The 72,089-nt window shown below is 35.3% G+C and overlaps 1 long non-coding RNA gene and 1 pseudogene across 1 annotated transcript; both read right to left on the bottom strand.

The window, feature by feature from the left end:
- Positions 1 to 25,425: 25,425 nt before the first annotated feature.
- On the bottom strand, positions 25,426 to 32,746 carry LOC135969974 (probable C-mannosyltransferase DPY19L4 pseudogene; annotated as a pseudogene).
- A 1,133-nt stretch (positions 32,747 to 33,879) lies between these two features.
- Positions 33,880 to 57,727, bottom strand: LOC135969926 (uncharacterized). The gene is made up of 4 exons (XR_010585282.1): positions 57,633 to 57,727; positions 46,484 to 46,533; positions 42,161 to 42,318; positions 33,880 to 33,964 (listed from the first exon to the last, which is right to left on the bottom strand). It is a non-coding gene; the product is annotated as an uncharacterized lncRNA (long non-coding RNA).
- Between the last annotated feature and the right edge of the window lie 14,362 nt (positions 57,728 to 72,089).

Here is a 72,089-nt window from a genome sequence, read left to right as displayed (position 1 = left end):
TTGACTAAGGGTTTCTCTGGGAATTGTTAACTACCCTGCATTTCAAGAGTACTCAATGTTCTTGTCCAGCAGGCTCCAGGAGATACCTGTAGCTGTCAGAAAAGTCCAAGCAGAAAGTGAAGAGTGCACATTGGAGACATTGTCAATGTGAATTAAGCCCAAGACCACACATAATTCTGCTGAAGCTACGACTCAACTGGAGGTGATTACTACATGATGAGAGTTGGGGGCAACAGAGGGATATGATACATTTTCTATTCAAGAAATAAAAGATACACATATTTAACATGTCATTCTTACTTAAATAAAGTGGTTGATTAAAAAATAAAAGAAACAAAAAGCTAAGCCTTTAGATGGGAACTTTCTTTACTGAGTTACAGCAAGATTTCTTCTTTTGATACCTACCTTTTCTTGCTTATTTCCTGACAAAACACAGACACTGTCCTTCCTGCTATTGAACACTTAGCATGCCATCGTCACCTTGGTTATCATTCCTACCCACCATTACTTAGGCAACTAAATACACTTACTCATGAGTTTTTCACAAAATGTAAAGATAACTTTTATCATGTATTTCAGCATTATCATTGTGCTTTCTTTAAGGATTCTTCCGTTCGTCTTGACAGCCTCTCATCAGTCAGCCTCCTAAACCACAGCTTTAGTAATCGTTCAGAATATAAATCAAACCAAATTATTTATCTACTTAAATCATCCAGTATCTTCCCATTGCTATTAGAAAGAATGCTCTAAATGACTTAACATGTTAATGACTTAACATGCTCTAAATGACTCTGTTGGGTGGGTGTCTTCACGTCTCCCACTCCAGCCTCCACTCAGATGATTACACCGCTCTTAGTGTTTTCAAGTCACATTGATCATCTCAACTTTATTGTTTTCTTTTGACTACACAGAATTTCACACCGTTCTCTCCATTACTGAGTATCTCTTTCTGTTTCCTCTTCACTTAGTTACTTTTTAACTGCAACTAAACCTACATATATCAACTTTACCAACACTTCCTCCAAGAACCATCTCTAACTCAAAGGTAAGGACAGCTCCACATTTATCTGTGTTTTTATAGCACTGCACACTCTTTGTAGCAGCAACTATCCTGCTGTGCTCACATATATTTTGAAGTTATTATGTTATTAATATATTCCCACTCCATGAAACTATTAGACACAAAAGGGCCTTGTCCATTTTGGGGTCTTTGTGCCCACCTTCGTATCCCAGATACATGTCTTAGTGCCTGTTGTATAAAAGTAAATCAGTACATATTTGGGGAATTAAAAAAAAAAAGACCGTGAAAGTGTAAAGGCGTAGATATTAACCTGTATGCTTGTAAATATGAGTAAACTGGGACTTTAAGAAAAGTAGATGTCTGTTTTAGTTCAAGTAGTTATGGAAATCTTAGAAGAGCAGACTCCAATTAAATTGGGCATTGACACTATATTCATATATGCAAACAAGTGAAAAAATAATTTCATGTTTAGTATTAAAGAAAAACAAATATAGCAAAGAGTCAAAAATGAACATGCCATGTATAAACATATGAGATAATAAAATGGGGAAATAAATATATAATAATAGTAAAATTGGATAAGTAAGGTGTATTAGTCTGTTTTCATGCTGCTAATAAAGACATACCCAAGACTGGATAATTTATACAGGAAAGAGGTTTAATTAACTCACAGGTCCACATGACTGGGGCTGACTCACAGGCCTCACAATCATGGTGGAAGGCGAGGAGGAGCAAAGCCACATCTTACATGGCAGCAGGCGAGACAGAATGAGAAGCAAGTGAAAGGGGAAACCCCTTATAAAACCGTCAGATCTCATGAGGCTTATTCACTACCATGAGAACAGTATGGGGGAAATCACTCCCATGATTCCTCTGGGTCCCTCCCACAACAGGTGGGAATTATGGGAGTTATAATTCAAGATGAGATTTGAGTTGGGACACAGCCAAACCATATTAGTATTACATCATTAAAAGTCTTCAGAATTCTGGAAATACTCAGAATGGCTAGCTGCATGATCAAGAACTGCTCTAGGATTTTGATTAAGAGAGGAATAATTAAAGTAGTGGTGGATTAGGATGTCTAGTACAATAATGTGGGTCAAATGAAGAGAAGATAGAGAAAAGCCTGGAAACAGGATCTTGTTGTGATTTATATATGGGTAGGATGTTCAGGAAATGGCATTAAAGTACCAAAGATAATCAACACAAGTTATTTCAAATTGATTTTATCATGTTAAATATAGAAAAAGGATCTAGAACCAGAAATACCATTTGACCCAGCAATCTCATTACTGGGTATATAGCCAAAGGATTATAAATCATTCTACTATAAAGACACATGCACACGTATGTTTATTGCAGCATTATTTACAGTAGCAAATACTTGGAACCAACCCAAGTAGCAAAGACTTGGAACCAACCCATCCTTTGCAGGGACATGGATGAAGAAGGAAGCCATCATTCTCAGCAAACTAACACAGTAACAGAAAACCAAACACCGTATGTTCTCACTTATAGGTGGGAATTGAACAATGAGAACACATGGACATAGGGAGGGGACATCACACACTGGGGCCTGTCAGAGGGTGGGGTGCAAGAGGTGGGAGAGCATTAGGAGAAATACCTAATGCATGCAGGGCTTAAAACCTAGATGACAGGTTGATAGGTGCAGCAAACCACCATGGCACATGTATACCTATGTAACAAACCTGCATGTTCTGCACATGTAACCCAAAACTTAAAATAAAATTTTAAAAAAAGAAAATGAAATGAAAACATGAATTAAATATTTTAAGTCTGTTTATTCTGGGAGAGTAAAGAAAATCTGTATAAAACAATTATTAAAAAATAATTTTTTAAATCTATTTTTACTTTTAGAAATGGGAGGTCTTTCTAAGTTGCTCAGGCAGAACTCAAGCTTTTGGGCTCAAGTGGTTCTCTGCGTGAGCCTATCAACTAGCTGGGACAAGCATGCGGCACTGCACCTGGCTTTGATAAGAAACTTTGAGCAGAAAAGCAATGGTAAAGACAAAAATAAGTTGTTATAAAACAGACTGAGAGCTCTTGAGAGAAAATTATTAGTAAACACATCCTGATTTTGAACCACACCATTTGGATACAGGAAGTTGAGATTGGAGAGCAAAATTAGCTAATGTACAAGGGATGTAGGTAGTTTTAAAATGGTCAGAAATTCTCTACTACTTCTCCTTTCAAGAAGGGGCATTGGTTTCTCCACGACTTGAATGTGGACTGCTCTTCTGACTGCTTTTTGACAAATTAAAAACTATAAAATTATGCAATTCCAAAGTCCAGGCATTAAGAGGCTCAAAACTTGTGCCATTATCATGACTGGATATTGCCACCATATACCCCAACTAACAGCCAGCACCCACTGTCACATATGTGAATGAGGCCACCACAGACTCCCCAGCTCCAATGAGAATTTGGATGATGCAACCCTAGGACTGAAGGAAGGTGAGATGAGCAGGAGGACAGTTCACCATGAGTAAAATATAAAATAGCTTTGCTCTAAGACACTAAGTTTCCGATGTGGTTATCACATAGCAATAGAAAATGGGTTATAGAGCCCCCAAATGTTTTAAAAGCCCCAAACATGTGGCATGACATTTGGGTGCAAGCAGTCAGAGGTTGTGAAAGTGGCTATCTTTCATACTTCTGGTGGGGGCAGAAACACAGGGAGGAAATTAAATGCTGAGCCTTGAGAAAGTGTGAAAACGATCGGCAAGGCTATTAACAATTGGAGGTTAATTGAAAGATAAAACATATATTTAATTAACTTTGGATATAGCTAAAGAAATTTCCAAACAGGAAGTTGGAAATGTCAATTGGCTCCTTTTGACTGTGGATGATAAAGTATGGGAAGAGAGAAGTAAACCAAAAAGAGAATTGTTCCATTTGTAAGAAGAATGTAAAGAAAATATAAAGAAACCAGTACTTGCTGAGTTGGAAAATAAAGATTTATATTGCTTTTTCTCCTCCTTCTTCTTCTTTTTTTTTTTTTTTTTTTTGAGACGGAGTCGGCTCTGTCGCCCAGGCTGGAGTGCAATGGCACAATCTCGGCTCACTGCAACCAGGGTTCAAGTGATTCTCCTACCTCAGCCGCCCACGCAGCTGGGATTACAGGCATGCGCCACCATGCCCAGCTAATTTTTGTGTTTTTAGTAGAGACGGGGTTTCACCAAGTTGTTCAGGATGGTCTCAATCTCTTGACCTCGTGATCCACCCGCCTCAGCCTCCCAAAGTGCTGGGATTACAGGAGTGAGCCACCGTGCCCAGCCACTTTTATTTTCAAGATGGCAAAAGATTCCCAAATAAGAAATAGCCTTAGTATAAATAGTTTATTAAGGATGTGACTATAAGACTCTTGACAATAAGACTCTGTTAAAACCTAAAACCTCTGTTAAAATACATATATATTTAAGGTGGAGTTCTAGTGAACATCTTCAGCTACCTGACAAGGTGTGTAAGTACCTAAGTTTGGTCCCATTCTCAAATAGCACTGATAAGTATGGAGGAAAGTAGTCTTAAAATGTATGTGTGACATTTGTTAATTTAGTAGACTATAAACTGATGATTACAAAGCTCACCCACTATTTTATTTTTTATTTTTATTTTTTGGAGACAAGTTCTGGCTCTGTCATCCAGCCTGGAGTGCAGTGGCACCATCATAGCTATAGCTCACTGTAACCTCAAACTCCTGGTCTCAAGTAATCTTCCCACCTCAGCCTCCCTAGTAGCTAGCACTACAGGCATGTGCCATGATGTCTGGCTAATTAAAAAAACAAATTTGTAGAGACAGGGTATGCCATACTGCCCAGGCTGGTCTTAAACTCCAGGGCTCAAGTGACCCTTCGGCCTCAGCCTCTCGAAGTCCTGGGATTATAGACATAAGACACTGTGCCCAGCCTCTGTTCATTATTAAGAGAGTTATATCGGTATGTATTAAAATGGACAGGGACAATTTCCAATAAAAAATATTTTTGGAGCACTCAATTATCTGTGGGCAAGAAGCTGGCTGAGAAATCTAGCCAATTGCAAACATGGACCATTTTTAATAGAAGAGAAAAATTGTCTCAGTGGGTTAGTCAGGAGTCTACAGGGTGGATCCTGAGTTCTGGAGGCCAATGGATTATGGAATCATTCCAAAGAAGAAAAATTGGGTTTTAAAGAAGAAACATTTTCTGCACCTGAGATAGAGAATTCTTACAACACATACCCAGCTGGATTTTAGAATTATGCAGATGAGTGAATGCATGAACTTACCCTGTCTCTTTTGAATGCCATGCAATACCTGTACAATTTTTTGTTGGATCCAGAGGGAACAAATTAATTTTTTAAATTCACATGTCTATAGACCAAGAGAAGCTACACTTGAGAAGATGCACCCAATGAGGCAACATCCATATCTGAACCAGAAGCAGCTAAAAGATATTTGACTTTGAACCTGATGCCTTGATTGACTAAGACTTTTGAATATCTTAGAACAGGATGAGTGTTTTTTTGTATTTAGAAAGAATGCCTACGATTTTCCCTGAGGAAAGCATCTGAGGAGCGTCTGATTTTTAAAATTTATTTTTATTTATTTATTGAGATGAGGTCTCACTAGCAATTGGTAGACTAAAAATAACCACAGATAATTTGCAGTAACTCTCATCAAAAGGTGGATTCTCTTTGCTCATACCTTAATCTAGACTGGCTTTGTTAGTTACCTTAACCAATAGAATATGGCAGTAGAGATACTGTATAAATTTTAAGCCTGATCTTTTTTTTGACTGTCATCTCAGGAAGGCTGGGATAGCATACCAGATTCTTAACTCATCTCGTAGCCAGCAGCCAGCACCAGTCAACAGACATCAATGATCATCTTACACCATCTAGCCACAGCTGAGGTGACGGATACTGTAGCTCCATGAATGACTCTAAGCAAAGGCAGCAAAACAATTAGCCAACTGACTCCAGTACAAACTGCTAATAATTGTTGTTCTAAGCTACTACATTTTGGAGTGACTTGTAATAAAGCAATAGATGACAAGGCATACTAGTCTCCTATGATCCGTTATAAAGATACTATGGTTGTATCTATATCTACAGCTCCATTATGGTTGCAGCTAAAATTCTCTTCATTTGCAAAAGGTATAGGGTTGACTGTGTGTAATGGCAAAGCGACCCATTGTGACAGCAGAAGGAGACTGTCATTGTAATGTATTCCTATTTATATTTTTCTATATTTGGGGAATTCTGTACTTGGATTTTAAGAGCTTGTATCTTGATGTAGTTGATTGTTTCTTCATTTTGCTTATTTTTCAGAGGCATCCCAGAATTGTTACTTTAGTAATCAGAGAAAGTGACATTAGTCTACATGTTTGTAAGGGTGATTGAACTTTATTTTCCAACTAGCATTGTTCCCTGTGTCCTCTAGGGAAATAGAAAATGAGGGAAAGTCTAGGTGGTGTGGCAAGTATAAATGCCTTACATCTGAGAACTAGTTAATTTTCATCATAATGTGACCTTATTTTGAAGCTTGATTATTTCTGAGGAGGTAGTTGCTCTTAATATTTAATTATGAGATGTCCCAAAATTGATAAATAGAATTTTAAAATGTCAATATGTATGAAGAAAGATGTTAATTGACTTATGGATCTTTGATACTTTGCTCCATATCTCTCTGGATAGAAAGTTCTTCAAATGCTAGCTCACAGGAGAAGTGAAGCAAGGAAATAATTGGTCACAATGGAAAAGCTGGTGGCTGCTCTCCTGAAGTTAATTAAGTAAATATTTCCACTTAGAAATAATCTTTGTACAAAGAAGGCTGTTTATGTTATGAGGTCTGTGGTTTACCAATAGATCTAATTTTATGTTTATGGTGGGATTAATATAGGTAATAAGGGTAAAAGGTGATTCTAAAAGCAAATGTATGAGAGAACAATATTTTACTGACAACTACAGCAACCAGGACGTAGCTAAAACTAAAAGTAAGTATACCATTTTGATTATGGCAGATTATGGTAAATCAGACCAAAATCTGTAATCCCACTCCTCAAAAATAGAGGGCAAATAGAACAGCTGAACATAATATAAAATGGATTTATTTAAAGAGCATCAAAAGGATAAACTAATAATTAAGACTTTGAGAATACCATTAGGACAGGAAAATGACTCAGTCAGGTGGAACATATTTTATGGGAGCATTTATGAATTTTGTAGATAACAGGTAAATATCCAAGGGCAAGGTTTGCCATCATTGACATGATAAGTAATCCCAATGGGAAACTGGAGAACTAGAGCCAGCTAAATAAGGGAGATAGTAACTGTAAACCCTTCATTTTGGGTTTGGACCACAAAGGGTTATATCACAGTAGTAAGAATAAAAGTAAATCAGAGCTTTTGGCAAGCAATATGGCTCAGCCTCAAAAATCTTAACTTCTGAAAAAGAATTACAGTTGTCTGGAATTGTTTGTGTCAGTAACTATCTTCCATAAGTAAATATACACAAAGAAGAAGTAAATTATTGTCCACAAGGTTATTCTACAATTAACATAATAAAAAATTAACAAGAATATGATAAAAGGGAATGTGAATAAAAACTAGTAGAAACAACAGAAATTGGAATCTGATATGCAGAGGAACCAAACATGTGAGATATCAGGAAGAAATACCCAAAGAACTATATTTTCTCGTTCAAATTTTTAAGAGAAAAGATGGAGAATTTCAGCAGATAAATGAAAAGAATTAAAAATAATTAGAAATTTTAGAATTTTAAAAGCAACTAAGTAAGAAATTGGTTGATGATTGAATAGGGAATTATTCTACTTCTAACAGTAGCTGAGTACCTGATTCAGATCAATCCTCTTTCTGAAACAGGAAAATCTGAAGAAAACAGAGTACAACTTTAATAAAACATTCAAAACACAAGAAGATACAACAATTCTAAATTTGCCATGCACAAATAACATATATATGTACATACACGTACAGAAACATATACACACACATATTTATAAAACAAATATTAACAAATACAAAAATAGACATGTGGTCAGAATAATTGATAGAACAATAAGAGAAAAGAGTAAGACTTTAAAATATCTGAACTACATGATAAAGAAATTTGATTTCATGGACACACATAGAAAGCTGAATCCAACAAGAGCAAGTAGGCAGTTGTTTAAGCAAAATAGAAAAATAACAAAAAATGGTCATATGCTTATCCATGAGCCAAGTGTCAACAAGTTTTAACTGTGGGCACTGTATCTCTTACTAAACTATATTGTGCAAGAAATCAGTAATAAATTGCTAACCAGAAAATCTTAATATATTTTAAAATTAGTAAATAAAAATCAAATTACTTCTGCACAGAAAGGACTTTCATATCCTCTTGTATATTTTATGTTCCTGGAAAATCTCAATACTTCCGTGCAAAGTAACTCAGCTGAGACTATTGATTACTGGAAAATTACATGAGTACTTGGAGACCAACCAAAGTCAGGTTACTACAAAATCCTGAAAATACTCTCTTAGGAAGTTATATCACTACCAAGAAGTACCAGTAGAAGCCTGACAAAAAATATTGGCATAGATTTTTATAATTAATGATCAAAGGGGAGAGGGATACATTATTAATTTTAATACTGCTGCATGTAAGGTGTAATTTAGGTCAAAACTGATCCCCCAGTGGCTTCATACTTTCGTAAGCTGACTCTTCTGTAGGATAATACAACTACCCTGCTGCAGTGGGTGAAACTGTGGGTTTAACACAGTTTTCTGTGAGGTATAATCACCTTTCCCCCTCCCTGACTCAAAAATAGAATATCCCTTTCAAGGTAGTGGGAGTGTAATGAATGCAAGTGACCTGCACTGGCTTTATGGAGGTCAGAAGGACACGTGTTAATTTAACATCTCTGACATGACTATGGTAGATACTGTCATCGGAGGACTTCACTAACTTGGGTGCTTTATGTAACTTGCTTCTTTGAGAGCCAAGGGTAAATTCAGGAGGCAGTAACTGACCTCCTTGCTGAATTATTGAACATGGGGCTGCATAAAATCAGGCACGAATAGGGAAAATACAAAGTCAGGAGAAGCATATACAAACCAGCTCAATTGCAATAGGTATGTGGAGATCATGTGAACTTTTAAAACCCCTTCCCTGCAGTTTATGTTCGATCTAGTATGTTTTCCATTGAAGCCATAGCAAATGACCACAAACTGAGTGGCTTAACACAACATACATTTTTCTTCCGGTTCTGTAGGTCACAAGTCTTACATGGGCATCCGCGGCTAAAATCAAGGTGTCAGCAGGTTTCTTTCATTTCCTTGCCTTTTCCAGCTCTAGAGAATGACTATATATGTAGGCTTTTGGCCTCCTTCCTCCATCTTCAAAGCCCTCAACAGCTGAGAGGGTCTTTCTCATATTGCTGCAGCCACCTTTCAGGTTCTCTCTTCCTAAGCACAGCTCTCTCCCTTACTACAACTGAGAAAGTTTCCCTGCTTTTAAGAATCCACATAAGACAAGGCTCACCCATATAATCTCCTCAATTTATTTACATCTGCAAAGTCATTTTGCCAAGAACAATTATACATATTCCCAAGTTCTGGCATGAGGTTACCTTTGTAGGGGAGCATTATTCAGCTGACCACACCTACTCAGACTTTTTTCTCTTATAAAAAATTAAATTTATATTCAAACAGAGGGTAAACTTTCTGGTGATGGTTTTAAATGAACCCTAGAGCATCATCTTACTAAGCCCATGCTTCTGCCTTCCCAGCAGTTTTTCTCAGCCTGCCTCTGCTTAACTCAAGTATTTCAATAGAATGGAGCTGGGAAGAGAGCATAAGTGGTTGCATACTGAGATCTGCTGTTTTTCTCTTTTCTTTACAGATGTTTTGAATTTTACAAATTTTCAGTGCTAAAATTATGCTGAGGATGTTTGGGGGTTTTATTTTGTTTTGTCGTTCCATCTCTGTCTTAGTCTCTTCAGGCTGCTATTACAAAATATCTTAGACTGGGTAAGTTCTAAACAATGTAAATTTATTTATCACAGTTCTAGAGGCTGGGAAGTCCAAGATCAAGGAAATGGCGTGCCTGGTGAGGGTTCACTTCCTCAGAGACTGTGCCTTCATGCTGGTGGAAGGGCCACAGGCTCCTTCAGGCCTCTTTATAAGAGTACTGATCCCATTCCTGAGAGCCCCACCCTTGTGACTTAGTCACCTCCCAAAGACCCCACCTCTTAAAACCTTCATAGTGGGGAATAGGTTTCAATATATGAATTTGAGTGAGGGAGGAGGGTCACAAGCATTCAAAATAGAATCTCCACTTCCTAAACCCCCACATTTTTTTGTCTCTACTGTTTTGGGAGGAAATGTAGTAAGATGGGCACCTAGGCATGTTGTCTTTTGTTTACTGTATTTGGTAAACTGTTTTGGGATACCAGACGTTATGAATTTTATGTTGCAAAAGGCGCTTTTTTTGTATTACTCTAAGGACTGTTGGGCTTTGTTTCAGCATGTAGTGAACGTCCTTGCAAATCACCTTATTTCCTTTGAGGCTTGCTTTTAAGCATTGTTCGGACAGTTCCAGGATAACTTTTACTCCAGGATTAAATTTTCTTACTCCCATGTATAATATCTGGGGTGTCCTCTCAGACTAAGGATTTTTCTGAGAATTGTTTCATCCCGTAGTATTTTCTGTCATTTGGAATTTTAGCCCATTCTTGGTCAGATCAATACTCTTCCAAAGACTGGAAAATGCTTCTCTTCAGCACTCATCTGATAGTTTACACCACATGAGCTTCTACAGCCTTACAGAAGAGGTTCTCTCCTACACTCGAATCAATGGAGAATAAGAAAGCTGACATCTAGATTTTTCTTTTTTTCCTTTTTTTTTTTTTTGTTTTGCCCACTTATGAACATCAAAGAAAAATTTCCAGCGAGGCTTCTGATTGAAAACTACCCAACAGGCTCTGGGCATACAAATAAATATCCCATTGTGTGAGCACAGTGATTACTCAATGTGTGTCAATTTGGCTATTATATGTTATGTTGGATAAAGCAATGCTCTAAGCCTTTTTAGCTGATAAAAGGGAAATGTGATAAAGTGGAAGATTAGAAAGAGAAGTGAGTTTCATCAATGCTTTTCGCATTTTATGAATTATAAGCCCCACAACAAGTATACATTTATATAAAAAGTCATTTATTTAAGAAATGTAGTGACAGCACTTTTATAATGTATCCTGGTCTTCCTTCCTGCCCCAGGCTCTCATCCCACTGTGTCAAATCAGTCCTCTATCTTCCTCGGTTCCCGAGAGCTTCAATTATGACAGATTGTTTTAAACTTTATGTGGCAAAGTTGTTAGAGGTCTGGGGAGCCCTGGATTTACATAAATGCCATGGAAAAAAGTGTCTTTAAAGGGTAAGTGTGGAACTCCTACCTTGTACAGTCATAATTCTGACACTTGACAGGGAGTATGAAAAAGCATGAGAAAGGAAAGTAAGAAGCAACCTAACAACATATCTAACATAAATTAACAATAGCACTTGAGAACTTGGAGAACACTGGGGAAAAGGAAGTTAAAGAGCAAGAGGAAAAATTAAGTGGATTTAAAAATTTAATGAATGCTTGTGATTTAGGATAAACAGTGACAGATGGGTGCTAGATATGAGAAAGAACTGTGTGAATTACATAACCTGGTTTCTAATTTTGTAGCCCTTACCCTGCGCTATCTTTAAAATCACTTTTGCTCTTCTCTGCTCAGTTAATTATTTGGGAGCCAACATTAAAGATGCTGCTTGTATTTTCAATGTGATTTTAAAACATGGGACATCTGATTACTGTACACTTGTGAAATATAATCATGTGGATATATTTAAATACCTCTCTGCCTTCTACATGTCTGTGTTTTTACATCTACCTATCTACCCATCTATCATCTAACTATTTATCTATCTATCATCTCCTATCTAGTATGGAATCTCACTGTTGCAACCCAGTGAATTATTTTGAGCCTGAAAATTTAACTGATTTGAGTGTGACTGTACCGATGCAAAAGGAGGAAGGGGGTTAAATACACCCTATTAGCCACCAAAGGTTAACAAAAAGAGGGGAAAAAATAGGATACAAGAATGAAGGACAGAAGGGAAGAAGAGAAAAATGAAGAAATAAAGACAAGGGAAAAAAGAAAAAGGAGGGGACCATGAGGAGCTAAAATCTAATATGTACTTTAAAAAACAAAGGTTAGAGTTTATTACAGCCATTTTTTTTTCTTTTTTGTTGTGATACTTTAAGTTCTAGGGTACATGTACACAACGTGCAAGTTTGTTACATATGTATACATGTGCCATGTTGGTGTGCTGCACCCATTAACTCATCATTTACATTAGATATATCTCCTAATGCTATCCCTCCCCCCTCCCCCCTCCCCACAACAGGCCCCAGTGTGTGTTGTTCCCCTTCCTGTGTCCAGGTGATCTCATTGTTCAATTCCCACCTATGAGTGAGAACATGCGGTGTTTGGTTTTCTGTTCTTGCGATAGTTTGCTGAGAATGATGGTTTCCAGCTGCATCCATGTCCCTACAAAGGACACGAACTCATCCTTTTTTATGGCTGCATAGTATTCCATGGTGTATATGTGCCACATTTTCTTAATCCAGTCTGTCACTGATGGACAACTGGGTTGATTCCAAGTCTTTGCTATTGTGAATAGTGCCGCAATAAACATACCTGTGCATGTGTCTTTACAGCAGCATGATTTATTACAGCCATTTTTGAGACTTTGGTTTAAATCCCAAACTTGTAACTCTATACTACATTCTATAAGATTCCAAGGCAAAGTTTTTATCCTTTTCACCTAATGTAGTGGTTACGAATATGGAAAAATAAGTATTTTTAGCTAATTAGTTATGTGCATCTAGTTGTTATTGGAATAAATAGCAAAATGTCTCCAGCTAGGGCTGGATTATATGTATGTCAGAGTTGATGGCATTTTTAAAGCAACTTTATCAAATGACTCTCAGTAAGATCTTCTCTGTAGTAGAGCTGAAACTGCAACAAAATCCAGTTTAGCCTTCACGACTAACTGCTAGGTTAGGTTTTCTTTTCTTTTCTTTTTCTTTTTTAATTTTTGTCCTAAAAATCATTGGCAGAGGCACTCTTTTGGTCCTGGCTTTTCATCATAAGATTTTGTTTGTCATGTCACAAAAGTGAAGTTTTGTCCACGGGAAGTAGAAAATTTATTGAAGAGTCAAGTTGGGATAAGGACTGGGTATCTCTTTCCTTTTCAGATCAACTTTCCTCAAAGCCTCTTTTGGGGGTACTTTGGGCTCCATTAACAATCAGAACAACACTTTTATTCTCAGTGATATTTGGTAACCATGGAGGTAATTTTTTTTGCTGTGCAATCTTCAGTCTCACGCTTACCTGCCAGGTCTGAAAAGGGTTTGGAGAAATGAGCAAATACAAGCTGCTAAAACCAGAAAAAGGAATTGTCCACACTGTTTTTAAGCTTTCTTTTCTAACCACAGCCTGCTGTTTCTTTTCATTGCTCTCTGCTCCTGGGCTGAATTTTATTTCATTCTGAAAACCGCATATTTGCAATAAATAGAAATGAAATATCACTCCTCAAGGATGGACTAGTTTATCAAAAATTCTCTTCTTAGATTTCTACCTCCACAGAAGACTATAAAGTGATGTTGAAATTCTTACCATAAATCCTTCAATCATTACCACTTACAAACAGATAAATGTTGACATGCAGCCTGAGGCAAAATTAAGAGAGGTGATGTTATGGGTCTTTTACATCACTCCATTTCACTCTCAGCAGATGTTGCTGGTGTGTAAGACACAGCTCTAGCAGCTGCCACATAGGAGAGGCATCCTGGACCTCCAGGGAATATATTGCATATGCTTTTAATTTAGATAATATCTCTTTCTGGATTCAATCAGATGCTTCACAGTGCAATGGAAGGGGAATTGTCAGAGTACTACCAGGACTCTGTACCTCTTACTTTTGTGTTTAGTGACCTAACTTCCTATGGAGTAGCCTGACTTTCCTGAGCTGAGTGACTCACTTCTTGTTTAATATCTCTGAAGATGACCAAATAGTCTACCTGAAAACCAACCTTTGGTTTTTTCCTAATACATGTATTAATGGTGAAATAGGATAGATTGTAAGAAGTTTTCAGAGGGGCATATTGGACCCCATTTTCTCTCTGTCAAGTCTCACCAGCAACATTTGATACAGGTAGCATTTCAATAGCACAATATATGCTGAATATGTTTCAGGAAAAATGTAGCCAGTGTATTGTGTGACATAGGCTGTGGGCTGGGGAATTACAGGTCAAGAGAAAAATAATGGTAAGAAAAGTTTTCATGAAAGAGGGAGGGTTTGAACTGGACTCTTACAGTATTTAAGATGTTAATAGACTATTGATGCTATTGCACACAGGGAAAAGTTTTGAATGGAAGATTATAATTTGAGATGTTGACCTGTTATTATTGTGAGGGATTGGTAAGATTTTTAAATACCCAGTAAAGTTATTGAAAATAAGGAATAATAAGATGAGATCTCATAATTCTTTATTATAATAGTTCAATGAAACAAGTCAGTAAACTGTAAAAAAACTGAAATATCAAGATACAATCAAATAAAATGTCACAGTATATTGAATACTGGATTTTGACAAAAATGAGTAAAACGGGTAATGAAAGAACTTGTAATCAATAAATATCCTTATCTGGGTAGAATCACCTCCAGAAAACTGTGGATTTGGCTTTTCACTGCCTTTAGAGTCTCATGCAATTTTTTCTTGTTGGCAAACTCTAACGTTAAGGATAAGATATTCTGAGAAATATAGTTCTTATCTTCCCTCTGACATTGTCCCTGTCATATCCCTAGTAAGAACATTTCTCCTTAGTCAGGTAAGACTTCTAAACTATTTAGAAGCCACGGTTGTAGTTCATTAGGTATAGCAATAAAAGAAAACCTTCTACTTCCATTCCTTAGATCCTGGACCCATGAAGTGTAGCTATGGGAGAAATAGAAGTGTCTTTGGTATATAAGGTCTGGAACTTAACTTCTGCATCTAGGATATAACCTGATACCTGAAAGGTGTTCTAAGTGTCTTCTGAACCCCTTCCTCGACTCTCTCAGGCCAGTAGTGCATTCCACTGTTCAATTAGGCAGGGCCGGGGTATATGGTAGGAACTATGAATTCCATTGGCAAAGACCTATTGTTACAGTTCATTTGCTTTAAAATAATTCCCTTGTTCAGAAGAAATGCAGTGGAAAATTTTCTGAGAGTGAGTAATGCAATCTCCAAAATCATGAATGGTGTTTTGGCAGGATCACTGTTGGCAATGAAGACAAATCCATTTCCAGAATAATCCTTTATCCCAAGAAGAGTAAATTGTTTCCTCTTCTGTGATGGGTGGCCCAATACAATCAAATTGTCACCAGGTGCTGGCTTGTTCACTTGGGAAACATTATCATATTGGTGGCTCAGTGTCACTTTATGTTGTTGACGTGTTGGGAATTCACCAATAGCTATAGCACATAATCCACACTGTTGAGTTCAAGCCTGCTTCCATAGCTACTTCCGCAGTCACTTGGTTCATCAGCCCTTTCAGCAATGATTAGCATGGCTGGGCAGGAAGGTCTGCTGACCTTCTGTATAAAGGGCCATCGTTTCTGTATGATTACCAAGAGCCTGATCTGTAGTAGTTGCCATTTGGCGGACATTTACAAAAGATGAAAATACCCTTTTGCTTTTGTGTCCATTTTGTGAAGTCTTTGACATCCTCCCAGGCCTCTTGGTAACCAATTTTCCAATATTTTTCCTTCTAAGTCCTTCACCATCCAGCCAAATAATTAGCCATTGCTCATAAATCAACATTAATCTGACATTTATCCACCTCTTTTCCAAGCAAACTAAACAACTAGATGTACTCTTGTGAGTTCTTCCCATTGGAAGATTTTCTTTCACCATTATTCTGCATCATGCCTGAGCAAGAACATCATACTACAGTCATCTACTTTTAGGTGTTCCTAGCTATGATGGTGAACTTTATTTGTCACCTTTACTGGGCCATAGAATTCCTAGAGACCTGGTTATACCACATTATTTCTGGATGTGTCTGTGAGGGTGTTCATGGAAGAGAGCAGCACTTGAACTTGTGAATGAGTAAAGTAGATTGCACTGGGTGAGCATCAGCCAATGCATTGAGGACTTGAATAGAACAAAAAGGTGGAAGAAGGTTGAATTTTCTGTCTTTACCTGGCTTCTTGAGCTAAGACAAAGGTCTTCTTCTGTCGTTGAACTGGAACTTACACTGTTGACGCTTCTGCTCCTCAATTTAAACTGAACTTTGAATTTACATCCCCGGTTTTCCTGGTTCTCCAGCTTGTATAAGGCAGATGGTGGGACTTTTCAACCTGAATATATGTGTAAGCCAATTCTTTATAATAAATCTCACTCTAGATTTATATATCCTATTGGTTCTGTTTCTCTGGATAACTCTAATACACCAGCATAAGATGTAGAGCCATTTATAAACCAAATATACATTTCTTTTTCCTGAGACAATTTGTCATGGGAAATTTCAAAAGCCTTAAGTGTGGGTTTGTGGAGAGGAATTAATGCTTTAAATGTGGACATGTGTATAATTCTTTGGATATGACCATGCTTTTGGGGGGCAACAAAAGCAAGCACAGGCAAAAATAGAAAAATAGGATTGCATCAAACTAAAAACATTCTGCACACCAAATGACAATTAACTATTAGAAGAAATCATCTACACATTAGGAGAAAATATTTCAAATACTGTATCTGATGAGAGGCTAATATCCACACTGTGTAATTAACTCAAACAACTCAACAGCAAGAAAACAAACAATCCTACTAAAAAACAGGCAAATCACCTAGAGAGATTTATCGAAAGAAGACATACAACTGGCTCTCAAGTATATGAAGAAAATGCTCAATAATTATCACTAATAATCAGGGAGATATTAAAACAACAATAAGTTATCACCCCACTCCTGTTAGAACTGCTGTCATCAAAAAGATAAAAGGTAACAAGTGTTATCAAGGGTGTGGAGAAAAAGGAACTCTGTGTAAAGTTGGTGGGAATATAAACTAGTATATCAATTTTGGAAAACATTATGGTTTCTGCAAAAAAACTAAAAATAGAATTACTATATGATCCAGATATATATTCTGAATATACATCTAAAGGAAAGGAAATCAGTATCTTGAAGAAATATTTGACTCCCACGTTCATTGGAACATTGTTTACAATGTCCAAGATATGGAAACAACTTATGTGTCCATCAGTGGATGAACGGATAAAGAGAATGGGGTAGATATACACAATGGAAAGCCTTTATAAAGAAAGACATTTGTCACTTGCAACAGCACGGATGAATTCACGAGACATTATGTGAAGTGAAATAAGCCAGGCACAGAAAGACAGACACTGCATGGTCTCACCTATATGTGCAACCCAAAACTGTCAAACTCATAAAAACAGAGAGCAGAATGATTGTTACCAAACACTAGTGGCAGAATGGACAGGGGAAAATATGGTGTTACTCAAAGGGTACAAAGTTTCAGTTAAACAGAAGAATAAGTTATAATGATCTATTGTGCAACATAGTGACTATAGTTAATTTATTGTATATTTCAAAATTGCAAAAAGAGTAGACTTTACATGTTCTCACCACAAAGACATAAGTATGTGAGGCAATAGATATGTTAATTAGCTTGATTTAATCATTCCACAATGTATACATGTATCATAATATCACATTGTACCCCATAAATATATGCAATTATTATTTGTTAATGAAAACTAAAATTAAATTTAAAAATAAAAGTAGATGTATTGAGGTCTGAGCCTCTTTCTTATGTAACTTAATTGTGTTTTCAGGCCCTTTCAAGCCCAATATTATATACTTCCTGTACTTGACGATGAATAGTATTGCAAATGCCAAAATATATGGCTTCTGTGGTCAGATAACAGCTAGGTCATGACAGGCAGCTCAGATTTGCGTGGTATGTTGGCAATCCCAATCAAATTTTCTACTGCTAGTAGGACCTAGTACCAAGCCAGAAATTACTTTTCTGCTGTTGTTTGTATGTCAAACAAATAAAAGTTACCTTAAGAATATGGAGTGGCTTACTTCCACATCGTAAGAGTGTATGCTGTAGTTTTCCTAAAGGGGAACTTTTCCATAAAACACCAACTGCCACAGACTCTTCAAGTACCACTAAATCTCCTGGTTCATATGGCCCAGTGGCAGTGCAACTTTGCCTTGCACTCTAGAATTCTAGAGCCTTGTGTTCTGGGCCAGGTCAAAACAGTGAGCTTCAGAGTTTCTTGGTAAATATGTTGCAGTGGCATACCTAAAACTGTTATATGTTGCCTCTAGACTTCAAAGAGCCCCAAAAGGCACCATACTATTTTCTAGGTTGTAGATTTCAGATATAGCCTCTTTCCATTTACCTTGGAGCAGATATGTTTTCATGGCTCAGACTGAAGAAAACCTTGAAACTTAAACAAAAGGTCAGACATTGAATTTTTATGGGGTTCTATTTTTCATTTTCAGGCATACAAGTATCTTACCAAGGCTTCTAAGATATTCAATACATCCTGCTTACAGCGTCCACTAAGAATGCTACCATTAATAGAGGGAACTAGCATGATGTCTTCTGAAAGAATACAATTATACAGATCCCTACTCCTTACATTTTGAGAGACAGCTGGAGGGTTGATATATCTTTCAGGAAAGTGAATGACACCTTTTTTCTTTTTCTGTCTAAGTGAAATCAAATGGGTCTGGTTTGGTCTGTATTAACAGGTGCAGAGTTAAAAGCATTCACTGGATGATTAGTTAACTACAAGGTACAAGGTGCTGTGTTTATATTCTCTAGAAAAAAAAAAAAAAAAAGACCACATCAGGACAGCAGATGATTGGTGCATCCAGCTGTATAAGTTTATGATAACATACTGATATTCCTAAAATCCATCCTAACCTCCTTCTGCTTGGTCCGGGTTAGTTGTTATCATTTAGTCTGTGATAACATTCTGCTTTAGGTACCTTCCTTGTAACTTGCTCCACCCTACTCTTTATCTTGACAGACTATAAATTCCTTGATATAAGAGCATATGTCTTACCTATATTCTTCCATGTTACTGAAACATAGTAAGCACTTAAAATCTTTTGTGAATTTTCATTTGACTAAAAACCTGTCAAATCTTTTACTAGTAAAAATGTCTGTTTTAAAATGTTTCTTTTGGTTCCTTGATAGAAAATGGTTAAATAAAATATTTTCTAATATATCTCCAATATATGTCAGAATCTTAATTATATTATGGCCTTCAATACTGCTATAATTTCATAGCATGGATATATATGTTATTCAAACAAACTAATGATTCCTCAATTATGCTTGTTTGAGTTTTCCAAATGACGGATTAAATATAGGAAATCATAATGTTTTAAGATATAGTTCTATTAGACAGATTCCATAAAGTAACACATTTTTTTAACAAGTTAGAGAACTGAGGAAGGAAATTTTTAGATGTCTTTAGAAATGTCTTATGTTTCTGAGAATCAAGTGATGCACTATTATTCCTATAATTTTAAATCCATTTTGGATATTTGTAGCAATAATGCCCTTTACAAAGGATCTAATTTACATCCTGGTAGTGTTTTTTTGTTAGTAGGCTCTAGTCCACTACTTTTTATGACTCAGCAACATCTACAATCCCTTAAATCACTAGCATTAAAGAAACTGAATCTCAACATGTTCAAACTTCGATAGTCACCAAAAATATACACAGGATTTTATGACATTTACACACACACACACACACACACACACACACCAATGATAGTGATTATACTTCTTCTCTAAAAAATGTCTTAGAAAATGATAGATGTGGTCTTGGTTAATAGAAATTTGCCTTGCAAGCATTAATGCAAAATCTACTTTTAATAGCAAGAAGATTGTAACTTAGTAAGAATATTGACATATGCATGTTTTGTTAATTTCTTTGAATTACATAGATATGAACATAAGAGATTTTAAGCATACATTCTTATATCATGTTCTTAAAACAGATTCTATTAAAATTATGATCTATTATCTCTCCATATTTTGATCTGTTTACTATACAAAATACAAGCTTTCTTGAAAGCATAATAGTGACATTTTGTTAAATTGACAACAGTAGTAGGCAGTTCTCAGTGAGCCTAAGGCAGAACCTTCCTTGTCAGGTGAAACGGTGCTGCTAAACATGGAGTGACCTTCATAGAAGTCATAAATATAGCAGCAGCTTTCTAAAGTATAGCAGGTACATTTAATCCTTTATTAAATATTGTTAACAATTTTCATACCCTGTATTTAAAGCAATATTTACAATCTCAGGCAATATTTCTATTAACTAATATGCCTTTAATGTTAAAGTAAGAGATACTTGTACATACAAACTTCAAATTCTATGCATAATATTTCAAGCATCTTGCAACATTTTAAAAATATAATAGATTCATCAAGCTGTCCCAATTCATATAGTGATAAATAACTGAGCTTATGATCCAAACCTTTTTATTTTTTATTTATTGGTTATATTGTTTTATTAATAGACTCTACAATTGTTTTGAAATAGAATTTGAATACAAATTTGAAATTAGTTTTTTCCAGCAAATTAATGATATGATGATGGCATCATATGAATAACAGTTTGTGGTTTTCTAAAGTAAATGTCTTGCACATACTGATTTTACCTCATAGTTTTGGAAATCCCATTGTTCACTGTGTGGTATACAGGTTACTGCATGATCTAATGGTCAAGCACAACAATTTCGAAATTTAGATTTCAACAAATCTTAGTTTAAAGCCTGGCTTTATTTAAAAGTTGTGCGACTCTGGGTCGCATATTCAATTTCTATGGGCTTCATATTTTCGTTATTTGAATAAGGATGATTGTAACACTACCCAAAATTGGATTCAGTGAGATTATACATGTAAACCACTTAGCACAATATCTGGCACATCATAAATGCTAAAGAATTTGGCTATTACGACATTTTTAGTGTGCATTAGTTTAGGGATGTTCACATACTTATAAAGTTTCTAACAATTATTAACATCAAAGCAATTAATAAAATCCATGAGAATATTTTATCTTTCAAGCATATTATGATAACTATATCTACCCTTCAAGTGTGTTATATTAAAATGTGATCAAATGAATGGCAGGAGAAATTGAAGGGAACACAGATGAACCACATGTAATCCAGGGATGGAAAAGGCCTAGTGTAGGAAATTGGGTATTACAGAGATGGGAAGCATGCGCCCCCAGAACCCCATGACTGGGTGATGACTGAGAGACACACAGGCTAACCCTTTCATTAGCCCCAGTGGAGATGAACCAGTCCTTCCCCATGAGAAGTCTGTCTGTGTCACATGACTACGAGAATCCTCTAGTCAATGGAATGTTTCAGTACCTACATCAAGTGAACAATTTGTACCATGAAAGATTGGCTACTTCTCCTTGAATGGGATCCATGATAGATCGTTTCATGTGCCAGTCTCTCTATAGAGGGAATGCCCATTGTGCTTGCAAATTTAAGTCATGACTCTGGCTGTTGTGTTCCTTTGTTACCATGTAATGTTAATTTAAAGGACATAGCTTCAGTAAGATAATCCACATCTCTATCATTTAATTAAAGGCAGTTAGCATTATCCTCAGTTTATAAAATAGATATGTGAGGCTTAGAAAAGTTAAGAATATTTTAGAAAAAATAAGGGATGGATCTAGACATAGAGGCTGGTATGAAAATGCCTTTCATGTAACCTATTTTAAATAGGATTACTTTGAGAGACCCCAGCTAAACTGAGCTTTTAGTACAACATGGCTAGCAATTCTGCTATGAATAGCTGCTGGCTGTGGGTGTTTACAGAGTGTTTTTCACAATATGCTTCCTTTACCTGGTGGATGGCCTAATGCCCAGCTGTCCAACGAGTGACCAGGTGGTCCTTCACGTGAGAAACTTGCTTATACCAGCAGACCCCTTGTGGCTCGTATCTGACCACAGCTCTGGTGCTGGAAACCCAATCATGTGTCACCCCTAGCACAGCAGGGAAAACTGAGGCTAGGGTAGCCCCTGGTTCTGCAGATGGAAGGCACAAATTCAACACACCACCATGTCAGGAATCACGTTCAAAGATTTATTATTTACAGGTCATTGGCAGGGAAGATGCAGTGAGTTGGGTGGGCAGTCCTCCAACCTTGGATCACATGAGGAAGGAAAGAGGAGTTAGGTAGACAAAGGGAGAGGGAGGAGGATAGGGACAGGGGGAGATAGAGATCTTGCAATGTGCATCAGAATAGTGAATGGGTCACGTTAAGTTTGTGGGCGAGTCTGAATGGTTCCTTCAGGGAGCCCAGTCAGCTAGGCAGGAAAGATGCCTCTAAGCTATCTCTAGCCTCTGGTCTGAGCCATTTGGCTGTAGTGCTCTATGTCTAATGCTTAGGCTGCAACATTTGCTGTGTTGTTGCTGTTAGAAGGGTGAACATGGAATATTTTTAATAACATATGCATACATTTAATCCTAGAATATTTTTAACAACATATGCATAAATTATGCAAATATATCTTATTTTTAAACTTTTTTTCAGATCAATTTTATTTAAGAAACAAATTGACAAAAAGAAGTAAAAGCAGCTTACTAATATGTCAAAAAAACTCAACCACCAAACCTAATTCAGCACGTTTTCATTATGTGAGTCAATAAAAATTCAATTAAATATTTCACACTAAACATAAAGTAGGGTGTTCTATTTCCCCTTCAAAAGATGGAAGATGACTTTTAAATTATATTGTTTTACATCCTCAGGTGACCACCATGTGACTATTCACTGTGTGCTTAAATAACTATAATATTTTCGGAAGACTTGAAGTGAAATACTAGTGACCCACTGCTCAGATGTACAGAGTCAAACTGAAGCACATTGTCTGCAGCTATCTTAATATAGTTAAAAAAATTATGTCTAAGAGTGAAAAGAGAATGACTGAAACTAATCTGTGAGATATATGACATCACCATCAAACAATTCTTCCTTTTTTTTTTTAGACGGAGTCTCGCTGTCACCCAGGTTGGAATGCAATGGCGTGATCTTAGCTCACTGCAACCTTCACCTCACGTGCACAAGCAATTCTCCTGCCTCAACCTCACGAGTAGCTGGGACTACAGGCATCCGCCACCAGCTTCAGTTAATTTTTGTATTTTTAGTAGAGACGGGAGTCTCGCCATGTTGGCCATGCTGCTCTCGAACTCTGACGTTGTGATCTGCCCGCCTTGGCCTCCCAAAGTGCTGGGATTATAGGTGTGAGCCACAACACCCAGCCCAAACAATTCTTAAGTTCCAAAAGAGCAAAGCGTCCTAGAGTTAGTCTAAGAATGCATGTGCTTTTATAATATATACATAACAGAAAATAAAGACAATAATGTTCCCTTCTAAGGTAATAAAGTACTGAAAATGCCATTTGTGCAGCACTCTAACAGGTGAAAGTTTTGAAAATCTGTTCACTGAGCAGAAGCACAAGGAAAAACTAAAAACGTATCCCAGTTTATTAAAATGATACATCCATAGGCTGCATCTATCCTGAATCTCTTAATAAGGCCGGATTAATTATTTTAAAGTTTCTCTTAATAGATGATTAAAAATATAAAAATATTTAACTTAAAGGAACATAGAATTTAAATTGTGAAACCATGTTGTAAATTTTATTATAATCGTCATTTTTTCTTAATGTCGAAGACTGCATCAGTTTCATAAATAACATCACTCGTGTTTTATAATAAATACATCTGTATACAGAGGTATATTTAACTGCATCTGCATGTAGCTCCAGAAATTGTTGCTCATTTTAGGGCACATATTTTTATTCTGATAAAGATTTAATGTTTTACTTAATACTTCAGTAGAAACCATGAATAAATTGTATACCCAATATCAATATTTTTCTAAAAACCTGAACAGCATTCTTTTAAATGTCCATTTAAAAATATATTACAGGTAACAGTTATTGTTTTATCATGATCAAATTAGTATCAAATTAATAGGCATAAGTGAAAAAACTAATCACTTACTAGATAGTCATAAAAAATAAAATACAATAATGTTGTGCACTTTGTATTATGAAGAAAGTGTTCACTTATATAAGCAGCAGATGATGAGAACATTATCATGAAAATTCTGGATATATCTTTATGTATATCCTTAAAAATCACTTACCTTTATATAATTTCCATTTTAATTTTAATCCCACATATTTTCAGCTAACATTTAACTTTTTATTGTAAAACTTCAGCTGTTATAAATCATGAAACACTTTCAGAAATTTGTTTAAAGGTAGAAATAATTCCTTCTAGTAAACAATTATGTCACATTACATATTTGTTGAATGTCATGTTTGAGAAATATATTCTGACCCTGAACATATTCAAATTAAAGATCAATATTATAAAGGAATGAAGATTTTACAGGGAAAATATTGCAATCAGTAAAAGCATGAAAGATCATGTAGTAGTGTGTCCAGAGTTTGTTCCTTCCAGTGGGTTCTTGGTCTCGCTGACTTCAAGAATGAAGCTGCGGACCTTCGCGGTGAGTGTTACAGCTCTTAAAGGTGGCATGGACCCAAAGAGTTAGCAGCAGCAAGATTTATTGTGAAGAGCGAAAGAACAAAGCTTCCACAGTGTGGAAGGGGACCCAAGTGGGTTGCTTCTACTGGCTGGGGTGGCCAGCTTTTATTCCCTTATTTGTCCCTGCCCATGTCCTGCTGATTGGTCCATTTTACAGAGTGCTGATTGGTGCATTTACAATCCTTTAGCTAGACACAGAGCGCTGATTGGTGCGTTTTTACAGAGCACTGATTGGTGTGTTTACAATCCTCTAGCTATGCAGAAAAGTTCTCCAAGTTCCCACTCCACCCAGGAAGTCCAGCTGGCTTCACCTCTCAGTAGGAAGGAAGACACCTGTTTGGAATATTGCAGAATGGTAGATACGACATTTTATCAAAGGACAGTACTGCTTGATCTTCTATTTCCCACAGAACTCTGGATCCAGTTAAGAGCAGGAGGGGGAAAGAAGTAGCAATATTTCAAATGTCCATACTCCAATCTGCAAAAGACACTGAGTAGGTGGAAGAAAACTGCATTCTACTTCGGGTAGTCTTTGAAATGAAGGCTCTGTTATTTCTTCAAAATTGGAAGGATATCACAGGGTTGATTTTATATACAAAGTAGGATCTGATCCAGTAAACTCTAGTGAAGTAATTCACATATGGAGAAAGTTAATTTTGACCTCATGACAAAATCACCCATATTTTGAGGAGGTTAGCGTGTCACCTTCTTTGCAAACCACCAACAATATTGGGTGTATGGTTCTTAATTGAAGCCACTTGAAAAGTGTCATACAAAGTTAAGGAAAACATACACCAAATGCTGCTAACACGCACACATAAGGAATCCAGATGTACTTCAAGCCTTCTATAACCATCACAAGAGAACCCAATAAAATAGTATGAATTAGATGATAAATTATTTCTGGCCTTTCTCCAATTCATCCATCGTCAAGAATAACAGTTTCTGTCAGGAACTTAGTATTAATTCTCCTAAAAATAACTTGCAGTATAGAAAGAAAACAAATAATTAACACTGGGATATAGAAAGGTAATAAAGAAGAGTGTCAATTGCAAAAAATAAAAATAAAAAAAATGTCTTGAGAAGGTGCCTGCCAGGATTCTTGACAGAGGAGCCAAATTACTGTAAAATTCTTAGTCATATTTAGCCCAAATTTCGCTTCAAGGAATTTGAGCATGTGCCCATGTTCTTTGTGCTGGACAAACATCTTCATTATAATATTCAATGTCACTCTCAGAGGACACACCAAGTAAAAATTAATCAGTTTCATCGTTTTAGCTACAAAAGTTTCTTTCTTCACATTCAGCTGAAGGCACTTAGCAAGCATTAAGGCTGCTAGTAAACTTAACAAAGGAAATACCAACACAGCTGGATTCCCAAACTGCAGTAAAAATTCCAGAAAGAGAGAAAATATGTAGATTTTATAAACTTCATAAACCTTGTCACTTTGCTCCAGTGGCAAGATACCGAGCAGGAATACAGAGACTGCTTGAAGAAACAGGAGATAGCGGCCATACACCACATCATCATAAATATGTAAGTTGAAGCACTTATCAACAAGTAGTAAAACCTCTCTCCATAAGTATTTCAGTTGCTTTTTCAAATAGCCTGTAGGGGCACAACTTGGCATGCAAAATATGGTAGTGCCCAGTTTTCTCTTCAAGGAATAGAGTATTCCATTCTTGTTGTATTTACTACCCTCTTATGATGAGGCATGCAACAGTAAGCACTCCTGCTAGCCATGTTCCACTCATAAGCCAACTTGTAACAAATAATGCAGTAACATATATTCTTTGCAATCCAAAAACAGCGCCAGTATAGAAATACACTGGCTCAATAATCTCGTTGCTACCAGTGGTTTGACATAAAACCCTGGCAATAAGTTCCGGATATAGAGACATTTGCTGCACTGCATTTAGAATCTTCAGAGATACAGTTCGGTTATTGTGTGCCAGTTCATAAACACCTCTTTCAAATGAAGGTGCCTTTACCATATCTTTACGATAGGTCTAATAAATGGCACTGTCACTCTGAAACATGATTCCCCGTTCAAGCTCGTTTTGGAGCTCTTTCAGGAATTGCAATGTCATTGATTTTTCTCTTCTTTAGCAGATTCCTTATTTTCTGAAGACTTTGGCTTTTTTCTTTGGCGCAACTCTGTAGCTGATCTTTCTTTCTCCGCTGTGGTCTCCGCGGAGGCCAGGGCATCCCTCTGGTTCCCCCCAGGCAGGTCTCCCTCCCTCTGAATCCCCGAACCCCTCAGCCTCCCCGGGCCCGCTCCCAGCCGCCGCTGCAAATACGCTTTTTAATCACTGTTTTTCTACTACTAACATCTTCCAGAAAAGCTAAACGAAATTTTATGCAATTCCCTGGTTAATGTTTCTCGATGACATAAGTTGCTCCGTATATGCTTGACTGCAGCTAACCTTGTTACACTAGAAATCAATCTTGACGGGCAGCCAAAATTCATTATCTTATGATCTCCTTGGCAGTTTCCTGCTTTGATGTTTTTATCAGATTGGAGTCAGGCTTTATACCCTGAACTGTTCTTGTAAAGTTTTTCTTTTTTTTTTTTTTGGAGACGGAGTCTTGCTCTGTGCCCCAGGCTGGAGCGCAGTGGCCAGATCTCAGCTCACTGCAAGCTCCGCCTCCCGGGTTCCCGCCATTCTCCTGCCTCAGCCTCCCGAGTAGCTGGGACTACAGGCGCCACCACCTCGCCTGGCTAGTTTTTTTTGTATTTTTTTAGTAGAGACGGGGTTTCACGGTGTTAGCCAGGATGGTCTCGATCTCCTGACCTTGTGATCCGCCCGCCTCGGCCTCCCAAAGTGCTGGGATTACAGGCTTGAGCCACCGCGCCCGGCCCTTGTAAAGTTTTTCACTTGATAATCACGGTCCTTTAATTCTGGTGATTATCCGGTGCTAATTTGATAAGAAAACAAAACTGAAGGTAAGCTTTTCCCAAAGGGTCTCAGAAAAAAGATATTTTTCCAATATATTAATGTGTTAAACACACGCACGCACGCGCGCACACACACACACACACACACACACAGTTTCTAGTGAAATAACTTTGAGAAACATTAGGTTAAGAACACCTTAAGAAATTTTGCCTAACCCAGGATAATGAGGTTAACTTCTACATAATCTTCTAGATTATCTGTTATTTCAATTTCCACAGTTAGATATACTGACATGAAATTGACATGAAATTTTGTGTAGGTTCGACATATGGTTCAAGTTCTACTTTTCCCTCAAACCTTTGTCTACAGTTATTCTGGGCTACGTTTATGTATAAATCAAGTGTTTATGTATATTAGACTCTGTCTGGAGGCTCCTTATTATGTACTTGTACTATTCCCACATCGTCTTAGTATAGCTTCATTATGAGTAGAGCAAGTCTTCCCACCTAAAAGACTGCTTGGCTGTGTTAGCCACTTGCATATCCACTTAAATATAGAATACAATTACAAATTTCTATCAATACCAAAATATATAGAAATACATTGTTGGGACAATTTTGATTGAATTTGTATTTAATTTAAGAAGAAGTTTAAGGAGAATTTCCATCTTTAAATTACTGTCCTCAAATCTATGATTGTAACACACTTTGTACATTTTCTTAGTTCTTTAAATTATCTCAATTTGTTTCATAATTTTTTATGAAGACATACATAAATGTAGCACCATTTCTAGATATTTGCTATAACTATTACTGTGATTATTATAGACTTTTACAATTTTTATTTATTAACTGGATGGTATGTAGAAATTCAATTCATTGTTTTACATTGTCCTTGTGTAGCAACTTTGTGAAAATTAATAATGATTTTTATTTTATTAGATATTCTTTTAGTATTTTTCAGATACAGCTTGACAAGTTGTTTCTATTGGATTTACTTTATCTGGGTCCCATTTCTTTCTTTCTTGGCTAATATTTCATCTTGCTTGTATATGTAATTATTCCAATAAAAAGTTGGATGGGAAAATCACATTATATATCATACATAATATATATATCATACATAATACATGAGATATATCCCATGTAATAAATAATATCTTGTTAGGGACTAAATATATGTGTCCCCTACAAATTTAAACGTTGAAATATCATCCCCAATGGGATGGTGTTTGAAGGTGGGGCCTTTGGGAGCAGTTTAGGTCACAAATAGGACTGGTGCCCTTAAATGAAGAGGCCAGAGAGCTAGCTTGCTCTCATTCTGCCATATGAGGATACAAGAAAAAGTTGACAGTTTGTAAACTGAAAGCGGGATCTCACCAAAACCTGACCATACTGGAACCCTGATCCCAGCCTTCCAGCCTCTAAAACTGTTAGAAAAATTTCTTCTGTTTGTAAGCCACCTGGTGTGTAATACGTTCTTATAATAGCCCAAACTGAAAAACACAGAAATCACATATTATATAATAAATAAAATTCCCATAAGCAGTGAATATCTGAAAACACAATTTTTATTTCTTCATCTTGTTCACATTCTGGCTCAATTAAAGTCTATATGGAATTCACCTCAAAATCCTGGAATGGCAACACATTGAAAGTTTTCCTCTTACTGAGCTCCGGAGAAGTACTGAATCAAGTTTTAAAAGAAAACTGGAGACTTGAGGAATCCAAAAGGTGTAGTCTTCTACTCATTTGTGACATACTAAGCTAAAGAAAGTAGAGGAGACTAGAGTGCTTTCAATTTAAGGCCCATCAGCAAAAAAAAGAAACCTAAGTGTATCACATGAAAACTCATCCACAGAGAATGGAAAAATCTAGGCTTGTGGTTCTAGGTTTAGAAACTGAGTTTACAAAACCATGAGAGAAGTCTGGGTCTGGCAGAGCATTGTATTGAGCCAGAAAACTCTTCCAAACCTGGAAACCCTTGACACAGTGTTTGATTTTGAGAGAAATAGCAGAATGTGTGAGACTACACTCAAAGAGATACAGTTTCTCCAAAAATAAAATAGGGCATCATTGTATTGTATTGAAGACATTCCTTTGATGAACTGTAAACTATTGCCCAAAATAATAGGGTCAATGTAAGAGCTCTTTAGAAGCATAGTGTTTTTTGTTTGTTTTGCTTTTTTCTTTGTTTTTTAGTGCATTACTTTTAAAGCAATTATTCTAAGACTTACGTCATATCAGGTTAAATTATATATATAATAGTATATTTTTGAATATTAATCACATGGTAGATTGTTGCTTAAGTTTCATTTCATGCAAAAAGTTATCATTTTTTGTCTAACCTTCTATTTATTGTTGAACCAAACTTTGATCATCATTTTATAAATCAGTGTATCTCACATTCCTGCTAGTATCTATCCTCTCTGCCTCTGTAAGATTAACTTTGCATATTTAAATTTATTATGGCCAGCCATACTTGTATTTTATTTGTTCTGTTACACTGTCTTAAATTCTTATGTTAATAATTACAATTTAAATATAAACCAAATGAATAAGAAATGTAAATGTAATCAAATAATGTTATAAAAATAATATTTATGATAAAGTAGAAGGAACTGAAAATTACTGCTTGAATATTGAGTACAACTATAAAAATAAGTTCTGTAGCTTAAAATTATATGTGCCATATTTTAATGACATACTCTCCCTTTGTTAAATCTTTTTTACTGATGTAACTTTTATAATAACCCTCCATTTAACATCTATGTAACTCTATATATGAATAAAATTTTAACATCTAGTATAAATTGCTAAAATAAAATTGCAAGTTCCACATTTACAGTTTTAATTATTTTGATAAACAACTTTCAAGTTCTTATTCATACCAATTCATAATTAAGAATAATATATACTTTATACTTACATAGAAATATGGCAGATTACGCATATGTGTTAGTCTAGATTTTACCTCCAAGACTATAGAAATCATAAATGATTAAAATGGGGATAAACCCATAACTGTAAAAAAAAAAAAAATGGGTGGAGGGCACACATATTGGGGGAAATTCTATAAATTTTATAAAAGTAAAAGATGAAATCATATTGATAAAATTCAAATAGAATATATTTCTCAAATTCTAATACAGCAGATGACAGATACAAAAACAGGATAGCCTGAATTGGATAGCTTGAACTCAGAAAATTTTTCTACTTGGAATGAGCACAGATAATAATAGGACTGAAAATGTGACAAAATACAAAGAGGCATCATTTTCCATGACGGTAAAAAGAAAGTTACGAGGGTGGCGGACAGGAACTTGATTGAATTGTAAGTCCATCTCAAAACAATTAGAAAGAACATTCTAGATAGAATAAACCTTGCTTGAATGTGTGTTATTATTCCAAAGTAAAGTGCTTCTAATTCTGAAACTGTGGGGCCTTCCATTTTAAAGACAGTTCTGCACCATTTGAGTATGAAAGAGAGTTTGCCAATTAACAAGCTGTGCTTCTGTACTACCCTATTGAATGTCCTTATTCAATAAAAAAATTTTAATTGAAAATTCTAGCCTTACCACCCAACAACTTAAGAGATATGTGACAAACAACTCAAGTAATCTAATCCTTTACTTCTTCATTTGAATGGAAAACCAGATTACTAGACATATAAAGCAAATTAGCATGAAAGGAGAAAAACAGTCAATTACACAAAAATGTGGCCCCAAGAAAAAACAGAGATCATTCACAGATAGAAGACAATCTTAAAACACATAATGTCTTCAGAAGATTTCTAGATGATGCCTCTTATAAAACAAGAGTCATGAAGAGGACTGAATAAAAAAACATAGCTCTCAGAAAAAGTAAAACTTTAGAAATTAAAACTATGTTAACAAATTAAAAATGAAAATCTATAGGAAGATTAAAAGAAAATTTGAGGTGTTCTTCTGGAACATACACCTGAAAATACAAAAAAGAGAAAACCTATAAAACAAAATGAATAGGTAAATAGTAGGTCCAGATTGCTCAATATCTAATCAACAGGAATTTCAAAAGGGGAACATTAAGAAAAAAAAAAAAAGCGATACTACTAAATAAATAACCTGAAACAACCTTCCAGGGCTGAAGATTGGTGACCTAGCTGTAGATATATCAGGGCCCACTGATTGCTGAGCTCAATATACAAATAATAATTCAAAGGTGCATCACTGACATAGTTGAGGAATTTCAGCACACCATGTATAAAAATAACATTCCAAAAGCATCCAGAGAATACTAAGAAAAAATATTAATCAATAGATGTCATAAATGCAGCAGATTTTTTTAAATCTGCAACTTTGGTACTAAAAAAGGTAACAATTACTTCAAAGTTCTGAGGCAGTAATATTTTTAACTTAGAATCATATGTCCAGCCAAGAAATCAATCAGTAGAAATAGCAAAATAAAGCAGTTTTGAGAAACATAAGAAATCAGAAAATGTATCTCTCACATATCATTTTGGAGAAGGTTACATGAGGATCTGTTTACACAAAACAAAATTAGCAGTCACAAGATGTAGGCGTGGAAGTTTTAAAAATGATGGATTTGATACAGACAGGAGGCAGGGAAATACTGGGTAGAAAAGGGCAGGGTCCCTGGTAAGGGCTCCACCCTCAAGCCTGGACCCATGGCCCAAAGTGAGAACATGCATTCCTGTTTTCTTGCTCGCATGTCGCCTTTTCCAAAACCACCCTGGCCTGCCCTGCCCTGCATCCTGAACCCACAAAAACCCCAGGCTCCACTAGCAGCAGAGTGGTAGAGAAGGAGGGAAGAGAAGAAGCAGCTTGATTTCAGAGGGATGGCTTGACTGTGGAACCTTAGAGAGGACTTCAGCTGGAAATAACCAAACTCCAGCGGAAGACCACCTTCCCACTCCATCCACTTTCCAGCTCCCCATCCCATTGACAGCCACTTTCATCGGTAATAAAAATCCTACACATTTACCACCTTCAATTTGTTCCTGTGACCTGATTCCTCCTGGAAGCCAGACAAGGTCCCAAATGCAGGTGAAGGAGGCTGTCACACTGACCTTCCACTGGGCTAACACTTCAGCCATCCGTGGATGGCAAAACTAAAAAAGCAGCAAGTAACACACACCCTCTGGGCCTCTAGGGGTTGCTGGCAACTCCTAGATGCTCACTTGCTTGATCTCACTCCCATGACTGGTTGAGAGCTGTGGGCTGAGTAAACAAGCCAACCCCTTCACAGGTCAAGGAACTCTCCTGTTTGAGAGTTAAGTAAGGAGTTCAAAGCAAATAAATTTTAAAATAATAACTTTCTAGATAGCCTGGTAATAATCAGGACAAATGTAAACAAGAAATTCCTGAGCAGTAAGGAAAATGTCAATAGAAAAATGGAGTAGATTCTATTCAAGAGATGAAGTCTTTCAGGTGCTGGAATATTGAAGGAATCTATTGAAGAGGGCATATGTTTCTTCTTTCAACAATGAAAATAATAGAATTAGAAACACTGAGAAAAACAAAACCAATAAATATCTTCAAGAAACTAATATATGAATCTAAGAAGAACAGAAATGTGTCATGTTATGAAACTACTGATGATGTGCCAGGAAAGAGGATGTGTTTGACATTGCCAACGTGTTCTTCCCTGAGTGTCATGGGGGTTGTGACCCCACATAGGAAAAGCTGTAATGCCAGCCCACTGCTTGACTTTTCAAAGAAAAATATCTACATCATTATAATAAGGCAGACAGTGGTTTTCAGCTGTTGGAATCAATTGGGAGAAAACACAGCAGATTGTGGTTTTCAGATATAAGTAAATAGTAAATGAATTTTATGTTTTAGTATCTTAGAAATATTTAGAGTATTAAATAACAAATGGGTTAAAAAGAAGGGGTCAAGGGTAAGATCTGGATTTTTATTGATTTTTAGATAATAAAGATTCAATATATTCAGAAGGGAGCAAGAAATCAAAATTTTATTATATTATTGAGAATTTTAAATAGGTACTTTAAATGTGTAAACAAATATAAACATCAAATTTAAGAGAAAAGGAAATGGAGATGAAAGACTAGTGAGAGTGGACGTAAGTATTAAATAATGCCAAGTAAAAGGAGTGGGATGGGGAAGAACAGGAAAGCACAATTTTTAAGTATCAGTGAATAAATTAATATTGATATCAATATGAAAACAATTGTTGGAGATGCAGTAAGAGAAATACAATGAGGCCTTATAGGTATTAAATGTCTTTTAATTTTAGACTCATAATATTATCGGACAAGGGAGAGTCTTTGATTTCCTCAATAGCATGATTCCTACAAAAAAAAAAAAAAAAAAAGACAAATTGGAATTCAATACTTGTATTAACCCTCCATTTTTAAAAGTAACTGTTAAGCAGGTAAAGAGTTTTCTCTTAAGAAAATTGCAAGCCCATTGTATGGAGAACAATCTTAATGAATGTAAAATGGAAGGACATCAGTCAAGAGGGAAGAACAGAGAAAATATCTTTAGGTCTAAACAGTGAGCAGAATTCAGGAATTCTGTGGATTAGTGAAGTACTTGAAAAAATACTGTCCACTGAGACTATAAAAATGACAGAGTATAGAGGAAGACTAAGGCAGACTTTATTATTAGCAACCACAACAAGTTTACCATTTGGATTTAAGCAATTACTCAAGGTCAGGCAATGTTCCTACCCACTGGCTCAATCTGTCCTCAATCATTTTGAATACCTTGTATGATGCAGAAAGGGCAATTGTAAAGGTTCATACCCTCAATTAAATATTAAGATGGAATATTTCAACCAAACAGAAAGAATTCTTATAACTTGATCAACTTCTATATAAGACATAATGCTCACTTATTTCAATTAGTGATTAATTTACTTTCAACAAGATTATTTGATAATAAATACATATTTTAAAACTTAATAGTAAATGGCTATGATAACATTGCTGGAAGAAATGTAGATTTCTTCAATTTTCTTGTCTTTATATCCCTGATATTACAATCTTAATATAGCTCTAATGTGCTTTTACACCATTACAAGTAAGTAAAAATGATTTTAATAACTAAATTGTCTCAATCAAATATTAAGTATCTAAATAATGGCCTCTGCTAGATTATCCCATTCATGTTGATGTGTTTAATTGCAGATACTGAAAGTATTTTCTGTCCTATTTTTGTGTGTAACACTGAAAAGATGAGGATCTCTTATTTTTCTTATATGACTTGTAAAAACCCCTGACATTAAAAAACATATAAATATATTAAATTTTAGTATAAATATTGTGTTCCATAGAATTACAAAATTTCAAAATTAAATCTGAACAGAGCATAAGTCTTAGTCTTTTGTTTCCCCAGAAAATGAGTGAACAAACTTAAGTAACTACTTTACTTTTATCATTGGTAAAAAAAACATTTCAGCCCCTCAGTGGGGTGTGCTGTGTAAATATACTATACCTTTTATCCCAGACTGGAAGAAAATGTTTGCAGATCATACATCGAATAGAGTTGAATCCAGAATACACATTCTCAAAATTCAATAGTAAGGGAACAATCCAATTAAAAATGAGCAAAAATTTTATTTGGCAACTGACCATGGAAGTTTTACAGACAACTAAGCACATGAAAGATTACTCAACATCTGTAGTCGTTAATAGAAATCAGTGGTGCCAGGACACATATATTAGAATGATCAACATTAAAAATACAAGAATTGGGAACAATATGTATACATGGAATTCTCTTGCATTGCAATTTCTAAAAATAGTTTTGAAAACAATTTGACAGTTCCCTGAAAATTTAAATATGCACCACCAGGTAATATAATCATTGCATTACTACATATTCACCCAAAAGAAGGAAAGCATATGTCCATGCAAAGGCTAGCACAAAAACTACTCAGAGCACCTTTATTTGCAATAGCTAACAACTGGAAAGTACCCAAATACCCATGAACATATGAATGGATAAGTAAATTGTAGTGTATTCATATAATGAAATATTACTCGGCAATAAAAACATAATGAACTATTGATACACACTGCAATATAAGGTAATCTAACAAAAATTACACTCAGTGAAAAAAGCCAGATGGAAAGAAGACATACTGTATAAATCATAAAATAAAATTTTTGGAAATGTAAGCTAACACGTTGGAAATGGTAGTGTAAGAAAACAGATAATTGTTTGCTTGGTGAAGGAGAGTTGAGGGATATGTTGTGCAAAGACACGGATGCCTTTTTTGGATGATTACGTTCATTATCTTGATTGTGATTATGAATTTAGCCATAACTTACGAAATTCTACACTTAAAATACGTAGTTCATTACATTTCTATCATACCTTAAAAAGACTGTTAATTATGAATATAATTATAAATAGCGATTTTTTTTTTTTTTTTGAGAGGGAGTCTCGCTCTGTCACCAGGGTGGAGTGCAGTGGCGTGATCTTGGCTCACTGCAACCTCTGCCTCTCAGGTTCAAGCGATTCTCCTGTGTGAGCTTCCCGCGTAGCTGGGACTACAGGTATGTGCCACGCCCAGCTAATTGCTTTGTATTTTTAGTAGAGATTGGTTTTCACCATGTTGGCCAGGATGGTCTCCATCTCTTGACTGCATGATCTGCCCACCTCGGCCTCCCAAAGTGCTGGGATTACAGGCATGAGTCACTGTGCCCCGCCATGAATAGCAATACTTTTTAATTAAATCAAATCTAAGATTAAGTTTGCAAGTCATCCAAAGAAGATAGATATTGGAGTACGTGTGTGTGCGCGCGCGCGTGTGCGTGTGTGTGTGTGTGCGCGCGCGCGCGCGCGTGTGTGTGTGTGCGCGCGCGCGCGTGTGTGTGTGTGTGTGTGTGTGTGTGTGAGGGAGACAGAGAGAGAGATAAAGCAGATATAGCATAATATGTGGTAGAAATACAAGCATTCACCGGCTCACATTTGTTCAACTTTCCCATGAATTTGAAATTGTTTATAATAATATATTGGGGAAAATTAAGGAAACAAATATCTAACAGTTACGCAGGAGGACAGCTATCTTACAAGGGAGTGATAATGAAGCTAATGATGTATTTAGCAGCAAAAATAGATGCAAGAAGATGATGTTGTGCCTCAAAAGTGCTGAGGGAAAATATTTGTCAATCTGGACTGATATCGCAAAATATAATATTTTCCAATGAATAACACAGGAATAAAATAAGAACATTATTATTTAAATGTGTTAAAACATTTTACCACCTAAAAACTTTCTGAGAAAGAACTATTGGGAAAGAACACACTTACTGAGGAAAAAATTAAACCCAGGAGAATTAGCAAAACATACTGTTGAATCTAATTAACTATAGGCTATTAAAAATAATACTTATATTTTTATGCTTAAAAATTAAGAATTAAACTTTAGCACAAATAATATAGGTGATGTAAGTGATGGAATACAAGGGGCAACAAAACACATTAATTGCAAGTTCTACTCAAGAATAAAAGAGAAAACGTTAAAAACAGCAAACTTTGCTAAAATTAAAAAAAAAGTCATATGTTAATTTAATGAAACTTTAAATTTAAATTATACTTCTAATGTAAGAAGAAAGAATAAAGGAAGAAAGACATTACTAACAAAAAAAATGGTGCATTGAAAAACGGCTGCAGAAAGAGGGAAAAAGTCAAAATAAAAGTTAATTGAAATATTTGTAATAAGTAGTAATAATTGCTAATAATCTACTAAAACCCTAAGATATAAATTGCATTAAAAATCTAGCCATATGTCCCATAAAATAAATATATTTAAAAGAAAATAAGACAGAAAGACTCTACATGGAGATATTAAGAAAAGTAGGCATCAAGCAGCATGAGGTGTAAGAATAAGTGCTAAGATAATCACTACATGATAAAGAAATAAACTAGCATAAGATATTATCACTGTGAATGTATATACACCCAAAAATATGGTCTCCTAACATTAAAAGAAGTGTTGACAGAAACATAGAAAAATGTATAAGAAATAATAACGGATGATTTTAACATGTCTTTCTCAAAAGTGATAGTCTAAGCAGACAGAAAATATGTAGCAGATTGGAAAAACACAATTAACAAGCTATACTAACATATATATTTCATGTAGAGAGAGCCAGAGCGAGAACTTTGCACACACAGTGGACTGTTCTATTTCTAAAAATTGACATTTTTATAGGTCATGACATAAGCCGCAACTCATTAAAAATATTAGTTGCCTATAGAACTTACTCTTTTTTTTTCCACGATGAAATTAGTTAGAAACCAATAATTAGACTGGTAGGAAAAATGTGTTTGAAATCTAAAAATACAATCCATGGATTAAGTAGAAAATGTTCTGAAGTTTTTAAAATTAGGAAATGCTACTTAAGGGGTACTTTGAAGGAAATGTATTCATTCAAAAAACAAAAGCAACCAACATCCCCAGGTTATAAAAGAGCAATTCAAAAAGATAGAATAAAGAACTTAAAGCATAGAATGAAAATCTTTCACAGTAAATAAGTAATAAAGTTAGGAGCAGAGGATTTATATTTTGGGGAGGTAAATTTGATAGATTATTTAAATAAATTAAAAAATTAAATGCTGCATAAAATATTGAAAATAAATTTTAATTCCTCAAAATCCCTAAAGGATACAAGGGAAATACCAGGTCAAAATCCACGAGAAAGTCAGAACCCAGAGGAATAAGAAGAGCACTGAAGCCACTTTGAAGTTGGACTATGCACAGATGACAATTAGTTTTGATGGATTTATGAGACAAGCAGGGCAGAAACAAAAACTAAAGAAGTCCTTTACTGTAATGCTGAATCCGAAGGAAACTATTTAGATAATTACAAAGAAAATTGAATTGTTACTAAGCTAGAAAAATAACTTGCCTGAGACAATGTATTTATAAGGTACCTCCTGCAGGGATTTAAAGCCTAAATTCCCTATAACTGGGTGACCCAAACAACCTCAACATATATATCAAAGAGCTGACAGAATCACAATCATAGTCAAATATGTTAACATATTGATGTGGTTTGGATCTTCCTCCACCAAATTACATGTCCAGTTGTAATCTACAGTATTGGAGGTTGGGCCTGGATGGAGGTAATTGGATGATGGGGGTGGAGTTCTCACGAATGGGTTAGCGCCATCTCCTACGTGCTGTACTCATGGTAGTGAGTGACTGAACTGTTGTGCTATCTGGTTGTTTAAAACTGTAGCACCTCTCCACTTTCTCTCTTAGTTCTGCTCCTGCCAAGTAAGACACTTGTACCATCTTTGCCTTCTGCCATGATTGTAAGTTTCCTGAGGCCTCCCCGGAAGCCAAGCAGATGCCAGCATCCTGCTTCCTGTACAACCTATGGAACCATGAAATTAAACCTCTTTTCTTTATAAATTACCCAGTCAAAGGTATTTCTATATAGCAATGAGAGAACTGACTAATACATATACTCATTGAGAAAATTACAGAGCAAAAAGACAAAAGTTGGAATAAGATTTAGCTAGTACAGGAAACAAACTTAATTAATTAAATTCCTTCTCTGGAGGGTGTCATCATCATCTTATGCCTCAAGAGTAATTAACAAAGACAAATGGGCAGCCTAAAGTAAAATTAAAATAAGATAAAATAATTACCAAGCACAGAAGGTATAGCAAATAGGTACCAGCTGAAACATGTCACAGACAGTATCTACAAAGACATCTGGTAGAAATTGGAAATCAATAGTAATTGTTATTTTTAAAGAAATGAAAGTCAAACCTGAAAATATCTTTAGGGAGCGTAAAACTGTAAAAAGCAACCTACGGGTTAGAAAAGAACCAAATAGAATATCTAGAAATAGAAAAACATATTAATGAAAATCAAGTATTTATTGCAGTATTCTAACAGAAAAGTAGACACGGTTTTAAAGAGAATAAGGAAATTAGAAAGTAGATCAAAGGAAAAAACTTGCAATATAGTACACAGTGACAAAAACAAAGAAAATACAGACACTAACAAACTTGGAATACAGAGCGTGATCTATTGTTATTTTCTTTCCCTGTAAAGCTGCTAAGAACTCAGCCTCTCCCCACTACTTTTAGTTTGCTCTTCAGCCACTCAGCTAATGTTTGTAAATAGCAAATTATTTAGAGGTAAATATTGATATCAAATGTAAGGTTCATCTCTCTGGAGTTCTCTTTTATCCAGCATCGTGGCCTTGATACTCCTCTGATGTCTTCAAATAGATTCTTTTTATTTTATACTTTCTCCAGCTCTTCCAGTTACTCATGGTTTGAGAGGGTTTGGCCTAAACCCACTGGTCTGCCAGTGCCAGAAGCATAACCTTTCAAGAGACCCCCTTGAGGTAATGGACACAAAAGTTACACATACATATGCATTTCATTTGTAATTCCTTGGTAAGAATTTAGGCACATGAATCACATAGGTAACACTGAAGCTGGAAAATCTAAACTGTAACTGACAGATATGTTTCCAGAACTTGAAGGGAGGTCTCCATCACTATGTGAAAGAAGGTTGGAGTAAAAATTGAGGAACAATGAACAGATTTCAATATAGATATACTACATGATTTTCTTATTCATTTTGTTCATTTTCATTTGTACTATGAAAAGGTAAGCTCTGAGAGGAAGTATTTTTTCTTTTGGTTATTCTGTTTTTGTTTTTGTCTGGGTTGCATTGTTAGCTCACCACTGTGTTCCATGGCCCTTGAACATCCTGGTAGAATGTAGGTACTTGGTGAATATTTGTGGCACATGGAGGGTCTTCCTAAGCATATGACTAAATGCCAAAATCATACTTCTTCAGTTTTTTGGAGAACCAGCTTACATCATTTTAATAATATAATAATATCAACATATTATTAAGATATAGTAAAGTACTTGAATAGTAGTTATACTAACATTCTCTAAAAAAGTCAACGAAATATTTAAAAAATCAACACTAGGTGTCACTTAATGTTTTTTTTTTTTTCCCAGATCAAACATCTCTAATTTCATCAAACATTTAAAAAAATGTCAGATCTATTTATTTTATTATTCATTCCCCTTGGACATATTCAAGCATATTAGTCTTTCTTCAATTTGATGCCCAAAATAAAGTACAGGTTGTATTCCAAAAATACAAAATCTACACTGCTTCAAATTCTGGATCCTCTAGAATGCTGACACAACCCCGCAAGTGGAAAACTCTATACCTGACCTCATGTGACAAGTCACAGTCAAAACCCAGTCAAAACTTTGTTTTTTAAAAAAACTATGTACATTTTGTGTAAAATTACCTTCAGGCTATGTGTATAAGGTATACACGAAATATAAATGAGTTTCATGTTTACACTTGGGTCCCATCCTCAAGACATCTCATTATGTATATGCAAATATTCCAAAGTCTAAAAAATTCAAAATATGAATGTCTGAACACTTCTGGTCACTAGCGTTTTGGATAAGGGTGCCCATTTATTTACCATATTACTGATCCATGTTTTCACAGAAATTTGGGAGCACTTAGATGGCAGAAGTTTCTTACTGTTGGTGGAAAGATATAATCAATACAAAATTCTACAAATTAATTTTAAGGATGAAAAACTAAGCTAGCCAATGATAGAACTAAAATTAATCCTGTGTCTTCTGACATGGATTGATTGAGATAGTACAGAGGACAAACAATTTTGGGAATGTATTTCTCGATATTACTTTTTTTGGTAGTTATATAAAACCTTTTCATGTTTACCTAAGAATTAATCTTTATGATCCATATTTATACCACAACTAGAACTTTTATTCTGCAATACACAAAAGGCAGCTTAAGCCCTCTTTGACTTCAGCAGTTGTCACAATTTGATTATTTTATTATTATTATTGTTATTATTATTATTGTAGAGACAGGGTCTTGCCATGTTGCTAGGCAAGTGTCAAACTCCTGGGCTCAAGTGACCCTCCCACTTCGGCCTCCCAAAGTGCCAGGGTTATAGGCATGAGCTACCACATCTGGGCTCACAGTTTTAGAAATTACCACTATAAATGTTACTTTCTCTTAAAATTAAATTTAAAAATGAATTATTGTTCAAACAATACAATTGCAATAAAATTTGACTACAGCTCACACAGGCACTATCCATATCAAATATCCTTTATAAGTATCTGTTTTATTTTTGGTTCCTTTTTTCTTTATTATGGTAATTATGGACCTAAAATATAAAATATGATTATTGCATTATATTGTTATTATTATTTTGCCCTAAGTTTTGTAGGTAGTAATTGGGTTGACCGCTGCTACTGTGGATATTAGGAATTACAAAATGCAGCAGGTTGAATATGGGTTTCCCAAAGATGCCCACGTCCTAACCCTGGGCCCTGTGAATACGTTATATATCAAAAGGGAATTAAGGATGCAGGTAGAATCAAGTTCTCTAATCAGTCAAACTTACAATAGGGAGATTATCCAGGTGAGCCCAGTGTAATCACAAGTACTCTTAACGGCAGAAGAGAAAGCAGAGAAGGACCTAATGACGTACCTTGAGAGGGACTCCACCCGTATTCTCTGGCTTTGAAGATGAAGAAATGGAATCATGAGTCAAGAAACCCGATATATATATATAAATTTTGCAGATTAATTTTAAAAGCTGGGAATGGTCCTCAGGTGACAGCCAGCAAGAAAGCAGGGTTGTTGGTCCTGTAGGTGCAAGGAATTGAATTCTGCTAACAACATCAATGAACACAGAAACAGATTCTTCCTTAAAATCTCCAGGAAGGAGCGCTGCTGACACCTGCATTTTTGTCTAGTGAGACCCATACCAGATTTCTAACCACCAGAAATGTGGGATAGTACATTTGTATTGTTTAAACTGCTAAACTTTTTGTGATTTTTTTACAGCAGCAATTGGAATCAATACGCCAGTTTATCAAACTTATTTCAAGTGGAAAAAATATGTATTTCAAATGTTGTTAGGAATATGCTAAAAACATGTTTGTGCACACACACCCTCAAACAGACTCGAAATACTTATGATTACTAAGATCACTTCATCTTCGCTTGAATGTCCCTCCTGAAAACCTTAGGAGGAAAGGTAATTTAAATTTAGAAAAGAAAATAACAGCGGGACCTAATATTGATTGAAAAATAGTAAACTAATATTACCTCATTTCAACTTAATAGCAATCTTCAAGGGTATGCCTTATTAGCTTAACCTTTATTAGGTCATTTTCGAAGGGCTTGGGAAATCTGTGTTGACATAGAATTCAGACTCTAGATAGCTTCTCCTCTATTGTACTCAAATTAGAACAACATTAGATTTTAAGGTTTTTGATCTTTAAAATAAAGCAATCTGTTGTGGTAGGTTTTATATGACACGCTTTAATGTTTTCTGTATCTCTCCTTTCCTAGGTTTTAGTTTAAAGGAAGAGAATTATAACTACCTGCAGGCTAGAAAGATTATTGTTGACACAAGACCCAAGAAAAACTCGCTGTGATCATAAAATCATACAGTGCAAATATCATTAGGAGAAAAGGAACTATATCTACAGTAAAATTATTCTACTATAAACTCAAGAAATATACATCAAAATAAATGCCATTTTTATGAATTGTTGTCCTTACATTGTTCTTTAACAAACTGTAACACTCTTAAGAGCAAAGAACCTCTAAAAACACCTGTGAGGCACATGGGATGATGCTGTGCTCTGAGTAAAACACCATATAGAACCAAACAGGTTAACTTATGATGTTCAAAAGGGAGGGACCATATAGAATGAAGATGTACATTTCCTAACCAATTTTTTTCAGGGATATTTTCTACACAATATTATAACAAAATGCACTATGTCTAATTTTTGGTATAGTCTTTGTAATTAATTCATGGGATTAGTTTTTTTTTTCTTTTTTGATTTTAATATATATACAAGAATCTGTTGGTGATGAGAAACAGCCAGTTGAGACAGTGGTTTCCTTTGGGAACTCAAGGTCTTTTTAGGAGATCAGACTTCTATGTGTCTTAAAATATAATAAATACAAACACTTTATCATATATGTTTTATAGCAAGCTTCAAATGTAAACCTTAGTCAACTAACTCAGAAGTTGGCAAACGATGGCCCAGGGCCGAAAGCCAGGTGATTCCCTGTTGTTGTAAATAAAGTTCTACCTGTACATAGCCACGCCCATTCATGTACATACTGTTTATGGCTCCTTTCTCACGACAGTGAGAGTTGAGTGGTTGTGACAGAGACTGTATGGCTCACAGAGCCTCAAATATTTACTCTCTGGCCCTTTGCAGAAAAATGTGCTGACCTCTGAGCTAATGGAGGGTAACATTTGCATGTAAACAAATAATAGCCATAAACTATGATAGAAAAGAGATGTCAAACTTTTACCTATCAGGTCGAGGATATCATCTTAGAGAGGTGGATATTTGAATTGAATCTTAAAGTATTAGCTGGAATCTTCCAGCTGAATAAGGGGATGACGCCCTCTAAAAAAGGACACCAAATGTAAAAAGGCATAGGAATGTGGAAGACAGTCATTTATGCAAAGAAACATAAGTATTCTATACAATACATAAAAAGGAATGGTGGACGATGAGATGGAAAAGGCAGACTATAGTGAGAAAATGAAAGGTCATTAAAGTCATTATTTTATAAATATCAGTTTTTTAAATTCTATTTTAGATCATTTTCCATTAATTCAATTTGCCATGTGGACTGGAGATGACTACCATAAAATAAGAACACAGATAAGGAGTGTGACCCTAATATACATGAGAGATAATACAGTTTTCAACTTAGAGATAGAGGAAAAAAAAAATAGATTCAATAAATTTTTAGGAGAAAGTATTTCCAGAACTCAGTGACTGAGTAGAGATAAAGAGCTGTTGAAGAGCAAGAAGAACATCATGCTTTCCAGTGTCTAGTTCAGGCTAATTGATGTGACTAATCACTACCTATGGTAAGAACAGATGAGGAGGAAGAAGGACATATTTACTGGAAAATACAAATCATTCTAAATTAGTAAAAGTTTTAAAGAATCTCTGATTCATTTAAGTCATTTAGAATAATAAGTCATAGTTTTATTCTCTTTCATATTTCTGTCTTTTAACTTAGTATCTACTCTACGAGAATATTATTATGTTTTTCATTCTTGTTTAGCTCATAATCACTCGATAAAAGGCTTAACTACAACTTTTATGATTATTTTTGCATGTGTAAAATTTATTTTTCTGAACTTTTAGAAGGGCCTGTGGTTCAGGTACCTTTCCTAATTTGGTATAACCCCCTTTTCTATAGTTTTACTCTAGTTATTTGAAAAAAATACATATTCGGCAGCATGTTTGCTGAGATTTACTACGTCTGTTCCACCCCCTTTAATATTATTTTGATTGTCTTTTCTTTTCTCTCTGTTATCCTCCTGCTTTTTAAATTTTGGCCATGCCAGGAGTTTCTCCTCAATGTGATGTCTTATCCTTGGAGTCAGCTCTCACTGATGAGCTTCGTGGGATCACAGGGACTGCACTGCCTCAGTTCATTCAGACAATGCCTCTGATGCCTTAGATTCACCAACTACTGGATTGGGCAAAACCCCTCCCATTGTCAGTGAATAACTGTGGAATACTTTGGATTTTCCAGATTTAAAATATTTTTGTGTTTCTCATTTCTTTTCTCTCCTTCCTTCTGCTCAAAACTGATTCCACAGAGGTCTTACAAATGTTTAAAGTTTTTGCCATGTATCTATTATAGGGATAACTTCCCAATTACTTTTGTTGCAAGTATCTGTAATGTCTATGAGATTTTGCTTTTGCTGTCTAGTTTCCTTGTCTACTTACTAAGAGAGTCCTGAGACATTAAAACAATACAATTGCTGCCACCTTTCTAGAATCTTCAACATGTTGTTTTTTGGTTATTTGATATTAATGCTTCTAGACCTGAGAGAGTTACACTATCGGAAAATCGAACTTCAAATAGTGTTTCCATGTTTTCAAAAGAGCATATAGTAATATAGAGATATGTAATTGATGTGTAATTACAAAGAGATATGTAATTTAAGAAATATGTAATTGAGTCTGGGTGCTTAAATAACTTGGAAATCAATGGAACAAACTCTGAAATTATGAAGCGTTGAATTTAAAGATTCTGATTTTGCAAATCAGCTTAAACATGCACAGAAGGAACCATTTATTGTAGCTCTTATTCCCTGCTGCATTCCCTGAGCTTGTCTTCCCCTTGGGAGCGCACATATTGCAACTGAATCTATGCTTTCCAGTATACTGCATTTCAGCATTCCAATCAAAATTAATAATGAGTCTTGGGTTTATGATTAATCAAGTATATTAGGAGTTTTACCAAGTATTTTTTTCTTCCCTACTTCCATTAGTTTCATCAGAGATAATTAAGTTTTAACATGTAATTGAAGGGGCAGAAACTAGAGAAGCAGGAAAGAGCAATTTATGCAGACTTTTAGCAGTGTGTGGCTTTTTAACAACAGGATAAGCAATGAGAAATATATTGAAATTGAAAGCAAAGGTGAAAGGTAGTTTTCCAGTAAAATATTCATTAATGTGAGAGAATTTAAAAATATAAGCAATTGATTTTGTTTATCATCCTTTTTAATATATAAAATTGGCTTTTGGATTAAGATACTGAATTATACAAACACATAAAATTACTTGATTGAAGAGACTCATGTCTGCAAGATGGTGGAATGGGACTTGCCAGCACTCATCTCTCTCAATAGCCATAAGATACTTTCACAAGAGCTAAGGAAACCAGGTAAGAGATGACAGCACATGGCTATAGCAAAGAAACAGAAAAAGATGCATCAAATAGGGTAGGAGGAACAGTATTACATTACCTGTTTCACCCCTGCTCTCAACCCTAGGTGCACAGCACGGAGAAAGTCCTCTGTGTGGGGGAAGGAGAGAGAAGTGAACGCCAGACTTTAGAACCCAACGTCACACTCACCCCAGTAAAACTCAATGCTGGGCAGGCCCCCATGGCCTCGACTTCAGGCAGGTACCTGGAAACCAATCCTGCCGGCCTGTGCCAGTGCCAGGTTGGCTCTTGCAGCCTCAGAATTCAGGCCTGCTCTGCATACTCAGTCTCTGTGTTCACCCCAACTCCAGGCCAACTCCAGTGTCCCCAGGCTCTGGACTGACCCCAGTGCAGAGCTGGACCCAGTACCCTCTGGCTTCTGGCCTGTCCCAACACCAAGCCAGACCCCACAGACTCAGGCTTAAAGGCAGGGCTTCACGGTGCCAGGCACTAGGTCTCCAGAAAACAAAAGTGGCATATATACACAATGGAATATTATTCAGCCTTAAAGAAACAAAAAAATCTTGCCATTTGTAACAATGTAGATGAGCCTGGAGAACATTATGTTCAGTGAAATAAGTCAGGCACAGAAGCACAAATATGGGATGATTCAATTATATATGGAATATAAAAAAAAGTTGAACTGACAGAAGTGGAGAGTAAAATGGTGTTTTCCAGGGACTGGTGGGAGCTGTGGGGAACAATGGCTGTTGGGGAGAAGAACTTGGTCCAAGGATTCAAATTTCAGATCTACTTTACAACATGGTGACTGTATTTAATAACAATGTGTTTTATTTTGAAAATCCCTGAGAGTAGATTTTGCATTCTCACCACAAAAAAGTAAGTATATGACATAACACATATGTTAATTAGTTGAATTGAGCCATTCTACAATGGATACATATTTCAAAATACATTTTACATGATGAAAATACACAATTTTTACTTGTCAATTTAATTTTTTTAAAAAATAATAACTCTTCTTCCTTTAATACCTTGTTTCAAAGTAAGAAAATTATTTAGGGCAGATGTATTATCTAAAAGAGAATAAAACAAAAAAATCAACGAGTTTATGAAATATAAATATAATATAAATATAAATAAATATAAAAATATAAATATAAATAAGTTGCTACCTAGAGTGGAAGTAGAGGATGAAGTCAACTTGTTCTCATAAACCTGGAGAGGTTCTGAACACAAAGATAGAGGATGAGGGAAAACCAAGAATAAGAAGTGTCTGGATACAGTGGAAATAATATCAGTGGAATAAATAGCAGACTTTTTTCTAGGAAAAGTGACTACAGGATTTAATGTGATACAAAGGAGAGAAAAAAAATGGTGGAATACCAGAGTAATGCCCTTTTAACTCTAGTATGGAAGATCTCCCATAAAAATGTCTCAATTCCAAAACTCTCATCTAAACTAAAGCTTATCTGCCTGCCCACATGCACAGGGTTCTCAACTGGCCTTGAAAGCATTCTCAAATACTAAGCAAAGCCTGAAATTTAAAAGAGTAAGAATAAGATAAAGAAGCAGAAGAGCTTATTGGAAACAAAATATATAATTCAGGAAAAGAAAAGTTCCCTGATGAGTTTCATCAGAGATATTTGAAGCGATATCATTTCCCTGAAACAAAATTAGGCTGTTATGTTTGGGAAGAGACACAGATAGAAACCAATACTGAGAGAGAAAGAGGGAGTGGGGAGAGAGAGAACTTCAATTTCAGTAACGATAAGACAGCTCAGTGTATCAGTCAGGGTTCTCCATAGTAACACTTGAACTGATTTAAAGGAAATGTCTCATGCAGTTGTGGGGGCTAGAATGTCCGAATATGTAGTGCTGGCAAGTGGGCAGGTAATTCATGCAGAAATTGGTATTGCAGTCGTGAGGCAGAATTTCTTTTTCTCTGGGAAACATCAATTTTTGCTTTTAAGGCTTTGAAGTGATTGAATAAGACTCACCTAGAGTATTGAAGGAAATCTCCTCTATTTAAAGTCAGCTGCTTATAGATGTTAACCACATACAAAAAGTAACTTTACAGCAACACCTAGATTAATATTTTACAATTTAACTGACTACTGTAGTCTCACCAAGTTGATGTGGAAGACTAACCATCACACGTAGAATAAGTTTTCTACTAAACACAATAAAATGTATTACTTGAATTATAACTATCATTTTCTTAAATGCATCATAACGTGGACAGCATAATAAGAAAACTACCAGGCAAACATCTAAGAGAAAATGGGATATGAAAGTTGTATGTATGAAAAACACCCAAGCAACAAAAACAATTTTGCCTTGAGGATGAGAGGCCAGCCCAAGCAAATTTGAGCGAGCTTTGCAGGAACCTTACAGATGAGTAGAGCAGAAGGCAAGGCTAAATCCTCCCTCTTCAGGGGTAACTTTTAGGAGAATGTGTTCATTTTGAGCTTGCTCTCCAAAGAGATCTACTCTCAGGGTGAGGGTGAATTAGAAACAAAGCTTTTTCAACTCTATGGATGGTGGACCCCGATGCTGAGTGGAGTAAGGGAGAAAAAGTAAAAAGGAAAAAAGCATCCTTGAAAAGTTGGCTATGGAAGAATCTTCACACAGGTTTGAAAGCTGAGATGACAATTGGAAACATTTTGAGAGTTCAGTGAAATTTGTCAGAGTTTGATCACAGTTGCACGTACAACTCTTAAGCAATCCATAAAACTCCCGGTAGATAACATAGGACAGTATGTTCATGATCTTGAGGTAGGGAAAGATTTCTTGATCAAGACACAAAATAACATCAATAAAAATAAAAAACATTAAGACATCTAATTAAAATTAACAACAGGTATTCATCAGAAGACATCATCTAATAAGTGAAAACGCAAGTCCCAAATTTGGAGAATATATACACAATAATATAACCAAAGCAAGGTGAATATGGAGATTATATAAAGAACTCCTACATATCAAAAGATAAAACATAGAGATCTAAAAAGAAAAACGCACAAAAAGCAAAGATGAATATACATTGCACACCAAAAAATCCAAGAGGCTTATAAACATATGGCATGAAGTCTATTAGTAGTCATGGAAATGCACATTTAAGTAATATTTTTCCATAATTTTATGAGTGGGAACCAAAATAATCACATGTAATATATTGCATTGTGTTATTGGGAAATTAATGATCTCATTGGGATGAATCTCTTCAAATTACCAGGTTAGAGTTTAGGAGACAATCAGGAATTGCTTTATATCAAACTTTGCATATTAGTAGACTTTTATATACCATTACACATCTACCACATAGCCAAGTTTTTTTCAAAAATAATCTGACAAAGTAAAGGGCTGGCAAATCTATGGATCACTGTTTATTCCTACACATTGCTGGTAGGAATGTATCTGGAAACAGCCACTTTGAAAAACAGTATAATCTAATATAGTAAAATTCTAGATATGGCTACCTTTGACTTAACAAATCCACTCCTAGTTCTATACTCTAGAGAAAATTCTGCAAATGAACAGCAAAATAAATATCAAATCAATTGAACTCATGGACTGAGAGAGTAGAAGGATGGTTACCAGAGGCTGGGATGGGTAGTGGGGGTTGGTAGAGAGGTAGGGATGGTTAATGGGTACAGAAAAATTAGAAAGAATGGATAAGACCTACTATTTTATAGCATCATAGAGTGATTTTAGTCAATAATAACTTAATTGTCTGTTTTACAATAACATAAATATATAATTGGATTGTTTGTACCTCAAAAGACAAATGCTTGAGGGGATGGATACCCCATTTTCCATGATGTGTTTATTTTACATTGCACACCTGTATCAAAATGTCTCATGTACCCCATAAATATGTGCACCTACTATATACCCACAACAATTTTAAAAATAATTTAAACATTTAAAAATAAAATTTAAAAATACGCATGTGTGTATATTATATATATTGTTGCGGGAAGTCAGGGACCCCGAACGGAGGGACCAGCTGAAGCCGTGGCAGAAGAACATAAATTGTGAAGATTTCATGGACATTTATTTGTTCCCCAAATTAATACTTTTATAGTTTCTTACACCTGTCTTTACTGCGATCTCTGAACATAAATTGTGAAGATTTCATGGACACTTATCACTTCCCGAATCAATACCTTTGTGATTTCCTATGCCTGTCTTCACTTGAATCTCTTAATCCTGTCATCTTCGTGAGCTGAGGAGGATGTATGTCACCTCAGGACCCTGTGATGATTGTGTTAACTGCACAGATTGTTTGTAGAGGATGTGTGTTTGAACAATATGAAATCTGGGCACCTTGAAAAAAGAACAGGATAACAGCAATGTTCAGGGAACAAGGGAGATAACCTTAAACTCTAACTGCTGGTGAGCTGGGTGGAACAGAGCCATAGTTCTCTTCTTTCAAAAGCAAATAGGAGAAATATCACTGAATTATTTTTCTCAGCAAGGAACATCCCTGAGAAAGAGAATGAGCCCCTGAGGATAGGCCTCTGAAATGGCCACTTTGGGGGTGGCTATCTTTTACAGTCAAAGACAAAGGGATGAAATGAGCACCTGGCCTCCTGTAGCGCTCCCAGGCTTATTAGGATGAGGAAATTCCCACCTAATAAATTTTGGTCAGACAGGTTGTCTGCTCTCAAACCCTGTCTCCTGATGACATGTTATTAATGATCATTTGTGCCCGAAACTAAACTTCATTAGCAATTTTAATTTCACCCTGTCCTGTGGCCCTGTGATCTCGCCTTGCCTCCATTTGCTTTGTGATATTGTATTACCTTTGAAGCATGTGATCTCTGTGACCCGCACCCTATTTGTACACTCCCTCCCCTTTTGAAAATCACTAATAAAAACTTGCTTGTTTTATGACTCAGGGGGCATCACAGAACCTGCCAACATGTGATGTCTCCCCTGGACACCCAGCTTTAAAATTTCTCTCTCTTGTACTCTTTCACTTTATTTCTCAGACCAGCCAATGCTTAGGGTAATAGAAAAGAACCCACATTGAATATCAGGGGTGGGGTTTCCCCCAATAACATATATATGATAGTTTATGAGAGCATTGTCTGTAATAACCCAAAACAAGATATGACACAAATATCTATCAAGAGAAGAAAAGATATGCATACCATGCTATGCTCATGTACTGGATTGCAGTACAGCAATTAAAAGTTAATGTAGATGCAGGTACTTTTAAAAATAGATGGCCGGGCATGGTGGCTCAAGCCTGTAATCCCAGCACTTTGGGAGGCCAAGGCCAGTGGATCACAAGGTCTGGAGATCGAGACCATCCTGGCTAACACATTGAAATCCCGTCTCTACTAAAAATACAAAAAATTCATCAGGCATGGTGGAGGGCACCTGTAGTCCCAGCTACTCAGGAGGTTGAGGCAGGAGAATGGTGTGAACCCAGGAGGCGGAGCTTGCAGTGAGTTATGACTGTGGTACTGTACTCCAGCCTGGGTGACAGAGTGAGACTCTGTTACAAAAAGTAAATAAATAAACAAATCATAAATAAAATAAAAAATAAAACTTTTATTAATGTATTGATAGACATTATTAAGACATGAAGTAATATAATAAATTTCTCTTTTTCTGAAGTTCTATACCAGATAAAACCTAACTACATTTTTAGGAATGCAAAATTGCACTTCTAGGAGGCATAGCTACAAAGTAAAACAAAGGCATAACCCACCTAAAATTCAGGACAGTCATTATTTAGAGGCACTGACAGACGAGGAAGTGGAGAAACCATGCTAGGAAAGACTGGCAATATTGTATTTCTTAATCTGGGTCATACATATATACATATAATTGCTTATTTATTTGTAGTATTAAAATATTTATTAATCATTCATATTTTAATTTTTTCCTGTACTGTGCCTCGTGAAAGGGGAAATAAAACAGAATATTGAATAAAAGAGAAAATTAATACATAATCTTAATACAGTTCTAATACAATAAAAATATCTAAGTGCAGGTTCTACTTGAGCATTTTTTTAAAAGGTCTCCAGGTTATGTTATTGTGCAAAGTTGAGAACTACCTGTATGAGACAGAAGTTACTGATTATAACATAAGAACATCTGTCTCAGAGATGTTTCAGAACATGACTCAAGACACATGACCAGAGCTGGGTGTGATGATGTGCACCTATGGTACCAGCTACTCAGGAGGCTGAGGCAAGAGGATTGCTTGGTTCCAGGAGGTTGAGGCTGAAGTGAGACATGATTGCTCAACTGCTCTCCAACCTGGGTGATAAAGTAGGATGCTGTCTCAAAAGTAAAACTAAAAAATAAATAAAAACTTTAAAAATGCACATGTCCAGCACTTTCTATTGTCTTAGTGAAGTATTTCTTTATGGAAACAACATACATACATTAATAAATTCAAACACTAAATTAAATTGCTTATACTATTGTCTTTAATTTTTTCTAGATGAAAACTGTACATGGTAACATATTTAAACAATAAAATGAATGATGCGAACAGTAATCCTTCCACCCTCTGTACCCATCAGATTTCCTGCCAAGAGTCAATTATTCTTACTTATTTTCTCTGTACTCTTCCAGAGATATTCTATGCATATAAACACATGTATCAATTTTGTTCACACCAGTAATGTGAACTATTGTGACTGTCTGGAATCTCTGGGAGCCCCAGACACAAGGAGGGGTCAAAGACAAGATCTTTTCCATGGGCCTCCCGGGATGCTCAGAGAAGAGATTGAGTACAGTGCAGGAGACAAGGAAAAGCCTTCCTCAGTGGTGCAGTGATATAAAATCCTGCCAGACTTTGCTCTCCTGTGAAACAAAAGTTTTCATTCCTGGGAGAAAAGCACAAACCCTATATCTTCCCAGAAGCAATCAAAGGCCCAGTGCTGCTGGATTAAAGAGTAAAAGCAACAGGAAGGGCAGCATGCTTATCCACCCCGTAATTCAAGGAAAAGTTCTGCTGGATCTGAGAGAGGGGTAAAGAAAAAGCCATCTGCCACTGGGAAAGGAACAGAAACTCACTTCAGTCCAGTATCTCACAATAGCTCAAGATATCTGCTAGAGCTGAAAAAGAAGCAGGGATCTAACTCCAGAACAAGATTGTCCACCACTGTGTGGTAGAGACTATTTAGCTGAGGGAGAGAAGCAAACCTATTAAGAAAACCCCATCCCTTGGCCATGTTTAGACACGTAGGTACATAGAGGCTTAGACTGGGGCTGGAGCAGAAACACTGAGTGAAAAAAGTTCAACCACTGTGCTAAGGTATGTACGATCAAAGTATACTCCTAGGGCAGGCAGGAGGAAGAGAGGATCCCTCTGTGCCACAGATAGGCAATGGCTTCCAAACAGAGGCTGGTGTAGAAACACTGAGAAAAGTGTTCTGCAACCCTCACACTGAACTCACAGGAGTAATTGTCTAATGCTGGAGAAATTTGAAAACGTGGGGCACTGAAAATAACTATAGCAACAACAAAACCCCAAACCAGCCAAATGAATTGTTTACATTGGAGCAAACAACCAAGCTAACAGCCTGAGAGAAGAGGAGTATCCATTCCCAGGCAAAAAGGTTATGCCTCAGGCTCTATTATTCTTCTGCATACAATATCCACCATTGATTAAACAATTATAAAACACAAAAAAATGAGAAAAAAAGCAATACAACTTTAGTTCTGGTTCTGATGACTACAATCAAGAGATAAAGGAGTTTACAAAACTAGAACCAGAGATGACCCAAATGTTGGAAGTATTAAACTGGGATTGTAAATAACTATGATTAATACTTATAGGCTCTAGAGTAAAAGACAGAAGTCATAAATGAAGAGTTAGGAAATTTTATAGAAGTGATTAAAACTATTTGAAAGTCAGCTATGTCAGCTATGTTAGCAGTTTAAAAAATATATCAGAGGTTAAAAACTCTTTTGATGCACTTTATCAGCAGGCTGAACATGACTGAGGGCCAAATAAAGCATTTTAGAGGTATGGGAGAATTTCTAAATATCTAAAATCTAATTCTATGCAATTGAAGTCTGAGAGGGTAAAGGAAAAGGGAATAGGAGAAGAATAAACATTTTTTTCCATCTTAATTAAGAAATGACAAAAAGCCACAGAGACAAGAATCTTGGAAATCCCAAGCAAGAAATGTATGATGTAAATATAGATGAGCATATATGTGAGCAAAGATCCTCCCTTGTACCCATATATAAAAAATAAGATGAAATTGATCATAGAGCTAAATGTAAGGACTAAAATTATAAAGCTAGAAAGAACTGGAAGAAAAAGCTTTATAACCATCAGTTAAGCAAAGACATTTAATAAGTATAGGTTACAAAAAGGCATAAAACCTAAAAGGAAACAATGAAAACTGAACTATAACCTAATTTTAAGGTTCTGTTGTATGGAAAACATGCTTAAGTTAATAAGACAAGATTCAACTGGTGGTCATTATGTTAAGTGAAACAGGCCAGGCACAGAAAAACAAACATTGCATGTTCTCACTTATCTGTGGGATGTAAAAATCAAATAACTGAACACATGGTGATAGAGAGTAGAAGGATGGTTATCAGAGGCTGAGAAGGGTAGAGGAGTGTATGGGCAGGGAAAGTGGGGATGGTTAACGAGTTAAAAAAATGGTTTGAAAGAATGAATAATACCTAGCATTTGATTGCACAACAGGGTGACAATAGTCAAATAATTTAATTGTACATTTTAAAGTAGTGAAAAGTATAATTGGACTGTTTGCAATGCAAAGGTTAAATGCTTAAGGAGATGGACCCTCCATTTTCCATGAAGTGATTCTTACATATTGCATGTCTGGATCAAAATATCTCACTTACCCCATGTAAATATATATATACCTACTATGTACTCACCAACATTTACAATTAAATACTAAAAATAAAATATTCAAACTGGGAGGACATTTTTACAAATGGTATTTCTTATAAAGTGCCTGTTTCCAAAATATAAATAACCTTTAAAATTTAATAAAAGAAATAAACCAATGTAAACAATGGATAACAATATTTAACAGACACTTTACCAAAAAAAGTATATAAATGACAGATAAATACATGGAAAATGCTTAACATCATTAATCACCACAGCAATGCAAATTAAAACAATAGTAAGATTGTACTTTACACAGACTATAATAGCTAAAAGTAAAAGAATTGACAGTATCATGTGCTGACAAGAACATGGAGCAATTGAAGCTTTCATACATTGCTGATAGAAATTCAAAATGGTATGGTCACTTTGAACAAGAAAGTAGCAGTTTCTTATAGAAATATATTCTACCATATGCTACTATACATACTACCACAGCTAATTTATTCCTAGAAATTTATTTATTTATTTATTTATTTTTATTTTTATTTTTTATTTTTTATTTTTTTTGACGCGGAGTCTTGCTCTGTGCCCCAGGCTGGAGTGCAGTGGCGCGATCTCGGCTCACTGCAAGCTCCGCTCCCCCGGGTTCACGCCATTCTCCTGCCTCAGCCTCCCGAGTAGCTGGGACTACAGGCACCCGCCACCTCAGTGTGCATCCATGCAATGATCTGGGTACAAATGTTTACAGTGATTTTGTTTGTAATTGGAAAAACCAGAAACGGTGTCTGCAAATATCCTTCAAATACTGAATAAATAAAAAAAATTGTGTAATATTCATTAGATGAGATAATATTCAGCAATAAAATGGAACAAATACATGGATATATCTCAAAAACATTAAATGAAGTAAGAGAAGTCAAACACAAGAGGCTATGTACCCTATGGTTCCACTGTATGATATTTATTTTTCACTATAAATGTTTAATATTGCTTAATAGGTTGAAGCTATTTAGACTAGATAGTCAACAACGGAAATTCTGCAATTCTCCACTCCCTATGAGGTTGTAACATGGGAACATTCAGACAAGTAAAATCTCAGATGTGGCAGGATATACTTATTAGTACAGGTAAGATAATATTGTAGTTTCAGGGACTGGGATAAAGATATGTTTGTCAAGCTGAAACATGAGAAAGTAGAGATGTCTAAGTTAGTGTTAGAAACAGCAACAAAAATCATTGCTAAGATTGGGTGTTGTCAGAAAGACTTGTTGCAAAGTGCTATTTTTAAGCAGGGTCTGCCGTCAAGGAGTCAGATCTGTCTCACTTCATGGAGATAAAAGCCACATCTTTATATCATTAGGCTTCTGTAGTTCTATGAAGGAAGAAACGCTATGGTTGGTGTACCCAAGAGACACTGATGAAAGGCAGATAGAAATTTAGTGGGTATTTTTTCTTTTTATAATTTTTGAGATTAGAATTCACGGAGGTATTCATTTAATCAGAGCCTGTTAATTGTTACTAGGCAAATGAGGCAAATCATTGAGAAACTCAGAGGAGGAATAATATTTTGTCATAAGTAATCAGAAAAGATTTCATAGAGAAAATGCATTTGATCTGAGTCTGGAAGTATTGGTTAGAATTTGAGTGGCAGAGATGGGAGAATAACATAAATAAAAATGGGAAATAGGAGGTTCAGTTGAATTCTAATAAGAACAAAAGAACAAAAAAAGCAAAGAGTCAAAGGTTGTACTCCACTATCTTCCTCATTCTAGGGAAGCTGAATATAGAACTTAATTTCAAATTCTGAATAATCTCTTACTTGCTATGTGACTTACTTGACCTAACTCTCAGTTCACCCATTTGTAACAAATCTCCCTAATATTAATAATATGGTAGAAAGGATTTGATAAAATTGCATAAACAAAATACTTAGCCTTTAGTCAGTTTTTAAAATGTTGTTTTCTACAACCCTGGAAACCCTTTTCCTTGTATAAGAAAATGTTTAGTTTTCAAAGAGAGACATTGTCAATAAAAATACACTATGGCAGATTAAGAAAGGATTCTCAGCTAACATATAGGTTGAGAACAATGACAGTGATTTCCTACAAATGAGACAGAGGTTAGTTACCCAGGAAACTAAGTGTCAACCTTAGGAGATTTATGTTTGTTTAATCACCCCCACCTTCTCCATGAGGATGACGCTTCCTAGAAAATTCTTAAGCATCTTTCACGCTGTTGCCCATACTTTATCAACATCAAAATTATTTACTGTTATTTCCAGTAAATTTACCTGCCTGAGCTTTCCAGGCAGGTAAGTTCTTCACGCTGCAGTAGTTGCTGTATTGCTTGTTTCTGCCCCTATTTTGACACTTACCTTATATTGACAGGACTGTTTCCAGCCTTTCACTGAGAGGTCATTGAATGAAAGGACCATGTTCTAATATGATTTGCACCTCCAGCAACTATAAAGTATCTGGAACACAAAAAGAACATACTAATGCATGCTGTAGAATAAGCCAAAAGGAAAATGAGAGCTGCTAGTAAGGAACCAAATGGTCAGATGGAGATTATGAAATTTTCCTTAGAAATATTGTCTAAAGTTGGCCGGGTGCGGTGGCTCAAGCCTGTAATCCCAGCACTTTGGGAGGCCGAGATGGGCGGATCACGAGGTCAGGAGATCGAGACCATCCTGGCTAACATGGTGAAACCCCATCTCTTACTATTCAGGACATAGGCATGGGCAAAGACTTCATGTCTAAAACACCAAAAGCAATGGCAGCAAAAGCCAAAATTGACAAATGGGATCTCATTAAACTAAAGAGCTTCTGCACAGCAAAAGAAACTACCATCAGAGTGAACAGGCAACCTACAGAATGGGAGAAAATTTTTGCAATCTACTCATCTGACAAAGGGCTAATATCCAGAACCTACAAAGAACTCAAACAAATTTACAAGAAAAAAACAAACAACCCCATCAAAAAGTGGGCAAAGGATATGAACAGACATTTCTCAAAAGAAGACATTCATACAGCCAACAGACACATGAAAAAATGCTCATCATCACTGGCCATCAGAGAAATGCAAATCAAAACCACAATGAGATACCATCTCACACCAGTTAGAATGGCAATCATTAAAAAGTCAGGAAACAACAGGTGCTGGAGAGGATGTGGAGAAATAGGAACACTTTTACACTGTTGGTGGGATTGTAAACTAGTTCAACCATTATGGAAAACAGTATGGCGATTCCTCAAGGATCTAGAACTAGAAGTACCATATGACCCAGCCATCCCATTACTGGGTATATACCCAAAGGATTATAAATTATGCTGCTATAAAGACACATGCACACGTATGTTTATTGCAGCACTATTCACAATAGCAAAGACTTGGAATCAACCCAAATGTCCATCAGTGACAGATTGGATTAAGAATATGTGGCACATATACACCATGGAATACTATGCAGCCATAAAAAAGGATGAGTTTGAGTCCTTTGTAGGGACTTGGATGCAGCTGGAATCCATCATTCTTAGCAAACTATCACAAGAACAGAAAACCAAACACCGCATGTTCTCACTCATAGGTGGGAACTGAACAATGAGATCACTCGGACTCAGGAAGGGGAACATCACACACCGGGGCCTATCATGGGGAGGGGGGAGGGGGGAGGGATTGCATTGGGAGTTATACCTGATGTAAATGACGAGTTGATGGGTGCAGCACAGCAACATGGCACAAGTATACATATGTAACAAACCTGCACGTTATGCACATGTACCCTACAACTTAAAGTATAATAATAATGAATAAATTAAAAAAAAAAAAAAGAAACCCCATCTCTACTAAAAAATACAAAAAACTAGCCGGGCGAGGTGGCGGGCGCCTGTAGTCCCAGCTACTCGGGAGGCTGAGCCAGGAGAATGGCGGGAACCCGGGAGGCGGAGCTTGCAGTGAGCTGAGATCCGGCCACAGCACTCCAGCCTGGGCGACAGAGCGAGACTCCGTCTCAAAAAAAAAAAAAAAAGAAATATTGTCTAAAGTTAACTTTTATTTAATGCTGATTGTTGCTTGATGTAAATTGCAAAGCAAGAAGGAAGAAAGGAAGCAAAAATGGAGAAGGAGGCAGAGAGAGGGGGAAAAAGAATTATCAAACCAAGCAAATACAAATGAAAATATATACTAGAACTACTGTGCTATGAGCAGGATCTTAAAAAATTATCATAAAGCATTATGAGTTGTGAAAGATTTTTTAAGTGGGCATTTTTTTTTGTTACATGAATAAGTTCTTTAGTGGTGATTTCTGAGATTTTGGTGCACCCATCACCTGAGCAGTGTACACTGTACCCAATGTGTAGTCTTTTATCCCTCACCCCCCTCCCACTATTTCCCGAGTCCCCAGAGTCCAATTTATCATTCTTATTCCTTTGTGTTCTCATAGCTTCATGTAACTAACTTAACAAATCTCTTACTATGAACCATCTGCTGTGTCTCTAACATTACTTTTTTCACAAGTCATCTTATTTATTTATTTGTTTGCTGTGAAGCTCCTCATAAGAAGATATTATTTGCTTAAAGATGTTTCACAAAATGTTGGTCCTCTTTGTTTGATCTTGTATAGAATGCAGGAAATATTCATAATTAAAGCCAACATATGGGGATGGCAGGTGGTCATTTCCCACAATAATGGCTGTGATATGAGTTAATTTCAAATTCTAAATTAAAAAGCAATGAGTTCCAAAATGCATAATCCATGCAAGGAAAACAGCACTTTGAGGACTATGCCCATCACTTATTAACTGTTTCAAAAGAATGACCCTTTAACAATCAAAGCTTTGTTAACCAAATTTCATAATATATGCCAGTATTCAAAGCACAGTGATTCTGACATCTATCAACTCCCTAATAAGCAAGTAGGGGAAGAAAAAGTCAATTACTTTTTGTGAAATGTTTTAAATGAAACTATGTGGTTCACTAACACTAGTTTTAAAAATTCATTTAAATCTCTGATGACAGGATGTGCCCCTCCAGCCTATTTCATGGGCAACTTTAAAAACGGTATTCCATTGTTTCAAACAAGACTAGGAAATTGTATCAGCCATATGTCATTTCCCACGCCAAGGAAATAAGGAGATTGCCTTCTCTAAGCCTGATTACCCTAAGAAGTCATTCTCAAAGTTATAACAAATCTTTTAGTTATACTTCTTCCCATTATTATAAAAATGAATGATGAAAACAAATCTCTAATGTTTCTTATGACTAACAGACTTAACCAAGTTTTGGTTTTCCATGTCAACACAACCAAATAATCCTTAAGTATTAATAAATGGAACAAAATTAAAGATATTTTGAAAATATATGAAAATTTATGATGATTCTATCTTGAAGAGATAATGTCATTTACTAGAAGAGAATGGTGAGAAGAAAGAAATACTAGTTCTCTTTTTTTCTCACTATAATTCTTAATATTGAAATGTTTTACAATTAGCATGAATTTCCCTACTACTGGTCCTTAAGAAGTTAATATTGATAAATATCTAGTACCTCAGTATAAAATAAAAATCTTACAACAACTCATTTTTGATTGAAAGTCAAATAACAAAAAATTGATAAGCTCCCTGTGAAGATTTTTACAGAGATTTCCAGTTGGAATTTGGATGTTAGCCAGATGTACAAAACAAGGGGTTGACAATTACCAAGCAACAGTTGAATAAGTATAACCAGTTGGCAGTTTCTGTTTACCAATGTATTGATGCCCTAATTCTGTACATTTGTAGGATGTATTTGCATTGCCAAGAAGGAGACTAATGGCTCCAAATGTGTTACACTATGGCTTTTGTTCTTGTTCTGTCAATAACAAATTTTATGCACTTAAACAACTCTGGTTAGTTCTCTGAGTATTAATTTTTGTCTGGATTATATTAGGACTAATGTTCTATGATTTTATGATTCTGTGAATCTATCCTATCAGGATTCTTAAGGTCAACAAAATTACATTAATGGCCATGTGTGTTAAAGGTATTATATTTATGTTTTCACACACACACACAAACACGCACACACGCACACAAATATGCCTTGAAATTTTAGATTAGGATTAAATTGTGAAGGGTATTACCTGCTGGGTCAGATTAAAGATATGTTCTGTAAATGGTGGGGACAGATATAAAAGCTTTTTAAGCACAGGGGTAAGGTATTATATTTAGGCTTAAAAACATGGCTACAACGTAGAGGGTAGATTTAAAGGATAAGTCAGGAAAAGCTAAGAGATCTGACGGGGCCTTACTTTACAGTGGTGATAATGAAATGGTAATGTGGGAAAGGAGACAAAAACCACTGGTAAAATATTTTGGGAATAAATGTTAAAAACCTTAATGATCAAGTGGATATAATTGGATTTAGATGAAGGACAAGAAGAGATCAAGCTCATGTGAAGTCAATACACAGGGTAAGAAGTGGCAAGGGTAGCTTTTTAGAGTTTTATAACAAAATACATGGTATTGAATATCATTGCCCACTTCAAATATATATGGAGAGCAAGAAAAACATTAAAATGAAAATAATTTTGAAGACCACAACCTATAAGCATAGACAGAGAGTGAATGACTTACAAAAACACTGTAAAGAATGAACCAGAAGAGAAGGAACTGGGTGAAATCAATGAAAACCAACAGAATAAGTAGTATTTAATTAAAAAAAAATATAGTCAATGTTGTCAAACAATACAGATATAAAAATACAGACCTGGAAAGGCTCTACTGGATGGATTAAATAATGAGGTCATCAGTGGCACTGATCGGTGTGATCCCAGTGGAGTGGTAGTGGCTTAAGTGTGAAGGAAGTTAATGGGAATATAGGAATAAGAGGTGCAGAAACAGGTGGCAACTACTGACTCTTTCTTTGAGGTTCTGATGTAAAAATGAGGAAGGGTTTATGAAGTAGGAGTGGTGATAGATGAGAAAGCAGTCATGGGAACAAGTAGAAAACAGAGGTAATTTTTTATATGTAGGAAAGACGTTGGGATCCTTAAATGCTTTATTAAGAAATCAGCAGTAAGAAAAAAGTTAAATACATCAGAGAGAGCACCAATGTTAATAATATCCTCGTAGGAATGGAAGGGTGTAGGTTGATGAGCACAGATGGAAGGATTCTTTTTTTAATGAGAGGGAATACTGCTCCCCTAGGAGACTGTCTCTTGGAAATATCAAAGATAGCCCTTTAACCAGGCTTCTCAATATACTCTTCTGTGATAACCAAATCCCTAGAGGTACCAGAATTCAAGTTTCAAATTCAAATGAAAAAATTTAATGAACAAAAGTAAGTCAAGTTTTTTTTAAGATTCTCTTTAAGATCATGTGCTAACCTAGTGCCTGTCTTTATTGGGATGTCTCTTTCAAATCAGAATATTCTTGAGTGACCAATCACTTATATAGATAGTTCTGAACACAAGCCAAGCACAGCAGTACATACATGAGCTGTTCTGACCTTTCTCTTGTGTTTCTGTAGGGTATTACCCTTTGCCATATGGAGGTTATCTTACATTCCCCATGCCAAAATCAATCAAAACTAATGCACCACCAAACCCAGTCACTGAATTTACACAGGTAAATCATTCTCTTAATCATCTATACTAGACAGGATGCAGAAGTCCTTAATTCTGCAAGCGCTTTCTATGTCCCTTGATACTTTTGATGAAATAGAAAAAATATTTAATGCATTAATTCCTATCACTTGTGCTGTAAAACTTCAGGTTTTGGTGGGTCTAAAACTGAGAATCTGCGGGGATCTTTAAGAGAATATGTAGATTTGTAAAACAATTTGTAAAATATATTTGAATATGTGAATTTGTAAACTCAAAAGTATGTGCAGGGCTCATTAAAGGGACAGATTAATTGAGAAACAGTGAAGATTAAGCTTCGTTAGCTTACTGTTGAAACTGTCTAAAACCAAAGTAATTTTAAGTTATATTGTAGAAGATGTGGTATTATCATGTAGGTTTATTCGTGAAGTTCACAGAACACTACAAGCACACAAACCCACTTGGATGGCTAGAAAGAGTACTATTTTCTATCTCATATTCCTCTGATGCCTGAAATAAGCTTCCATTACCAAAGTGATTATGGAAAATGTGTGAGTGTCAGTTTCTTGTGGTGTGGTGGATATTTCACCTAGATCATATTTCAGAACTCACCTTTGATATGCTCCTTTCCAAATTTAATCACTCATTTATTATATTAAATTTGCTTTCATTTTTCCTCTTGATTTCGTTTTTTTTCTCTGCATTTTCACCACCATTTATCTTCAATGTAGGCTTCACCTCCCCATTTGGTTTTCTGTCTGAAGTCCTTCACTTCAAGCTGCTACCTCACTGACCCTGTAACTTGTACTACACAAAACTTCTTAATATCCTGTTTCTTAGGCATTGCATCTTTCTTCCAAAAATCTTCAGTGGTTCCTCAACACAAACAAAATGAGATCCAGATAAACCAGCAATCAGGGTCTGTCACAATCAAAGTCCTTCACTTACTCTCATTTATTCTTATTTACTATTACTTTTCTATGTGACACTACACTTTAGACAAATTGGTTTATTGGTTGTCTCACATTCGATTTAATACATAGACTTTTATGCATGCTTTTTTCCCATGTGGAATATTCTCAGCACTTTTACCCCATCTATCAAGTCATTATCTGTTCTACATAAGCAGTTTCAAAGGTTACACAAATCTTTTTAAATTTTAGTAAGCACTTCCTCTTTTGTAATTGCCTAATCGCTCTCATGATGCTCAGCGTCTTCTTACTATCATATTTATCTTTTCTGATTTGCTTCCTATTGTTTCATAACACCACAAACCCTTTGAGGTTAGAAGACATTTAGACAGTTTTTGTTTTGTTTCTCTGAACACATGGTATATTGCTCAGTGTTTAGAAGTACATAAATAATTGTTGGTAAGGATTTTAATTCTTCATAGAAGAAGTGTGGTATGATGAGAAAATACCTTCTATTCCCATTGATTTTATAACTTGCAGTAGAATAAATTTCCCAAGATGTTTCTTTATAGGCATTGCATTCTTGTTCCCAAACCCTTCAGTTGTCCCTCAACACATACAAAATAAGATTCAAATAAACTGGCAACTACGGTCTAACACAATCTAAGTCCTACTGTTACCTTTATTTACTACTACTTTGCATCAAACTAATTACAACCCAATTAGTACATAAAACCTCGACTTTATTCTTTTCTAATGCCACTTGCAGAAAAAAAAAATGTGTCTGTCAGGTCAAACAAACTGCTTCTTTTTTCAATACAGAAAATGACAGGTGAATTTTTATGCACATCTTCAAGATAAGCTCTGGAAAATAAGAGACTAACTGGAGTGGTAACACCTGATTTTAAAAATTATTTAGACAGAGAAGTAATATGTAGAATCCTTTGGATTCCTAAATTAACAGGGAGTGATGTATAAGTATTTCATTGACAATTATTATCAAATCCTGATAAAAGTTCCCTTGCATGGGCTATTACAAAATACACTTTTAAAAATGCTATAACTGTCTGTACAGTTAGGCATTTTCTCTCTATTTTTATTATTTTGTTTCTGTCAATGTCATTGCTTTACCCAAGGCCTAATACTTACAAATACATTTTGCTAATTCAATGTAATTGAATACAACAAATAAAAATTTAAATTAAATGAAAGTAATATAATCTTCATACACATCTAAGATTTTTATTGTTCTTGATTAAAACAAGATCTCAATAGTCAAAGCCTTCTAAAAACAGTGTCAATCTTATGTATAAGCAAATCACTTTTTCATGTTATACTGAGCATTATATAGTGATCTGCTATTGTTAAAGCTTTGGTAAAATTTAGATACACTTTTAGCACAATTTTTCTTTTTTTTTTTCCAGCTGTAATTTCACTAGGAATATGCCACGACTCTTTATAATACTTAAGTCTAGCCTTACTGCTGTACCTAGATGTTCCTAAAATACTCTCTATAATAAAAGAAGTTAATGTTGTCCTAACTCTTCATTAAAAACTCTAGAATCTTACAAAAATTATTTAACAATATATGAGAGCCAAACACGAAAATATTTCAGAGAATGTTCTAACCATTTATCCACAAAGCAGGTACCATGTATTTTCCCATTCATTCTCTGAGGATTCTCAAATTTATTTATCCACCTAATATCCTTCCCCTGATTTCTGGTCACATATATTCAATTGCCTCTTTTATAGTTTGTAGTAAGCATCTCAAACTGAGCATTTGCAAAGCTCAACTCCTCGATCCCTGCTCCCACCCCATACTCCCTACTTTATTTTTCTTTTTTATCTCAGTCAAAGGTAACTATATTCTTCTAATTTTCACACCAAAATCTGAAAGTCACCGTAGATTCCTCTTGCTTTCACATTACGCATCAAACTTCGTTAGCAAATTCTGTCCCTACTATTTCAAAATTCATGCAGTACTTGACAACTTCCCACATGTCCACCATTAATCCACTGGCCCTAGACGCCACCATCTTAGGAGGTGCATCTGGAGGTTTTTATTTTGATGCTGAATTTTCATGAGTGCTTTTCTGTATTACACATCAGGTTGTATTATGGATAAACTGTTTCTATGACTAATTTAATGTTACAAAAGATGAATAATAAGTGTAATAAAAAGGATACTAATACATATCTACTTGGTTGCTCTACATTTTACCCTGCTGCTCCTGTGCACCAGTTATTTCCCATCATATCACTCATTTATATTAGCTTTATATGGATTTTTTAATGTACAAATTCATTGGCATTATTTAAAACTTCATTAGATGTATGTAAGTTTATTATTTTAGATCACACTTAGGAGCACATTGTAGATTAATTTCTCTGTTGAGCTTGTTTTTGTAGTTCTAAACACTACAAAGCTACATTATGCAAACAGATTTATTTTCAAGTCAGACGAAGTGCTAACTGCAGGAAGCAGGGATATATCACGCTACCACAATTCAGAATGTGTGACCACAGGGATGTGAAGTCCAGAGGGATGATTCCCAGGGAGTCCTGACAGCATGGCACCTCTCCATTATCCATGAGCCACAACTAGGCACCCTCCAATACAGTCCGATCTCAGTCTTTTAGTGGAGGAGCAGAACTGGGGTCTTCCTTGGATACTCTATCTCAACCCTGTAGGTAGTAGCTCCTCCTTATACATGCAATTTCTGTGTTCTTTAAGTTCATCTTAAATCTTACCGACAAATCCCCATTTCTCTAATCCCATGTTATTAGTTCTTTATGTTAAACTTTCTCTCTTCTTATTACCATGAGATTCCTGTCTACTGATTGTACCTTGACTGATACACATGTATCCTCATGATATAAGACAGAGATGACATTGCACATCAGAGGAGGAAAGGTAAATATGTCAATAAATAAGGAACAGTGGGTATCCATATAGAAAAAGAAGAAAGAAAAATGAAAGAAGAAGGAAGGATAAAAGGAAGGGAGAAAAGTAAAAAGGAAGGAAAAAGGAAGAAAGGAACTAATTGTAGGCCACTATTTTATATTATGCACAAAGTCAATTCTAAATATATTAAAAAATTAAATGTAAAACACAACTATAGAATTTTAAAAACATATAGGAAAACATCTTTATGACTTTAGGGTAGAAAATTGCTTAAATGAGACACAAAATCACTAATTATAAAAGAAAACATTGACAAATGTAAGCATCAGTAAATTGTAAAACTTTGTACATACATCATGAAGAGACTAAAAACACAAGCAAAACGTGTATAAAGAAATTTTGTAACTCAACAAGGAAATGACAAGACAAACCAGTGTAACATGAACAAAATACTAAAAATAAGCGTTTCCCACATCAAAGAAAGGAACTCGATTAGCCAATAACTTTATGATACAGCACTCAATATCATTATTAATCATACATTTAAAATCTAGCTACACTGATGTGTTACAAACCCTCCCAGTTGGCAAAAATTAAGTCTTTCACATCAGGTGCTGCCAAAGTTGAAGAAAATTCTAACTGTAATCCTATCTGGAGAGAATGTATGGTGCTTCCTGAGAAACAATATGTATATGCTCTTGATTCATTTATCATTGATGACATCATCTATTTGTTTTCAGTTAGTGGGATTTGAGTAAAAAATCATCTGGCTAGTTCTAGTGTCTTTGATTTTAATTTCACTGCATTCCCTTGACTAAGTAATACATTACCATTTTTTTCTGAAATTCTAAAGGTATCAATGTATAGACTTCAAACATTTAGAATTTTCCCTCTCTCTTTTGTACTCCCAATTTCCCAAGAAATACACATGGGAAAATATCTTTATCCCCTTTTTCTTTCTCCATAGGCATACTTAAGTTTTGTGATATATGAAACTTTTCGTTTTTATGCATGAGTCTCCCAGTCCTCTGTGCAGGACTGTCCTCATTTGGTAATTATTGCTCAGAATGTGAGGCCATTTCACTCAAAATTTAAGGTTTTATTTTTGGAAATCGCAGGATATTTTTTATTCCAAAAATTGAAGTTTGTGCTATATATGATCATTGTAGGTGTCATATGCATGTATACCTATTTATATGTGCATGCACGTGTGTGTGTGTGTGTGTGTGTGAAATGCCTGTATGCATATACATTAGCTCACTTTAAAAAATATTGTATTTGTCCTCCAGGACTCACATTTTGTTGATAGCCTATTGTAATCCTGTTGCTTATTTTTTCTTTGGACCTCTTTATTCACATGGTGATTCTATATTTGGTACTTAAAGCTCAGCCCAGTTGTTAACATACTTAAACATCATTAGCCTAGGAAATTGCAAAAGGCACAGCTCATTGTGTTCTATGGGATGACAGTTTGCAGAAGACAAATCACACAATGAAGGTCCTCATAGTAAGTGATGCTCTGGAAGATGTATATTTTTGATGCACATGTATCTCTATGATATAAGATAGAGATGGCATTGCAGATTGAAAAAACTTAAAAATTGAAAACTATAATGATAAGAAACTCTTACTACTTTATTTTTAAAAAAGCAAGAAAAAGTTGACAGAATCCATGAATAATCAATTTTGGAAAAAATTGAAAACTATAATAATAAGGAACTCATTAGTTTATAAAAAGATAAAGAGAAAATTGACAGAATATACGAATAGGCAACCTGTAGAAGAGTTAAACCAAATGAATAACAAAAAAGATGTATTTAAATACAATAGTGAAAGGAATGTAAATTAAAGTAACCATGAGTTACATTTAATATTTATCAAACTGGTAAATATTAAAGAGATCAATTTAACATTGCAGGGGAAACAGGAAAAAGAATATAGTCATATATTTTATATCTATAAATTGGGATTGATACATGATGTATGTCATAGGTCTTATACTTGACATACCCAAATGAGTTAGCAAACCTTATTTTACTCTTAACAACGAAAAACTTGATAATTTTTCATTGCTCTGATGAGAAACAGCATTTTGTTTATAATTGCCATTTATTTGTTGAGTACCAAATTTCACCAAATTACCATATGTTGACTGATGAAAAGAAAAAAACGTACTGTTCAACACAAACACTGACCAAAGACACTTCTATGTCCTAGGGAAGTGTAATAATATATTTTTGAAATTTTAGATGATATTTAATTTAGCCAAACACCAAATTGGTCAAATTTTCTTTGAAAGGTAAATTGTCTTTCCCCATGATTCCCATTCTTGTATCTCAATTCCAGAGTATAATATTTTTCAAAAAGGTGCAACAAAGGTTGGAGTCGTATTATTTTTAAACAAGAAGAAAAACCCTCAACATTACTGAGCCAGATGGAAAAAGAGTAATAAGAAAGCAGAATGAAAAAGATAAAAGGAAGGGTGAAGTTACTGGGGAAAAAAAAGTTGCCCAAAGGACTTAGTAGTTATCTATGACACGTATGAATGGACAGAGCAGTTAAAAAAAAAAAAAAAAAAATCCCTATCCAAACTCTGGCGGAGGTACATGGAGGCTAATAGTATTAATATTCAAATGTAACTATTGCTCTATTTTCAAAAACAAGAAAAACTTCTTCCACCCCAAAGGATAATCATAGGAGATTTCCTGGGGATTTCCCCTTAACTCTCAGACAATATTATGAATAACTCACATACACCAAATGTTAAGATCCATTTAAGTATTCAGTTGTAAAAAGACTTATATATTACTACAGCTGTTATATGACTTATTTTAAAGCAAGGAAACAGATACTGCTAATAATGGACCAAATAATTTAGCATATTTTATAATGTTACTATTTAGTTTAATGTATAATGTCCTATCTCTTCATTCTGTCTTTCCTTTGGTCACTTAGTTTATCATTTTCATTTTGACTCTGCAATAATTTTCCTCTTTTCTAAAGGATACTGATAGTTTATCATTGAATGCACCTAGCTAAAGATACATTCTTTCCACGATACAGACACAGTCACTTTGTTCTGAAACTGGACTTGTAAGATCCTAGATAAAATGATGTAACAAACATTGTGACTACCTTATCACCCCCTAAAACAAAGAAAAAAGACCTCTGCTATCACTACCTTAAAGATGGTGCTTACATGGAATACAATGCAAGGTTAATTCTCCATTTGGGTGCCCTGTTGTCTTGTTATCCTCTGTGTAGTGTAGTCATCAGTTATATCTTTATAAAAACAAACAAACACATCGTCAAGTTTAATTATTCCATGTATTTGTAGGTAATCATTAAATGTATTTGGTTTAGAAAAACTCCTCATACAATTTAAGCTTTTGAAAATAATTATACTTTAAAGAGCATTTAAACAATCTTCATATTTAATTCATAAACATGGAAATTACTTGCATTTTATGACCGAATAATATGATATGCAAAACAACCTAGTATTTTCTCCTCCGACTCAACATGTGTTTTCCCACTAATAAAAATAATCGTTTTCATTTTCTCAATATATAATAAACTATGTGACTGCACAATTCTAAACACTGTGTATTACACTCATCATCACAACCACCATGCAAAGTAGTTATTATTTTCTCCATTTTGTAGAGAAGAAAAAAAAGTTACATAACTTCGCTTAGAGTCACAAAAGTAAAAACTGATGAAAGTAAAATTAAAACCTGAATTTATTTCATAATTTTTAAATTGTTTAAGTTGTATTCACCCGTTTATACATTGGAGAAATTTTGATAATTGTGCACTGACATACATTTAATTCCCACAACACAAAAAAGATGGAAAACAGTTCCATTGTCTCAAGTTTTCTCATAACCCTTTGTAGACCATCTACTCTCCCAATCTCCAGCCCCAGGCAACCACCCGTCTGATTTCTGACCCTAGATACTTTTTCTAAGAGTTCATATGAATAAATTGCACAAAATGTAGCCCTTTGTGAGATGATTTTTACTTATGGTAACATTTCCAGATTAACTTATTCTGTTGTGAATATTAGTATTTTCCCTTTTACTGCTGAGTAATAGTCCATAGTAACAATATGCCACAATTCATTTACCTATATGCTAGTTAATGGATGGTTGGATTGTTTCGAAGTTTTTTCTGCCTTTTTATTATTTTAAATAACGCTGTTGTAAATATTTACATAGTAGTCCTTAGGTGGACAAATATTTTCACTTTTCTTGTGAACTGTAACAGTGGGTGGGATTTCTGGTTTCTGTAAGTGTATGTTACATTTTAAAAATATGTAGCTACACTGTTTCCAACGTGGCTGTGACTGCATTTCCAGTAGCATAGTATCAGTTTCTGTTATTCTTCATTCTTACCAAAACTGATATTATCAGCCCTTTTAATTTTATCTTTTATAGTGAGTGTGTAGTGGTATCTTACTGTGTTTCTTTTTTGTTTTTGGAATTGCACGATGATTAGTGATGTTAAGCATTTTATGTGCTTGTCATTTATATGCCTTCTTTGGGAAGTGTCCCTTCAAAACTTTTGTCTCCTTTTAATTAAGTTGTCTGTCTAATTTTTACTAATTTGTAGGTTTAATTTATATATTCTTGATAGAAGCTTTCTGTTTGAGATATGTTTTGGGAAGATTAGAAAGATTTTCTGTGGCTTGCCTTTTCATTTCTTGAATGTATATTTGGAGACGAGGTTTTCATTTTGATAAAATTTTTATATTTTTTGTCTATAGTTCCTACCTTTTTAAATCTCTGTATAAGAAACTTTTACCTAAGTCAATGTCACAAATATTTCTCAAAAGCTTTTGTTTAGAATTTTAAAAATTTTGTGATTTACAATTAGGGTTATAATCCACATTCAATTAACTTTTTTGTGTGATGTTAGGTCAGGTTCTTGTTTTCCCAATATATGCATTCAGACGTTCCAGCACCAAGTGTTGAAAAGGATATTTATATTCTTAATTGCATTACATTGGCTTCTTGGCCATATAGTAATTAATCATACAAGTTTGGGTCTATTTCCAGAAAATCTGTTTTTTCCAATTGGTGTATATCCTTAGCCTTAAACCAATACCATACTGTCTTTATTACTCCCTATTAAGTCTTGAAATCAGCAAATATAAGCCCTCCAATTTTATTCTTTAACAAAAAAAAAAATCTATTGGCTGTTTTAGGTAACTTGTTTTGTTACATAAATAGTTTTTAAATATCTATCAAAACTCCTGATAGATTTTTAACTGTGACTGAATAAAATACATGAATTAATTTGGAGCTGAAATAAAACGTCTGACTCCATTTTTGATGTTCAACTACTCACGCCTTTGAAGTGGCATAAGTCCTTGTCTACTTCTGGAAACCCTCAGTCAAGACCCACTGACTAACCACAATAAAAAGTCAA

The sequence above is a fragment of the Macaca fascicularis genome, chromosome 3 (genome assembly GCF_037993035.2).
Source record: "Macaca fascicularis isolate 582-1 chromosome 3, T2T-MFA8v1.1".
Lineage (NCBI taxonomy): Eukaryota > Metazoa > Chordata > Mammalia > Primates > Cercopithecidae > Macaca > Macaca fascicularis.
Note: the sequence above shows the minus strand (reverse complement) of the source record. Positions and strands in the feature narration are given on the sequence as shown.